This window comes from Artibeus jamaicensis, unplaced genomic scaffold, assembly GCF_021234435.1.
Source record: "Artibeus jamaicensis isolate MK-2021 breed Jamaican fruit bat unplaced genomic scaffold, CSHL_Jam_final contig_69, whole genome shotgun sequence".
Taxonomy (NCBI): Eukaryota; Metazoa; Chordata; class Mammalia; order Chiroptera; family Phyllostomidae; genus Artibeus; species Artibeus jamaicensis.
In genome coordinates this window covers 773,011-831,524 of record NW_026521927.1, presented here as the reverse complement: position 1 = coordinate 831,524, position 58,514 = coordinate 773,011, and the positions used below count along the sequence as shown (strand labels likewise).

The 58,514-nt window shown below is 42.3% G+C and overlaps 6 protein-coding genes across 6 annotated transcripts; 5 read left to right on the top strand and 1 right to left on the bottom strand.

Annotated features, from left to right (window-relative positions):
• The first annotated feature begins 13,378 nt into the window (after positions 1 to 13,378).
• LOC119050135 (olfactomedin-4-like) lies at positions 13,379 to 18,606 on the top strand. The gene is given in 7 exon segments (XM_053671449.1): positions 13,379 to 13,504; positions 13,506 to 13,556; positions 13,783 to 13,935; positions 14,944 to 15,168; positions 15,582 to 15,747; positions 16,150 to 16,309; positions 17,883 to 18,606. Coding segments are annotated over 7 exon segments (1,605 nt in total).
• A 1,141-nt stretch (positions 18,607 to 19,747) lies between these two features.
• UBQLNL (ubiquilin like) lies at positions 19,748 to 21,957 on the top strand. Its single transcript, XM_037146296.2, is given in 4 exon segments — positions 19,748 to 19,755; positions 20,955 to 21,574; positions 21,577 to 21,688; positions 21,690 to 21,957. Coding segments are annotated over 4 exon segments (1,008 nt in total).
• Positions 21,958 to 24,536: 2,579 nt separating this feature from the next.
• LOC119050152 (ubiquilin-3-like) lies at positions 24,537 to 26,498 on the top strand. Its single transcript, XM_037146313.2, has one exon. The coding sequence runs from the start codon at positions 24,537 to 24,539 to the stop codon at positions 26,496 to 26,498; it is 1,962 nt and encodes a 653-aa protein (XP_037002208.2).
• Positions 26,499 to 38,227: 11,729 nt separating this feature from the next.
• LOC119050133 (ubiquilin-3-like) lies at positions 38,228 to 39,772 on the top strand. The gene has a single exon (XM_037146295.2). The coding sequence runs from the start codon at positions 38,228 to 38,230 to the stop codon at positions 39,770 to 39,772; it is 1,545 nt and encodes a 514-aa protein (XP_037002190.2).
• A 5,868-nt stretch (positions 39,773 to 45,640) lies between these two features.
• LOC119053238 (olfactory receptor 52D1) lies at positions 45,641 to 46,650 on the bottom strand. Its single transcript, XM_037150724.2, is given in 2 exon segments — positions 45,641 to 46,498; positions 46,500 to 46,650. Coding segments are annotated over 2 exon segments (954 nt in total). The 5' UTR covers positions 46,596 to 46,650.
• Positions 46,651 to 53,749: 7,099 nt separating this feature from the next.
• On the top strand, positions 53,750 to 54,694 carry LOC128628329 (olfactory receptor 51I2-like). Its single transcript, XM_053671456.1, has one exon. It carries the CDS (start codon positions 53,750 to 53,752, stop codon positions 54,692 to 54,694), a length of 945 nt encoding a protein of 314 aa, XP_053527431.1.
• The last annotated feature ends 3,820 nt before the right edge of the window (positions 54,695 to 58,514 follow it).

Below are 58,514 nucleotides of genomic sequence, written 5' to 3'. Positions count from 1 at the left end.
GTTTAGGTTGATGGGGGAATCTTCTCTAGTGATGATGACATTGCTTAGGGGGTTGCAGGCAGTGGGCAGTGAGAAATGTGGGAGCTCATAAACCAATATTCAGTGGATACAGGGAACTGAATAGAATATCAATAGATGAGGTTTATAAATTATCTCATAGCTTGATGCTATTCTTGGCATTTGAAAATGAATAATTAATCACACATTCTCTACTTCTAGCAAACTAATTGTGCAGTGGGTATAAGAGTCAGACAGATAGGTGTAAAAACATAAACTTTCTGGTAATGTTTAATTCAAGAATGTGATATGACTGTACGTGTAGATTTGCTTCTGACTATTTTATTTCCAAGTCTAAACTTTGGAAGACACACCGAAGAACCCATGGAGATCCACAGAACCATTACACTACCTTATTTGTCTGTAGAAGGCAACTATCAGATTATAAATGTGGATATACTCATATGTGGAAATATGTAGACAAGGTCCTCAAGATAAGCTCTTCTCAAACTGTTAATGAAGAAGAAACACTTTTTTTTTAAATTTCCCAAAACTAGAGATTAATGCTTTCATAAAATAAATAATTACAAAAATAAAATTAAAAAATAACAATAGAACATACCAGTCTTATTTCTATTATACTCAAAAGACACAAAATATATTACAATAAATATAACCAGAATAAAACACAAAACAAAGAGAAAAATTGTACATAATGTTTATTGAAAGTGTACATGTTAGTGATTAATGCAGAGAACTTATATTACATCATAACATTTTGTTTTTCTGTAATTATAAACAAAAGTTATGTGGGGATAGTAAAAACCTTATATGTAAATGTATATACATTTCCCTTTTGAAGCAAGACTATGTATATCAATTTTTAACATTTTAATGTACCAAATGAACTTGCATCTATTTTTAAATATATTTTATTGATTATGCTGTTACAGTTGTCCCATTTTCCCCTCTTTATTCCCCTCCACCCTGCACAGCCCCTCCCACCCGTGTTCCCCCCACCCCCTTAGTTTATGTCCATGTGTTGTACATATAAGTTCTTTGGCTTCTAAGTTTCTTACACTATTCTTAACCTCTCTCTGTCTATTTTCTACCTACCATTTATGCTTCTTTCTAAAAAAATATATTTTATTGATTATGCCATTATAGTTGTTCTATTTCCCCCTTCATTCCCCTCCACCCTGCACACCCCTCCCCCACCATTCCTCCCTTTAGTTTATGACCACGTGTCTCAAGTTCTTTAGATTCTATATTTCCCATACTATTCTTGCCCTCCCTCCATTTTCTATCTACCGTCTATGCTACTTATTCTCTGTACCTTCTCCCCCCTCTCTCCTCCCACTCCCTTGTGGCTAACCCTCCATGTGATCTTCGTCTCTATGGATCTGCTCCTGATCTAGCTGTCTTCTTAGTTTGCTTTTGCTTTAGGTGTGGTTGTTAATAACTGTGAGTTTGCTGTTCTTCCACTGTTCATATTTTTTATCTTCTTTTTTCTAGGTAAGTCACTTTAACATTTCATTTAATAAGGGCTTGGTGATAATGAACTCCTTGAATTTGATCTTATCTGAGAAGAACTTTATCTGCCCTTCCATTCTAAATGAAAGCTTTGCTGGATAGAGCAATCTTGGTTGTAGGTCTCTGGATTTCATTGTTGAAACCAGAAAAATAGGGAATAAAATAGGGACTGCCTTAAAGAGATTTGGCCTGGAGGAACAAGGAACTTAGAGCAGAAACCACAAGGAACTTAAGAAAGAACATAGGGAGTGGAGAAAGCGGAACTACAAAGCCAATGGGGTTGAACAAGTAGAGGACCACCTGTTCAAGTGTCTAGGTTAAAATTTTTCCATTACTCAAAACCCAGAAAGCTTAGGTCATGCTCACGCCACCTGAGTAGCCAGTAGCTAACAGCCACATTTGCTTCTATACAGTGCTTGCTTGCTCGCGTCTATAAAAAGACTTAGCTGTAAGTGCTTAGGGCGGCTCTCGTTTGCAGCTCTTATGAGCACCATGTCTCCTGACACTCTGAGGGTCCGCCCCTGCTCAGGTTAAAACTTTGGCCAATAAAATAACATTTCTGAATCCTGAAAGTTTCTGACAATTTGTCTCTCGCATTGGTGGATGCAACATTCATGATTTGGAATACTTCTTTCCAGCCCCTTCTTGCCTGTGAGGTTTCTTTTCAGAAATCATCTGACAGTCTTACGGGAACTCTTTTGTAGGTAACTGTCTTTTTTTCTCGTGCTGCTTTTAAGATTCTCTCCTTATCTTTGCTCTTGTCTAATGTAATTATGATGTGTGCTTTCTTGGGTCCAACTCCTTTGGGACTCTGAACTTCCTGGACTTCCTGGAAGTCTATTTCCTTTGCCAGATTGGGTAAGTTCTCTTTCATTATGTTTTCAAATAAGTTTGAATTTCTTGCTCTTCCTCTTCTCCGTCTGGCACCCCTATGTTTCAGATGCTGGAAAGTTCAAAGTTGTTCTGGAGGTTCCTAAGCCTCTCCTTATTTTTTTTTGAATTCTTGTTTCTTCATCCTGTTCTGGTTGAATGTTATTTCTTCCTTTTGTTTCAAATCATTGATTTGAGTCCTGGTTTCCTTCCCTTCACTGTTGGTTCCTTGTACATTTTCCTTTATTTCACTTTTCATAGCCTTCGTTTTTTTTGTCTAATTTGCACCCATATTCAACCAATTCTGTGAGCATTCTGATTACTAGTGTTTTGAACTATGCATCTGGTAGGTTGGCTATCTCTTCATTGCTTAGTTGTATTTTTTTCTGGAGCTTTGATCTGTTCTTTCATTTGGAATATATATATATATATATATATATATATATATTATTTTTTTTTTGGTCTGGGCACACCTGTTATGTAGTAAGGGGCACATCCTTAGGTATTTGCCAGGTCAGGGCAACCCACATCACTGTGTTGTGAAAGGGGAAACAATGACACTTGTTCAGCTGTTTGCTGGCTTTCAGTCACTTATAACACTACCCACAATCAAACTGGGTTCTCTGGTGCTGATTCACGGGTGGGTTGTTTTGTGTACATTCTAAGACCCCGTGTGTTTCTCCAAAGAACTCTCCTGTGAGGCTGGGAATTTCTCCTGCTGCCTCAACTCCCACAAGTTTTTTCAGTCAGAGGTTTTGAGCTTTATTTCTCCTCATTGAAGCCCTGGGTTGTGTTGTCTGTCTGCCTCCCCAGTTGTTCCTCTTGGTTTATTCACATGCCAATGTGGGACTTCCCCACTCCACCAGCCACTGTCTTCCTTGGTTCTCCAGCTGCCACCTTGCTCTGAGTCCTCTCCACCCAGCTGCCCATCTCCACCCCTGCTATCCATGTGGATGAATGTTTCTTATTTAATCCTTGGTTGTTGGACTTCCATGTAGTTTGATATTCTGGCAGTTCTGGTTGTTTTTTGTTTTTAAATTTGATGTGCTTTTTTTGGTTGTGCAAGGAGGTACAGTGTATGTGCCTCCATTTTGGCTATGCCTCCATCTTGGCTGGAAGTCTAACTTGCATCTTTCTTGTTAATTATCTAATAGGTTGAATTGATGAGAATGCTACTTGTACTAAAAAATTTATAGTTAAATTATCTTTGTGTATTTTGTTTGATTAGGTTTTGCTTTTTTAGTGTGAGTAGTAGAGAAACCTACTCACAAAAGCTCTATTAATAGGAATGTAAGAAATAATTTTAAAATAGTTTCATTATTTTAAGAACATTTATTTTATTTTTTTGTTTAAAATTAGGCAAACAGTGCTATATTTTATCATTTATGTTCAGTGATTCATTAGTAGACATTCCCAACAGTTTTTTATAGATAAAATGATGTTTTTAAAAAAGAAATACAGTCTAAATATTTGAATTTGTATTTGTAAATTTTGTTTTGATGGAAAACAAAATTTAAAACATTCTATTAAATCTGTAAGGTGTTCAGTGATAACTTTTTGTAGATGCATAGTATATAGCTCATCACTTATTTTATTAAAATTATTGTTATTTTATTAAATGTAATAATATTCTGTAGAAAGCTCAACCTTTCAAATTTATAACTTCTATATTTACCTCTAAAACTTTTCTGATTGAAGAATATTGCATGAAGGTATTAGGAATAAAAAGAATACCAAATGTAGTCAAATAAGAAAGTTTCACTGTCCAATTTACACCTTAAGAAGTGGAATAAAAAAAAACATTTATTACTTTCCAGAAGCACTGAAAGTGCTTCCCATAATTTAAATATCTCAGCAAAACTTTCCCCCACAATAATCATCATTCTTTATTAGGCAGTTGCTTGTTTTTGATCAGCTCTCATCTATCACACAATAAAGAGAATAATCTTGACTTTAACTCATAAATTGTTATAACTCCCCATTCATACTATAGCACTAAACACATTATTTAATTTAGCTGACTTGTGTTTTTCACTGCAAACCTTTGGCTTAACATTTGATGTAAGCTCCTTCATCTTGGTAGCTACTGCAGTGTTTATCTGTACCTATCACAGTTCCATCAGAATATACTTTTATACCAAACTTAAATCCTAAACTACAGTTGTTGATATTGCACCCTTCATAGTTTTATATACAGTTCAGAAATAGTTGGGTTTGTCTGCCCATATGTTGAAAGAATAATTCTTTCTTCACATTATTGCCATGCTGAAATTGCACATACAATAACATAACTATCGTGCTATCAATATCTGTGCATTCATCAAGTTGCAATGAAAAAGACTTCTCCAGCTTTATTTATCTGTTCTGTGAATTGAACTTCCATATCATTAATGTGTTCCTAAATGTGCATTTTTATGTTATTGGAAAATGGGCAGCTTGCTTAGGGCATGTACCCCACAGAAAGTAAGGCAGGTTGACTTCCTTACTCAAAGCCCTCAGCAAAAAGCATCACATTTGCACAGTGGGCTTGTTGCTTGTGGTCTCTGGGCCATATCTCAATAACTGCTTTTGCACTCTTTAGGTTATACTGTATACAAACACACACACACAGACACACACACAGACACACACACACACACACACACACTCCACAAGGAAAAGACCCAATCTGAGAAGGGGTTATTGGATTATTTTAGAATATTAAACATACATGATTACAGTAGCATATTTTTTGGTAAATTGTTAATTCATTCTGTGACAGTGTAACCCCCAATTTTGTTAAAATTAGGTCTCAAAACAAATATGAACTGCGGGTGACATACTGTGAAACATATGCCATTATCACATTCTATTATGTACCTCTAAGTGAAAAAGAGCACATTTTTTTTGAGAAAAGGATGGTGTTGTGAAACTTATATCTACTATTGGGGTCCAATATCTACCCTACATGGGTCCAGCAAGTATCTCAGACAGCCAGAGTTTGTCCTGAAGCTGACTCTTTCCAAGGCGTACTACTACCTAAAATAAGGTTGTGTTAATTCTCCTGGGCTCAAGGGACCTGCTAGGTGCTTTATATATGTTACTCTAATCCTCACAACCTTTTGAAGAAGGTACACTAATTCTCATCATATAAAGGGAAAAAAAACTAAAGTTAGAAGAATTAAGATACTTGCTCAAGGATATGCAGTAGAAGAGCCTTATTCAAATCCAGTTCTGCCTAACTCAAAAACTCAGGCTCTTTCCATCGAGTCTGTTGCTTTGTTTCTTTGTGAAGCTAAGGGGGAAGAAACAATACTAAGTAATGATGACTGCCCATTTCTGTCCAACTAGCTTTGCCCTTAGGGTGAAGCACATTTCCATCTGAATGTGCTGCTGTCACATCAGTGGTTCTGCAGAGACCTTTCTGTTTCAGTCTCTACTTTTCCCCAGGTCCTGAGTGTGCCAGGTATATAAACCTGGGGTTCAGGAGAGTCATCAGGGGTGGCCACAGACATCTGCTAATTCCTCATTAGCAGTTCACACCTGCCACTAGTAGGTCCTCAATTCCTCCAGGGACTCAGGGTCCATGCCCTCCTGAGCAACCGAGTGAAGAGAGACCCATAAATCTTTATTACCAATACCCATTCTCTCCGGCTTAACACAGGAGCACCTTTGGATCCCTTAGGTCTCGAGTGCAGTGATCGCTGAATGGACAAGCAGGAGTGGCAGAGACTGAAGTAGCAGAGGGTAGATACCTAGCAACTGTCGGTAGAGTCTGGATGCCCATTCCTCATCTTTAATCCCATCTCCATAGCAGTGAGGTGAGAGGTTCCTGTTCTGTCAGCAGGAATTTATCAGCCAAGATCAGTCACACTCTAGACAAATTTTGGGACTCCTGAAAATGTCTAGTCCCCATTTTATACATGAATTTATTTCAGATTGAGCCAAACACTGAAAGTCTTTCTAGAAGTGCCCATTCTCAAGAGATGCTCCAGGAAGCCTTTTGGTCCTGATGGAAATGAGTTGTTTGGACTTATTGTTAGAAACAACTTTGGGGTGTAAAGAAGACCAGTGTGACTATTAACTTTGAGAAATGGGGCTAAGATGTCTCCACTTCCATTCCATCTCACTGTTCCTGGGTCAGAACAGTGTGGAATTTTGTGTATTGGGAACAGGGAAGAGTAGACAGTGCTACCAAATTCTTCATTTTATTTAGAAAGAGTCTTGTACTGCATCTAATTTTCTTGGGTCTATTGGCATAGGAAATTCTTTCTTTGGTTTTATCAGATCAAATCCGAACCTTTCAGCCTACCTTTTAGCTATTATTTTTTAAAGTCCAAGACCATTCTGCTTTCAAATTACTTTAGCACAGTTCCCAAGTCATCTTATTTTTAAAGATACAATAAAGGGTTTTTAAAAAATCAGATTATGAAATTGAGAACTAAGAATTTAGTGGAAAATGATGGGATTCCAGGAGTAATAAAAGTACTAAGGATAGTAATAACAATACTGTTTAATGTGTTAGGCATTTACTGTGTTTCAGGCACTGTTGTACCCTACATAATTGCTTTACGTACTTTATTATTTACCTTTTTAATATTCCTGTAAAGTAGGCATGTTTATTATTATCCTGATTTCAGTGATAAGAAAATTGAGGCATGGAGAAACTAGTAGCTTGCCCAAAGTCACACAGTTTGTATGTAGCAGAAGTAGGATTCAACCTTGATAATCTGGATTCAGAGTCCACTCTGGATCTTACCCACTGTGCTTAAGTGGGAGTAAACAGAAACAAGAAAAATGTAACCCTGAACCACGTTTCCCTCTCATGCCTGCCTCCAAAATCAATGTGGGGATCACATGTTCTGTTTGAAGCAAGGTTCAAAGTCACCCCAAGTAATATAACAAACCTAGACAGCTGTCTGAGTTCAATTAGTGATCTCTTTTCACTATACCTTCTTTTCTCCATAATGCATCCAGATGCATTTAATATGTTCTTTGATTTTCTACTCTTTCAGAGAGGACAAGGAATACCTTGTCCCTTAGCTTCCATAGGCAGGACACAGTATGTAAGCTACTCTGAGTAGAATAACTCTGAAGAGACAGAAGCCTTCTGAGAAAGATCAACAGAAAAAGAAGAGGGAGGGAATGCACTCTGGCTTGGAATCCCATGGAGAGGAGGTAGAACATGGTGGGAGACAAGACACAGTCTGGCTGGTGCGTGCAGGTCTGTGTACCACCAGCAGCCCCACAGTTTCATTTCAGAAAGAAGGATTGTGAATGGAGTCAGAATGAGGACTCTCTCAGAGTGGAAGTAGAAACCCAGAGCTGCCAAATCTGTGTGAGCGATAAAGGCAGTTTCTGCCAAGGAGAAAATTGTTGTCACTTGATGAATAAAGCAAAAATTCCAGGAGAGGAAACAGTTCTGGAGTGGGATCCAGGAGATCTTAGTCCTTGTCCCAGCTCTGTGTGACCCAATCTGTTCTATACATCAGGTTCCTGATCATAGCCAGGGGCACATGTGAGTGTCACAACTTCCAAGTGCATTGCCTCCAAGGGGAAGTTCCAGGACTCCAAGCAACAGGTCAGAGACAGTCCTGTCCCTGGGAGCTCAGAGACAGTAGAGAACCTATTTCACTTCTTCATTAAAGTATCCTTTGCTGAACTCCTGACCTATAGAGAAAGCTGAGTGGTGTTGGGCCTAGAGACGAGGTGAGGGACTGGACAGGCAAGGAGAGCAGAACAGGCAGGTGCACAATGGGAAGGGTGCAGCTGTACCTACAGAGAACCAAACACAGAACAGGCTGAGGCTGAGCATTGAGTCCCGGCTTCCTTCCCCTCCCTGTCATTTAGCCTAGGGGAAGAAATGAAGGAGCAGAAGTGTGGGCTATGTACACAGGGGAAACAGAGAAGCTGTCTCTGGAATTTTGTCAAGAGGAAGTATGCCAGTAAGGCCCCACACCCTGAGTGCAGGATTTTCTTACTGGACCCTTGCCTGGGTACAGTTGTGCTTACCCTGTGGTTTTGGGAGAGATGTTCTCAGGGCCTGATGGATTTGATATATCCTCTTTCTTTTGTAAAGTCTTGGCCTTCCCTGTTGGTCCTGGCAGAATGTTCCCAGGGTTCAGAGGAGCCCACAAGTGCTCCCATTGTGAGAGGGGCCCCATGATCCAGTGAAACCTCATCCTTCAGAAGGAGGCTCTGGTTTCTAAACCAACAAGACTTCCATGTAGAAAAGTCTAGCCTGGTTTATTACCTGGTCCTACCTTGCAGAGTGTGGGGGTGTGAGAGAAGGCCCAGGAGGTGATGCTGACAGGGGGCCAGAGCACACACACAAGCCTGAGAGCTTCACCCAGGGCCAGAGACCCTTTTCTCTGCTCACCTGCCCCAGGTTCCTCAGTCCCCAGGACTAGATTAAATATCAGATGCTATACTTATAAAGTTCAAAGACATAACTGTGGTATTTAGGTGCAGCATGGAAAGCTTTCTTCAAGGCTGTTTTTGTTTTTTAACTACTTAAACCTAGATAAGTAAAATCATGCTACCCCCACTATTTTAATCTGACCACTAACTGCACTATTACTGTGGCTTCTGACCCCAGTTGCTTCTACTGCAGCCTGACCTGGAGGCTCTGCTGTACCCTCAGTGGGATCAGAACTTTCCCTGACTGAGTTCTGTATAACTCAAGGGCTTCCCCATGGACAAAGGACAGAAGAAAAAGAGCCACAAAACTGAGCCAGGACATGAATGTCTATACTGGTCAGTGCAGGAATTAAGGTTTGTGACCTAGATACATAGAGCTAAAGTGTACTGAAGAGGAAGGAAGGGATGTCAGAGGACGTGGGAAGCTGGGAAAAAGTAGTGGACAGTCTGGGAGGACTGTAATGTTTCCAAGAGTGGATCTGAGCATTAAGTGGCTTTTGGAAAAGGACCTTAGGAGAGGAGATTTGTCTGAGCAGTTGTTCTGTCAGTAAGTGGAGTAGAAAATAGCCATTGCATATTTCTTTCTTCTGCCTTACCTCTCCCCTAGTATGGCAGGAACACAGAGGCTGTATGGCAGTTGGAGGGATTAGATGTAGATAACACAACTGATGTCATCTGGGACAGGGCATCAGGAAAAGCACACTTCATTGTCTCCATGAGCCTGAGCTGAGGAGACATCCAGAGAAGACTGTCAGAAGAGCATGGTCTTTATCCAAATAGTGTTGATACAAGTCCTGGTTCTATTTTTCAGATGTGTGATCTGGAGTATGTCTGTTAATCTCTCAGGAATGAAATTCCTTGATTTACCCTATGGGAATATTAGCAACCCCACAGACTGTTAGAAAATTTGTAGGTCAGGCCCTGACCAGGTAGCTCATTTGGTTGGAGTGTTGTCCTGATATACCGAGGTTGTGGGTTCGATCTCTGGTCAGGACACATACAGGAATCAACCAATGAATGCATAAATATGTGGAACAATAAATCAATGTTTCTCTCTTTCTCTGTCTCTCTTCTCTTTTTTTCTTTCTTGCTCTCTCTCTCTCAAGTCTCTTTTTCCCTCTCTTTGTCTCTCTCTCAAAAAAAAAAAAGAAAGAAAATCTATAGGTCAGCATATGCCAAAAATCTTAAGACAGTGTGTGGCACAAGGATGGCTCTCGGTAAATGCTGTAGTGTCCTAAGCCCTGATCCCCATCTCCATCTACCTAAAATCTTTGTAGAACTGTAGATTGCCTCTCACAGGCTCCATGTATGCCTTGCAAGGACAGAGCCAACTGGAACCAGGAGATGGATCTAGATCCCATGTTGCCAGCTTTCAACTAGACTGTGCTCATCTCTGGGCCTGGGCCCTTTGTTTTGTGGTGAATACCACGACTGCAGACTGCAGGCCTTGGATGCCTGGCTTTCTGTGTCTGTGTTCCTGCTGTGCATGGCAGCTACAGCAGGGAATGCCCTTCTATGGGGGCTTGTGGCAGTTGACAAGACACTACAGGCACCCATGTACTAGCTACTGGGACTTCTGGCAGCCATGGACTAGGTTCTGGCCACAACACCCTGGCTGTGCTCTGGGGTCTATCAGATGAAATCTCCTTTGAGACCTGCCTAGTTCAGCTCTTTGTTGTCCAAGTGAGTCCTCATTGCTGCTCGCTGTGGCTGTGGACTGCCACGTGGCAATCTGCCAGCCTCTATGCTATGTTTATTGTGACCCAGCATGTGGTAAGTTTAATGGTGGTAGCTGCTGTGACCTGTGGTGCCTGCATGATGGTGTCCCTTATAGTCCTGCTCCAGAGATTGCTCTATTTTGGACAGCAGGTACTGCCCCACACCTACCGTGAGCACATGAGTATGGTTCAGCTGGCCTGTGGTGACACACATCCCAGTGTCTGGTACAGACCCGTCACATGTTGCTTTCTCCAGCATTGGACCTAGGGCTCATAGATGCTTGCTCATTCTCCATGTTGTTTGTTGCCTGCCATCCCATGCTGCAACCCAAAAGGCCCTGGACACCAGCAAGGCCCATGCCAGTGTCAGCACTCTTTTCTACACACCTGCCCTCTGCTCTTTCCTGGCTTACCATTTTGGCTGCCACACAGTGCCCCGCCACATTCACATCCTACTGGCTAACCTCTATGTGGTGGTACCACTTGCTTTTAATGTCTGAATTTGGGGGTGCAGTGAGAAGTCAGGAAGTAATAAAGAATACATACAATGGAGCTACGAAGACCAAATTCCTCGCTGGAAAAATGGGGGGGGGGTGAGAAACTCACACTTCATGGAAAATCTGATATCCACCTTGGCATTTGGGTGAGTGTGAGACTCATCACTGCCTGAGAAGTACTCAAGAGGTGTAGCAGCACCAGGGACACAGAACTATGATTCTTTATCCAGGACTCAGGACCCAAACTCTTCCTTTTCTTTAGGGAGTCCAGTTGAGAGCCCAGAGGACTGGAGGCTCAATAGGCTCCTGTGACTGGTTGGAAGATATTGGAAGGGAACTTTCCTGAAGGACAGACAATGGAGGCTGTTGATATCAGGAGCTTGAACTGGGGGCTGCATTTGAATGGTGAGAAGAGATAGAAATGTTTAGAGAGCCTATAACAGTGCAGGAGACTAATTTCTAGGGGTAAGGCAGGGCATATAACAGACTAGATCAGTATGGTGTTGCTGAAGCAAATCCCCTAGATACACAACTTGGCTCTCATCCAAAGGCACATGGTTAAGTTAATGGCTCTGTCTTTGGGAAGAAGCAGGTAAGGTTGCATTTCCTTCTAGAATATTTCTGCCCTCAAAGCTGAGGGACACACCATAATCCTTCCTGAAAAGGACCCATCTGAAGGCCCCCACAGAATGTATCAGGTTTGCCTTAATCTGTTTGGACAGGGGGGCCCAGCAGAATTAGGACAGATCTCAGCTTGGGGATTGATGAGAAAGACCCTGTTTGTAGTGGGAAACTCATTTCCATCCCATATCTACAGGCACCAGTGTGTCGCAACCCTTCCTTCCCACCCCTTATCCCCATACCTTCCCCACAGCCTCTCCCATCCTCAGTTCATTCAGATGTTGAAATCTGTGCCCCTCCTGGTGAGAATATTCACTCAGACCAGAAATAAAAGCCTGGGGGAACTCAGAGGTCTTAGTCCATCCTGCAGCTGATGCAAGATGCAACCCATCCAAGCCCTTCTGACAACTCTGCTGCTGCTGTACCTGGGGCTCCCAGGACAGCCTCAGGTACAGGTGGACAGTTGGGGGGACCACAAAAAGGGAGAGAGATGATTCTGTGCTTTGTATTGGCTACTCCCTCTGCTCAGATTCTTCAAGAACCCCCAGGTTCTGAGAGTGTGAAGGTGGAGATAGATGGATGGAGGAGGAAAGAGTACCCTGCCTGCTCTGATGATCCCTGGGCTTAGGTGGGCACAGGGTGAGGGAGGAAAACAAGGATAAAGGTGAGTGGGAAGAATTCTCGACTGTCCACCTGCTCCTCATGAACCTTCATTTTATGCAGAAGTTCACTACCCTTTACCTGTGCTAAGGGTGCAGGAACTGAGGGAAGTCAGCCTGGGCTGTCGTATGCATGTGAACTCTGCTCCATTATCCCCCAAAGCTGCACTACTGAGCTGGAGTTGCAACAGGCTGAAGACAAAGCCAGATTAACTACTAGGGACACAGAAGCTATGTGTGGGACTATTCAGAGAAGGATCAGGGACGTATCTTAATTCTTAAAGATTCTGTAGAGAAACCTCAGCTGGTGCCAGAAGCCTAGTCAACAACTTGGGAAGAAATCTCCAATCTTAGGCTGGCTTATCCAGCTTCAAAACGGGAGTGGACAGATGGCCATAGGGGACAATAATAACTAACAGGCTAATAAGAGTCTTAATAACTTAAAGTCTATAATAACTAATAATAACCATAGATTTTTAAGAGCCTTTGTACATTAATCTCTACATGCGTTTTTACTTCTTAAGGTAAAACATAGTATCCTTAGTTACACAAAAGGACACTGGAACACAGAGAGAGTAATTCACCCATTGTTGCAGAGCCAGAAGTAGAACTGAGGCCTTCTGGCTCTGGAATCAGTAGGTTATAAATTAAGATTATAGGTAAAGGGAATAAGACCCCAAATTATGCATTTCTCACTTCTAGAACCTTTCCTTCTCACTCTACTTAACTGAGGTAAAGCCACTGCCTGCCACCCCCACACTGCTGGCCTGCATCACACACCCACCCTGACAGAGCTGGAGCTTTGCAGCTCCCTTAGGAGCACAGGCACAGGACTTAGAACAAACATGAGCCCTGAAGGCAGATGGCAACCTGGTCACTTATTAATCATGTGACTCCATAAAATATTATTTTTAAATAGTCAGAACCTCTAGTTTTTCAATTATAAAGTATAAATTACAAGTCCTACCTTGTCATGCTGTGAATGCTGAATACCCTTCCAGACTCTCGTGCCTGATCATACAGTTAATATTAATTTTCTTTCTTTGAAAATGTGGAACTCTCTGTACCTACTGTCTTCAAGACAATGAAAAGTTGTGGGGATCCACTAAATCTCTACAGTGGGGGTACTGCAAGGAACTGCAGCCCCCAAACCAGTCCCCTCACAAGTCTCTTTGGAGTAGCCTTACTATGTCTCATAGAGCATCCAGGAAAAGTCTGCTTCCAGTTATGGGAATTGCAGCCAGATCCAGACAGTATACAAAGTAGGATGAAGGTGGCCCTATGAACAGGAGCTAGAAGGGCACTGTAGCTTCAGTTCTGAGAAGTCAAGGAAAGGGCCCCTCACACTCATGGCTGAAGAGTGCCCATAGTCAGGAACAGCCTCCTGTGCAATGAGGCAAGAGAAGAAGGGTTAGCCTCTTCTCTTACCTCATTGCCAAAATCACACTGTGCCTCAACATATATGCTTAATATGTTGTGACTTTGCAGTTGGTAAGAGATGTGCCAGGCTCTGTTGATAAGAATGGCATATGCCACTGTGAGGTTTACCTGCCCAGCAGCTGCATCCCCTTGAAGCAGCTGGAACAGCTACTGAGTACAGCCCAGGAGCTCATGGGCAAGTATGAACAGAAGCTGTCCCGGGTGAGTACTGGGGCTGGGGCTAGGGTTGGGGCTACGTCTGGGACAGGAAGTAGCATAGGGATGAGCCCTGGTGGTAAAGAGAAAGCCGATAGAAGCACAGCCCTCATCTTTGAGGCAAATCCTTAGAATGAAGGGAAAACTAGGTGCTGCTTTGGGGATCCTCAGGGGTACTAGCAGAGAGGCTTATGTAATGGGTATTTCCTACATTAATAGATGAATGAGTGAGTTTGAATTCACTGGGAGCTGGGAATAGTGTAAAAACAAGAAAAGACTTGGAAGTGGGATGACCAGTGTACAGGAGGCAAAAGAGGATTTGAATAGAAGAGTTAAAATAGGGACAGTCAATGGAGAGATGTGTGGGCCAGGCTGGTGAACTTGGAATTGGTGCTGTAAGTAAGGATAGGTAAATAGAAATATTGCATCAGCAGCATGATGTGGGCAGTTGTTTTATGTAATGATCACTAGTGGAGCTCTTTGGGAAGGTCAATAGAATGAGACCAGACTGGAAGCTGGAAATCAGTCCATTTATTCCTTTACTAAACTACTCCTGAGAGTATGTGGCTCTAAAAAGGAAAAAGAGAGCCTGGGTGGTTCAGGGGAAAGACTTACCATATTTTGCCATAAATAATACACTCTTTTACTTTTGCTCAAATTTTTGAGGGAAAAATAAGGATGAGCATTATACATGGCTAGTACTAATTCTGTATCTATATACTGTAAAATGGAAGATTATTTTCCTGAAAGTTTGGGCCAAAAATATGAGTGCGCATTATGCATGGGAGCACACTATATTTTTCCTGCAGGGAAAAAGATGCTGGTATTCTCAGCTGTGAAATAGGGATAATGTTAATGGTCACCTCAAGAGCTTTTAATGGAAGCAAATAAGGTGACAGATATGAGAGAATTTTGTAGGCTGTGTGGCACTTGTGGGGGGGGCCTATAAATAGATGGGAAGAACCATAGCTACTGAGGTTTGAGGTAACTGATTGTCCATCCTTCCATGCCCAGGTCAATGAGTATGAATATGCCACTGAAGATCAGGATAACCAAGTCCTGGAAATGAATCATGCCCTGAAGTTCAGGAATCCTGCTGCCCTTGCTGCCTCCTATGAGTCCCCAGCCTTCAACTTGCTGCGCCTGGAGCTGGAGGGAGCACAGGAGTTGGCAGCCCAGCTTAAGGCTAAGGGAAGGGTTAGTGCAGCTGGGGACCTCCTCTACCAACTCCAGAGGCAGGTATGTGGATGGATTTAAGAATCTCTCTCCCTTGCCCTGGTTGGTGTGGCTCAGTGGATTGAGTGACAACCTGTGAACCAAAGAGTTGCTAGTTCAATTCCCAGTCAGGAGATATGCCTGGGCTGTAGGCCAGCTCCCCAGTGGTGGGTACATGAGTGGAAACCACACATTGATGTTTCTCCCCCTCTCTTTCTCCCTCCATTCCTCTCTCTATAAAAATAAAATAAATAAGATCTAAAAAAAAAAAAGAATCTCTTTCCCCTTTCTAGCCCCTGTCTCATCTAATCAAAAATTCGAATTTCCAAAATCACTTCTTTCTGGAGAAGAAGACCCTGAGCTGAGAAATGTGGGGTCCTGAGTTCACCTCTTGAGAACATTCAGTGACCCACATTTCTGGCATCTCATTTCCATAGGTGGCTAATGCCAGCCTCACACTCAAGCTTCTGGCCGACTCTGACCAGCGCAGCTTCCGCGCTCTCCACCAGGAGGTGGATGTCCTTGAGAGCCGGCTAAGTGAGTGTGAGAGGGAGAAGGAGAAAGAAGAGGCCTCCAGAAACTCCAGCCCATTCCTGCCCCCAGGTGAGGTCTCTTATTAAATTTTCCAAGATATCATCTCCCCAAGGTCAGGGTTGGGCATGTAGGGTTGGCTGTGGTGTACTGAGGGGTGGGCAGTAAAGATGTTGAGGGGTGGGTGTAGAGTAAGTCTGTTATTCCCTTGTTTGGTGCATCACTAAGGAACGCAGACCTAGAATGGTACACTCTCACACACTGGCACACCCACATACATAGACAAGTAAATACACCCACAATCAGACATATGCACTAGTCTCTTCAGGCACAATCACACATGCTTATACATACATTTGTATAGGCACTCAGATGCATGGACATACACTCTAATGCACACATAAATTCATACTCTGCTCTCTGTGGGTCATATGCTTCACATCAAGCTCATACCTTGCCTGCTCTCTTCTCTAGGCTCTTGTGCCCATGGAGGCCTCCAGAAAGTCAGCAAACCCCTTGTGGTGCAGCTCAATTGGAGAGGCTTCTCTTACAAGGCAGGGGCCTGGGGTCGAGACTCAGCCACCAACTCATCCTCTTCTCTCTATTGGGTGGCTCCTCTGCGTACAGATGGAAGGTGAGTCCAGAATGTTTTTTATTCTGCAGCCAGGTTCATTCCAAATATTCCCTAACCTACCCTGACAGGTTTCCTGTTAGCCCCATCCCAGCTTCTTCTATACCCCTGGGAAAACTTAGACTAGGCCTGACAGCTTACCTCCTAGTGCTCCTCTCATGGGTTAAGGATGGTCCAGACAGCCCTAAGCTTCCTTTACAAATTCACTGTCTGAAATATTCCATCCCATCTAATCTAGAATTAGCTCTATTCAAGCCTGATCTCATCTCCAGAACAAATTATTCTATACCCGGGCCTCAGAATCCTGCCATCTGTTCAGAAAAAGTTTAGAGGATAAACTTGGCCATGCTAGACACTTGGAGTCAAACAAATCTGAGATTGATTCTCAATGCTGTCACTTAAGCTAAGTGACTTTGTGAATTAACATCTCAGACCCATCTTAGCCAGCTGTAAAATTAGAATATCATGTGAGAGTATATAGGAAAGTGTAAATGATGTAATAGGAAAAATATTTGTTAAAGAATGGCTAAATGAATCTATGAGTAGACAAATACACTCTTCAATAAACTGGCAGTCCGGCTAGGAAGGCAGATGCAACTCCCAGACCAGGTGTTTGAAGTGACAAAGTGTGATATAGATTCAATTGTTCACTCACTTGTCTACTCAACCAAGTAGGAAGTCATGGGAGGAAGGAATGAATGTGGGTTGAACTAGTCATTGAAGAGCCCCAGTTGAAAGTTATCTAAGAATGATGAGCTCTCTGCTGATAATAATGCTCCCCAATTTCTGTAGATATTTTGTAGCACACAAAACACACTGGCATTCATTATTATTTTTAAGCCCTCTCAGAATATCTGTGGGTAAGGCAAGACTTACTGCCCAATATTAAGAGATGGCAATACTTACAAGTTAGGAATAATTTAAGAGACTTTCCAAAGGTACCTTCTGAATCCAGCTTCAAAACTCTGTCCTACTACAGGGCATCTGTGCCTCAATGGCAGATGGAAAGCAATGAAATCTAAAAAAAGATTATCCATAAATAAGAAAAAAATAATAGCTACCACTTGTTTATTACCTACTTTGAAATGAATGCTCTGGTAATTATTTTATTTGCATTATCTTAGTCTTGACAAGCAGGTAATTTTTTTTTTTTACAAATTTTACTTTTGAGCTGAGTAACCTACAGCCAAAGTTAACCTTTATGAAATCTATTCTCCCAGCCCATGGGGAGAAAACCTATCTAAAAGTTATTTTATTATAATTAAATAAGATAATTCAAAAATGTATATATGCAAAAAAAGAACAAACAAAAAAGGTAAAAAAGAAAAACAAGAGATAATGCATATATAGTGCTTATTAGGTATCGTTGTTGTTGATGTTATTAGTACTACTGATACTGTTTTTTTACAACTATTTATTCTCTTGTAGTATATTGTAAGTAAAAAAGAAAGATTAAAAATCAATTCTGTTTGATTCCAAAGCCCCCACTATTACTGAGAACATTAGCCTGCTCACTTTTAATAGCGCTCTGTTTCCTTGTTCCTTGCTGTCACCTGCTGATTCTGGTTTGACTTAGGTACTTTGACTACTACCGACTGCACAAGTCCTATGATGACCTGGTACTGCTGAAGAACTATGAGCAGTGGAAGATGGGCTATGGTGATGGTAGTGGTAATACAGTGTACAAGAACTTCATGTACTTTAACTACTATGGCACAGGTGAAATGGCCAAGGTGGACCTTTCTTCCAACAGCCTGGTTCTGCGGCGCCCATTGCCAGGTGCCACGTACAACAACCGCTTCTCCTACGCTGGTGTGTCCTGGAAAGACTTAGATTTTGCTGGTGATGAGAAGGGGCTATGGGTGCTCTATGCTACGGAGGAGAGCAAGGGCAACCTGGTTGTGAGTCGCCTCAATCCCAACACCTTAGAAGTGGAGGAAACATGGCGCACCAGCCAGTACAAGCCAGCTCTGTCAGGGGCTTTCATGGCCTGTGGGGTGCTCTATGCTTTACGTTCTCTGAGCACCCGCCAAGAGGAGATCTTCTATGCTTTTGATACTACCACTGGGCAGGAGCACCATCTCAGCATCCTGCTGGATAAGATGCTAGAAACACTGCAGAGCATCAACTACTGCCCCTCAGATCACAAGCTGTATGTCTACAATGATGGCTACCTGGTCAATTATGACCTCAGCTTCCAGACACTGAAGAGAAGGCTACCAAAGCCACTAGTTGAAAGATCATCTGGAGCTAAGGCTCCACCCAATGCTGTCAAACCCAACAAGCCCCGCAGGCCTTGAGATCCAATAGTAATAGCATTGGTAGAAGTATGTCCTCTTTTTCACTCCCCAAAATAGCCATTAGCCTTAACGATTGGGCACATTGCTTATGTCTAGTAAATTCTTTATACTGAATATCTCAATCAGCACATTAAAGTTCTCTTTAATGATGGTCTAGGTGGATTTATTTGAGGTTTGATTGGGAAACAAAATATGGGCTGGAAAACATTACTGTCTCTTTACCAGAATCCTAGAATTGTAAGAACTGCAATTTAAAAAAATTATATTTTGTGTTTTGAAAACTGTGAACCCAGCTCCTATAATTGTAGGGTTCTGTGAGCTAAATTTAGAATCATCTCAGGTCTAGAGCCTCTGGTTCCAGTGCCACAGGTCCAGGGGAGCTGATCATTAGATTGAGATGTGTAATTTCCCTTCTTATCCCCAACCACCTGTGGGGTACCTGGGAGAATAAAGGGCAGTGTCTTGGTGTGAAAATTAATGTTTCGCTATCCTGAATATATTTCACTCTCAAGTATAATTGGGAGAGGGCTTAGATTTGAGTCATGCTCTAAGAAGTAAACAACTAATAGCTGAGTATGAAGGAAGCCTGATGCGGATTGGGGTAGAGGTCCAGACATTCTAATAAAGAATCCTTTAGTGTGATAGCAGGAAGTCTCCTAGAAAATTACCTGTAGTTTCTTTGTTCAACTTCAACTCACTGATAACATATGGGCCTGGACACTCTGCTTGTCATTTATCATCATGATGAACCTACCCTCTAGGCAAGAAAATGGAATGTTTAAGGTTTCAGACCCCGAAGTTTTCACAGTCATACAGATACTAGAATAACCAACGCACTTCTTTATTCTTATACTTTCACACATATTCATTCACAAATATATATTCGATTACACATGTGCATTCTCCTTGTTGCATATATGGTATTTCTATCCATGCCCAAACATCAACATAGACATAAATATGCATTTAACCTATTAACAGAAAATTCATCTGCTACCAAAAAAAAATCAGTCACCGTTCTCCAAATTTGCATAGAACTGAGAACCTGGCTTTTTAGTTGCCTAAACCTGCCATTAGGAATTTCACTGTTAACAACTTTACTTTCACCTTTTGGTTTACAGACATTTCTCTTAATGCTTCAATGAAAAGGTAGGCATTTAAGATGAGACTAGAATATTGAAAGACATTATTTAAAAATTCTGCTGTAATAACACAGAATAGACCAAATGAAAAGCAAATTAACAATACTTTGCATGGAACAACTCATTAACATTTTGTTCTGAACGACCCTAGAGCAGGGGTGTCAAACTCATTTTTATCAGGGGCCATGTCAGCCTCTCAGGTGCCTTCAAAGGGCTGAAATAATTTTAGGACTGTATAAATGTAACTACCGCTTAACTGTTAAGGAGTTGAAATTACATTCAGCCCTTTGAAGGCAACTGCAAGGATGACGTGGCCTCTGGTGAAAATGAGTTTAACACCCTTGCCCTAGAGGAAGCCTCCATGGCTAGTCCTGTTCCTGATTCTAACACACAGCAAATTCCACCCACTGCACTCCACCAGTCCCCTGGCAACACTCTCAGTTAAGTCTAGAATCCTGAAATTTGGGCATAAAGGAAAACACAACCTCCTCTTTCACTTAAGAACTAACCTCCTCTTTCATTTAAGAACTTTGTTCTTGCTCCATTTCCCTTTCTAATTCCCAGCTCCCACCAGATCACTAAAAAAAGTTATGAGCTTTTTTCTATAAGAGATTCTGTTCTTATCCACACTTATGTACTTTTATCTATGGCTTCAGTAGACACCACTTTTCTTACTACATGTCTAGAAACTCATACATAGCACCTCACATCCCACATAACCTATCTGGGTTTTAATTTATTTTTTAATAGTTCCATCCTGAGAACTTTGTGCCCAATTTCCTGGACAATTGTCTTATTTTATTTCATTATGTAGACCTGGACTCACTAAATATGTCTTCTTTTCCCAGTTAGTCCTGGTAGAAATTGTGAGGCCAGAGTTAACATCACAATATCTCTTTTATGAAGAGGTTATGATCCTGGTGGGTGGGGCAGGGGAGGGGCAGCCCTGGGAAGAGTCATCTCTACTTAGCCCACCTTGTCCCGAGTATGACTCAATAATCAAGAAAGATCTCAGCTGGGCCACCTTTGGAGAACTGGAGTAGGGGTAGAACTTCACAAAATACCTGGCTCAAGCATGGTCACTTATCCTTTTTGGGGCAAAAAGCCTGTGAATTGAAAACACAACACCTAAGACAGAGGCCAGTGGTCTCCGTTCATTCCATCTGCCACAGCTTCCACTTGTTCCCCATTTGTCTTTCCTCCAAGGTCCATTCCGCATGTTATCTCTCAAACATCCAGCATGGCCCAGATTGGGCATCTTTCAGGTCAGCCTGCCAACAAGAACATTTCTTCAAGTATCATTCGAGTGACATTAAAGATACCAGGCGAGCAGGAAGACTTTATGATAGCTGCTGACACCTCAGTGAGGCAGTTCAAGGAGAAGTTATAGGCTCATTTTAAATGCCAAATGGACCAGCTAGTGCTGGTCTTCATGGGCTGCCTTCTCAAAGACCATGACACACTGAGCCAGAGGGGCATCTTGGATGGTCACACCATCCACTTGGTCATTAAGTCTAAGCAAGGCTCCAGATTCCTGACCCATTCCTTCCAGAACATGCCAAAGAACAAACTCTGCCTCCGGGACAAAAACACCAAAGGAAATAGCAGTGAGGTATTCCAACCTGCTATTATGAGTCACACTTCAGTGGAATCAGCCCTTTTTCTGGAGCCTGATGCACCCCAGGGGCTTACCCAGGACCTGGAAGTGGGTAGACCTGAGTGCATAACCCAGATGCAGGAAAATGCAAGCACCCAGTTGCTTCTGTCCACCACTGACCTCATGAGACAGTTCATCTTAGAACACCCAGAAATGCAACAATTGATGCAGAGAATTCAGAAGTCTCACACATCCTTAACAATTCTGAGATCCTATGGCAGACCCTGGAACTGGCCAGGAACCTTGCCTTGATTCAAGAGATCATGCAGATCCATCAACCTGCACACTCTTGAGTGTCCTCTGAACTCACCTTCACAACTGGATCTAGAGACAATCCCAGGTGGGAACAATGCTTTGGGCCAAAGCTACACTGATTTCAAAGATCAAATACTGAACATCTCGCAAGATCACTTTAGGGGCAACCCATTCACAGCTCCCATAGAAGGACAAGTGCAAAAACAAGTCCATTTCTTACCCTCATATCCACCATCATCCCAGGAAAGGCTGGACCAGCATTACTCCATATCTATCGGTATAACCATTCTGGCATAACACTCACTTAGCGAACTCATAATGATCTATCCAACTCTGCCTGCTCTCTCTGTAGGCAGAAAAAAAGTAGACAGTTGTGCAGACTAATCACATCTAAATTTATTACCAAAACCCATTATTGGTCTGTTAGTGATCCTCCTACATTTTCCTATTCCAGTATTTCTCAATGGAATCTGCATTAAAATAACCTAAAGAGTGTGTAAAACATGAATTTCTGAACTTCATTCCAAGAGGGTTTGATTCAGTAGGTTTACACTGAATACCCAGGTGTTGTTGATGTTGCTGGTCTGGGGAACCACACTTGGAGATCCAATGCCTGAGTCAGTTCACTATCTTATTTTTTTTGAGATGATCATTTTATATAGTTTCAGCTCTTCTTAAACTTTCACCATCCTCATTTCTATTTTTAATTACAGCTGATGTTTTGATTATTTCAAATGTGATTTTTGAAATGATCTTAATCTTTGATTAAGATGATCAAAGATTAATCTTAATCTTTGTCTTAATCTGATGTCTTAATCTTTGATTAAGACAAATGTGATCAGAAGAGACTTATACCTGTGTCCACTACTAAATCAGCATTTGTACTCACACACACTGCCCTCCAACCTGTTGTATTGAATAACCTGTCCATGTTCCTAAATCAAACTCTCTACTAATATATCTTCACAAACATTTGACATTGTTTGTGACATTGTCAATTGACAATGTTTTCTCTCTTCTGCATCATTTTTTTCTCATTGGATTGTTCCCATTGGAATAAAACTATGTAATATTCTCATCTTAAGAAAAAACAAGAACAAAAAAAGCTTTTATCCTTTGAAAAAGTATTCCCATACAGCCACCATTCTTTTTTCTCATTTAAAGTACTCTTATTGAATCCACTATTTTCCCAATTCATTTGTTTTTAAATTCACTCCATCAGGTTTTCTGCCCCCACAACTTTTCTAAAACTTGTTTTATCATGGTCCTAATTCTCTCTTGTCAAATCCAGTATCAATTCTCAGTTCTCATCCTACTGACCTACCAGCATTATTTGACACATTTGGTTACTTTATCCTCCTGGAAACTCTTCATCTTCTCTCTTCTTCTTTGCTTTTTTGACTTAATGTTTTATTTTTTCTAAATATTCTTTGCTGAATTCATCTAATCTTCCAGACTTCTAAATATTGTAGGGCCCTATAGCTCAGTCTTTTTACCTCTATTCTTTTTCTATATTAACTAGCCTCATGATTCTAAATACTTTGACAATGTGGATGAACTCTAGACTCATGATATTGAATTACCTTCCTACATTTCCATTTTGATATAAAATAGACATCTCAAGTATAAGTGCAACTGACCTTTTTTTAGTATAACCATATTCCCTCTTTTACTCTGTCAATAAATAGCCAACCCACTCTTTGAGTTTTTCTGAATAATAATAATAACAACAGTAATAACAATTTTTATTTAGAGAGAGGAGAAAGGAGGGAGAGAGAAAGAGAAATGTCAAGTGAGATAAAAACATCAATTGGTTGCCTTTGATACTTGCCCTGACCAGGGTCTCAACCTGCAACCTAGACATATGTTTTGACTGGGAATTGACCTGGTGACCTTTTGGTTTGTGTGACAATGACCAACCAAGTGAGTCAGACCATCCAGGGCAGTAATATATATATATATATATATATATATATATATATATATATATATATATACACACACACATATATATATTTATTTAAGTTAAAAAATTTTGTCACCCTCTGCCCCTCTCTCATAGTCTAGCTTCTGTTCATCAGAAAGTCAACGGTTTGAAAATATGTAATGTTGACTAATGTTGAATCAGAGAAAAGACAACATAAGACACCAAGAAGAAGAGGGTTCACTGAGGAGTACCTGAATTTGATTTTTAGTGGGGACATGAAATATTAAGGAGTCTTTCTTAGTTCTTCAATGTAAGTGATTCTCCACATACCACATAACAGGGCTTGAGGAAGTAAGACTCTTGGACTTAGAAGGAGGGTAAGCCAATGAAAAAGGCAAATGAGATAAAGAAAGTAGAAAAGTTAAAGGTTGTTGGAGATGGAGTTTCCAGGGATCCAGAGTACTTTAGAGAAACCGCAGGAATCCATTGTATGAGGCTGTGATGTCAGTGGTGAGGTCACAGAGGTCACCTGACACCATGGCTTCCAGCCCAGAAAGCTTCAGGGTGTCTGTTCAGCAAGATGAGGGTGGTTTGGAGCCCTGTATAAGAGAAAGGACAGGGTCACAGCTGTTTGGTATGTATTCCCCATACTGGGTCATTCTTCTTTCTATTACATCTTTACTCATCAACTATAGACCTCTTCCCCAGGGCCTCAGGTGTTCCTTCTCTGACCTCAACATCTATCAGAACCATAATCCTCTCATAGCGTCTTGTCCCTGGGACCTCATTGCCCCTTATTTGTGGATCCATTTGTTTCCGCACCTTGGGATCCCAGGCACTCTTTCTGCTCACCTTTCCTACTTTCACCATTGCCCAAAAGGATGATCTTTGTCTTCCATTCACATCCCCCAGCTGTGTCCCCACATACCTCGGCCTCCAACTGCCTACCATGGCCAAAAGCGGAGAGGCCCTGCCACAGGGCAGCCCAGCACCAGTCCAGGATCCTCACCTCATCAAGGTGACAGTGAAGACACCCAAGGACAAAGAGGATTTCTCAGTTACAGACACTTGCACCATCCAGCAGCTAAAGAAAGAGATATCTCAGCGCTTTAAGGCTCACCCTGATCAGCTGGTCCTAATCTTTGCTGGCAAAATCCTCAAGGACCCTGACTCACTGGCACAGTGTGGAGTGCGAGATGGACTCACTGTTCACCTGGTCATCAAGATGCAGCACCGTACCATGGGCACCAAGTCCTCAGCTGCCTCAGTCCCTACCCCGACCCCTGGAGCATTTTCTCAGCCAAGCTCCCTTTACCCAGCAGGTGGGCCATCCACCTTTAGCTTAGGTGTCCTCACAGGCTTCAGTGGGCTGGGCCTGACTTCTGGAAGTTTCCCTGACCAGCCAAGCTCACTGATGTGGCAGCATGTATCTGTGCCTGAATTTGTGGCTCAGATCATTGATGAGCCTTTCGTCCAGGGTCTGCTGTCCAACACAAGTTTGGTACACCAGCTGGTTCTTGACAACCCCCATATGCAGCAGCTGATCCAGCACAATCCTGAAATTGGGCATATTCTCAACAACCCTGAAATCATGCGGCAGACACTGGAGTTTCTACGCAACCCTGCCATGATGCAAGAGATGATGCGTAGCCAGGACCGGGCACTCAGTAACCTGGAGAGCATTCCTGGTGGCTACAATGTGCTTCGGGCCATGTACACAGATATTATGGACCCGATGCTTAATGCTGTACAGGAACAGTTTGGTGGCAATCCTTTTGCTGCTACCACTACTGCTAATGCTACTACTAGTAGGAGCCAACCTTCAAGGATGGAGAACTGTGACCCTCTTCCCAACCCCTGGGCTTCCACACATGTTGGCTCAGGTGGCAGGCAAAGCAGGTGGCCTGGGAACCAGGACATATCTGAAATTAGAAATAGGGTTCCCAGCATTCTGGGTAGTATAGGGTTCTATGACTATCTCCAGCAATTACATGAGACTACCCAGTCCCTGGGAACCTACCTACTAGGGACAGCCTCCACCCTCAGCCCAAGCCAAGAAGCACCACCACCAGGAAACCGAGTTCCCCCAACTACGCCTGCACCCCAGAAACCTGAGTCAGACCAGTCACTCCCCAAGGAGTCAGTAGCAATCAAAGGCAATCCCTCTTGTCCAGCATTCTTGAGATACTCCTTAGAAAGTGGTCCTAGACAAAACAGAAGCCAAGATCGTACAGGAAACAGCTCCACTGGTCACAGCAGCAGCATGCCTGATCTTATCTCAGGGCTAGGAGGCACTGCCAATAGGGCCCCATTTGTTCCTTCACCACCTTCCTCCATGGTGGCTACCCCTGGAATCCCTGAGCATGCCTGGCTACCACCACCAACATATCCTAGATCTATGTGGCCAGCCAGTATGAATCAGGCCCCACAGTTGCAGGATGAGATGCATCGGCAGTTGCCTCTTTTACTGCACCTTCAGGCATCCATGGCAAACCCTCGTGCCATGCATGCCCTGCTGCAGATTGAGCAGGGTCTGCAGGTCCTGGCGACTGAAGCACCTCACCTCCTACTCTGGTTCATGCCTTGCCTAGCAGGGCTGGGAAATGTGGCAGGAGGTGCAGAGCCTAGAGAGGGGACCCTTATGCCTGAGGCTCCACCCACAGCCCTAGCTCCTGAGGTTCCCCCAGCACAGGGCTCTATGGAGCTAGGCCTTCATTCCACTCCCTTCCTCCAGATACTGCAAGCACTAGCTAGTGCCAATTCCCAGCAGCTGCAGCCTGAGAATCATTTCCATGTGCAGCTAGAACAACTGCGAGCCATGGGGTTTCTGAATCCCGAAGCCAACCTCCAGGCCCTCATTGCCACAGGGGGTGATGTGGATGCTGCAGTGGAGAAGCTGAGGCAGTCGTAGGAGCCCAAGTTATTCAGACTGTATCCCCTCTGTGCCCTTTCCCCCATATCCCACTGCACAGCTCTACCATTCTTGGATGCAGCTGCACTATGAACCAAATTTACTATGATGCCCTTTACTCTGGAGACAATGTCATTCCAGAGTCAGTGAGAAAGAATGAGGGCCAGAAACAGGGTGGGGTGCTGTGAGTTACCCAACCACCTCTGCCATTGTACCATCGTGGGGCCTTAGTCTGAACTCTGCATATGCTTGTCTTGAGATGCAATAACATCTAATCTCCAGTGTCACTTGTTGCCTGAGTCTGATTCTTTGTGGGCTCTGAGGGAAGGGGAACATGTGGGAGAAGAGGTGATATGAAAGGAGCTATATCTGCATGGATGGGAGGGCTTTAGGGAAAACTGGGAGATTTAAAGGTAGAAGATTCAGAGGCATGGAGACCAGAGGAGGGCAAGCTGAGGCAGTTTTCTTGGTGTCTTTTCAAATGTCCCCCAGATTTTGTGTCCTTTAGGAGTTGCCACTGTGTACTCCACTTTTTGGTGCTCATCACCAGCCTGACTGGAGAGTGAAAGTGGGCAGTTTGTTATTTTTATTGTCTGTGAAGACTATCCCACAGGTGGCTCTCTTTCTCTGGTTTCGATGCTGATCCCTTAGTGGATATAGATAGAACAAGATTTTAAGATTTTTTTTCATATAACCAGGTTTACAAACTTTCTGTAGCCACCACATTCTAAGAGTTGTTATTCTAAGAGTTGTCATAGACTCTCTCTGTGTGTCCCGTATTTCTTGCAACTGCTAGGTCTGATATTGTCTGCCCTGGGCTCAGCATTCACTATTCGGAGTTCAACGTGAATTAAAGAGATGTGCCCCTGGCCTCATCTGGTAGCAAGAACTGTTCGTATTGTGTTTGAAGAGTGCTCATTTATAATTACAAATGAAAAATGTAAAGACAAAAGAGGGGAGTTTGAAATAGCTTAACAGGTTTGATTTAGTTTGGGGAGTCAAGGAAAACTGCTGTATGTACTCGAAGCTACTATCTGTATAGTAAGAGTGAAGTAGGTAAAGATTTGAGAGGGGCAGGAAGATTATCCCAGCAGAAGGGCCATTACACACAAAGGCACTCTGGTGGGGCATGTGTCACACGTGGGCAGTGCCCTTGGAATATTGGACTAAATTTTACTTTGCACTCAGGAATGCTTCTTGTTGCCTGTGTACTTCTAGAGTGAATGTGTTACAATTCACAAACCAACTGAGTAAACTATGCTTCCAGTCCCCGTACATGAAAATGTGCCCATTGGCTCATGCTGGCAAGCACACTATAGAAAAATGTACCAACACACAGTGCATATTCACAGGTAAGTACACTTTTACATCTACACAATTTATGTCCATGTGAATAAGCATACACACACACAACACAATCTGTTAGTGTTTTACCACAGAAAGGAATTATAAACATTTTTTAAAGGAGGCTACATTCCTATGAAGAAAGAAAAGTGTCTTTGGTAGAGGAAACCACTGTGGCACAGGTGGTCATGGAGTGTGTTTAAATGTCACATGGTGTTGGAGGTCCTTCGGGGACTGGGAGATATGGACCCTCTTCCTGGAACCCAGGATACTTGGACCAAAGTATATATTTTAGCTGCTTGTAGGTGGTAGTTTAGAGATAAAAAGAGCTTTTGGGGACAACTTTTGCCTACTGTTCTAGAGTTCAAGCTCTAGGTGGGGCACCAGAGTTACCTTCCACTTCACTCCCCATATCAGTGGGTGACTTCTTGGTCAGATCAAGGGAACTGTAGTTATTGATGCTGTCAGGGAAAATAAAGATAAAAATCTCACCTCTCTATTTTCTGAAACTAACAAGGCAAGTGCTTTGGGCTGTCTCTGACTGGGGAAGATGTACATATACAACCTCTCATTTCCATGCTGGGAAGACCAGGTAGGTATAAGGAAAAAATAGGGAAAGAAATGTTGCTGCTTTCATCTGTCATATACGGGAAAGGGAAGCATGAAGGCTCATGTGAAGAAAAGCCAGCTTACCACGGCAGACAGCAGGTGGGAGTCTGCATCTGAAAGTCCTGGGTAAGGAGAAGAGTCTTCATTTAAAGAACTCATTTCTGGCTATATCCTTTTGAAAACACTCTACAGCTGATGGGGTATCTAGAATCCTTGCTATAGGCTCATCTGTGTCTAAACTCATCAGCTACATTCCCTGCTCCTCCATAAGGAGGTGAACTTCCAGGAGAAGGAAGTCCTGGGACAGGCACAGTCACGATTCTCCACGATCAGTTAACACTGGGCCTGGTGAGTGGAAAGCACTTAGTAAATGATTGATTGAGCCAACTTTGTATGAGGAATGAGGAAATGAGAATGTGGTTTGGGAGACTAAGTAGATACGAATCAAATAGAGGATATTGCAGGGCTGGGGATTGTGCTTGGGGAAATAAGGACTGCTGGGGTTTGGGAAAGAGATTCTTGTGGGCTGATGTTACTAGAAGGTCAGGTCTCCAGAGAAGTTCCATGTGCAATCCCAGCTCTGGTTTTCACACTATCAGTAGTGCTCCAAGTCAAATATCTGGGCCTTGGAAGACCCCCCCCCCCACTAGGGGGTGCTGTGGGTAGAGAATGGAAGCAGGGTCAGAATTCTGGTCATACTATTACCCCTATGAGTGTTCCCTAAGAATAGGGGCCTGAGGACACATTGGGCAGTTAAGGCTTATATGTATTCTGAACTAAGGAGAAGGAGGCAGGGGTCTGGGATTTCAAAGGGGAAGTAGGCAACACATAGGTAGATAAGAAAAAGTGAACATGGTCAACAAAGTCTTGCTTGGCCATCCGAATATAAGGGGTGGAGGGAGCCCAACTAACTGTGCAATTCTTCTCTGTCTCCCCACATAGCTCATGTTATGTTATGGTGATAAATTCCTTCCTTTAAGTAGGTTTTTCTATCGGTAATCCTCCAAGCAGTTAAATGTTCTTTTGGAGTCTTTTGTTTCTTGAAATTAAGCAGCTTAAAATAATTTATATACTAAAAACATATTTTGGGGTGAAAAACTCTGCTTCCCCTCAATGTCCAGAGTGCAGAGAATAGGAGGGATAGTGTGTCAAGCTGAGGTGGGAAAGACAGGTGAGTGCTAGATTGCACAGGGCTTTGTTGCCCATGTAGGAAGTGTTGATTTCATTTACAATTTATGTGGAGCAGGAGAGAGTGGTAAGGGCGGAAGCCAGATCCTGTCGAAAGACCTCTGTAGTCATTCTAGCCAGAGATGGGGTTACCCTTAGACTTGGGTTTTCCACAAAGACATATAGCAAGAAGTGGACAATTGAAAACTATTTTGGAGATAGAATTTATAAAACTTTCTGATAAGTTTGGACGTTCGAAGTTAAGAAAATTGAAGATTTATTTGTTTATTTATTCAGGTAATATTAATTGAACCCCCTTTTTACATCAGGGCCTGTGCTAGGTGCTGGAGAAGGGAAGCGTTCCAGACACAAAGCCCTGTCTTCACAGAGCCAGCAGACAGGAAACAGGAACCAAACAATCAATACAATTTGAAATGAAGGGAAAAGCTAAGAAGAAAGTAACAAGGGTAAGGAGATAGAGATCCATAGGTGAACTCTTTTTGGACGGTAATCAAAAAGAACATCATTTAAACAGATGTGATTAATAAAGAGATTTATCCAAGTGAAGATAGGTCAGGAGCTAGAGTTCCCAGGCAAAGGGACATCAGCCGAAAAACCAGGTACTAGCTCGGTGTGTTCTGGGGACACAAGCAGTATGTTTATGACTGGAGCAGATACTTGGGAGATGGGGTCAGGGAGGCTGGCATGGGCCAAATTATTAGGGCATTTTAGTCTTGGTAAGGAATTTAGATTTAATTAAAGCATAATACAAAAACATTTGATTGTTTTGGGTGCAGAGGTGAGGCTAATTGAGCTATATTTTTAAAAGATCATTTTCACTTCTCATAGTGTTAAGACCTGACAGTGCTTTTTCTTTATTTGTAATGCAAGTGCCCGACTTCAGCTTTGATATGCAAGACATCCACTAAAAGAGGCATCCACTTCAAAGACTGCTATCTCCAAAAAACCCTGCCATCCGAAGACCTAGATAAGGAGGAAGGGCCGCTCATCCCTCTGATAGTTTTTTTTCTCTTGCTGTGGTTTAAATTCCTGCTCCTGAGCTTTAAATCCACCAATAAAGAGTAAATCCACACATTAGGCCCCCACTCTTGACCTCAATAAAAGCAGAACCCAAGGTCTGTACTCTCTTCTTTGTTCGCCTCTCTCTCTCCCCTCCCCCATTCCCAAACCCTGTTATGTGGTCCCAAATGTGCCAGGTGCCGAGTTGTGAAGGAGCTCCACCCGCAGAGCCCCACCAACCCATCTACATGGATGAGAATAAGTCTACCAAAACATGATCTGCTTGGGAAGGAAAGGTAGCCTATATCTTAAAGGAGAAGGGTCAGGAGCCTATTCCTCAATGGGCTTTTACTGGGTTTAATTTACATAGGAAAATAGGGCCTGTAGGTAAAGCTCATCAATCATTGTCAGGCTGTAATTATTAAACCATAGATAACATTCAAAGAGCTAAGAGGGCTTATTCTGAATCAGGGTCAGATAGCTAAGGGTCACAAAACTTTAGGGAAACAAACTCATTCTTGGGACCCTTATCATTTAAATTGAGGGTATTTTTAGCAAAGCAGGTTTCACAGGATTGTAGCATTCTTTCTTAGGCCTGATCCTCCAGGGGAATGGGCCCTTTCCAGCACAGAGCCGCACCCATCTCTGGCATTGTTTTAGGCTTAAGTCGGGCCAGGCAAGTAAGGCAGCCAAGAGGTTAGGACTCAGGCTATGTCAAAGCTGAGGGGCAAAGGTCCATCACCCCCTTTTCCTATAGCCCCCAAGTATCTTTCTTTTGAGGAATCTTACCCATTATTGGCTAACAAGTCATCCGCCCGTAGCCAAGCAGGGTAAAGTAAAAGGGGGCAGAGGCTGCGCCCCTGCTGATACAGGGTGCAGACAAGGGGGGGCGCAAAAAGATTTGGAATGGTGTCCAGAATTCAGTGTATAGGAATATTGGAGAGACATATAAGATGTCCTCACCCCGCCCCCCCCCACACACACACAGGGGAAAGAGACCAATAGAGCAGGACCATTGAGAGCTGTTTTGCATAGCAACAGTTTTGCAGCTAACCTCTGAAATGATTATCTAACACATCTGTAACCTTTGACTGGTTTCATAGTTATGTTAAATAGGTTTGGCCAAATTTTGAGCCAGGGAGAAGAAAGTGGCTTCTACCCAGGATGTAACTGGGGGCTGTGCCCCTGAGGAGAGTGCCAGTGTCAGAGCTTGGAAAAGATTGGCTCTGGGACATGAGGGGATAACTGCCCAGGTGAAGGGAGAGCCACGCAGTTTGGGGCAGAGTGAGGAGCCCTGCAGTCATGTAGGGGAGAGCCACGCGGTTTCAGCAGAGTGAGGACCCCCTCTTGGTGAGGTGAAAAGAAGGAGCCACGTGGTTTTGGCAAAGTGCAGACCTCCTCTTTCCCAGGTGAAAAGTAAAACCATGCAGCTTTTCCAGAATGGAGATCCCTGCAGCCAGGTGAAGAAGAAAGCCACATGCTTTTGGTGGAGTGCGAACCCCTGCAGCTTTAGAAGAGGCCCACGCGGCTTTGGGGTGCCCCCTTTGGCCGCACGACCTGGAAAGCAGGAGAGACTTTGATTGGAACTAGGTACAAAGAACTCTTGCCAGTGGACCATGAGAGGGTACCTCAGTACTTTGGATTAACTAGAGATCCTGCCTGACACAGCTGACAATACCAGCAGCCTGAAACACAGACGTGCACTCTTTTCCTGACTTAAGGCACCCAGAGTTGGGACAGTGGGAGAAGGGAGCGCTGTGTGGGTGTAGGTGTATACCCTAAAAGACTTTGATATTTTAGTGGAGGCATTAGGCCTGAATAGCATTAAATAAACATTTTGTTTCCTTTTCACAAATCTCTGGCATTGAGAGATGTCTTTCCAATTGGCGGCAGACAGAAGAGCCCAGTAGATATTAGTATTCTGTCCTTGGGAGGGGTCCCTGTTCTTTAGCAGTTTTTGGCATTCCTAGGTGGGCCAAATATTGCCCCTCCCTTGGACTTGTTCGGTAACACTACCAGGAAGATAAGCTTTGTCTCTTTAGTGGCTTATGGTCTCAAGATCTTTTTACTCAGCCTTAGCCACAAGGGGTTACAGTTTCTGAAGTCAGGCAGGATGGTTCCCAATACTATATAACTTCCAGGACCTGTAAATAGTGGATTGGCCCAAAAGTCTGTTTAGTAAAATAAAATACACATTTTTCATTTTCACTGATAACTTTACTGATTTGTATATTTTGAGAATGTCATCTATCTCCCACATGGTATAACATTGTTCTCAATTAATGTCTTGGTTTGATTGCTATCAACCTCAACTGGTCTACCTGACTGTGAGGCATCCAGCCATAAAGCTTTGCAAATGCTTTTAATATGCTTGATCAGTCACAGCACCTTCTCTATACACTGCACAGATCTTTTTTTTTTTTGCATTTCATTTGTGTATTTATCATTTTTGAAATAATAAAGCATAGTATGCAAAAAATGTGTATTTTCTTCTATCTTCAATATTAAAATGGCTACACAAAAATTTACCAGTTTTGATAAGTTTGTTTTATTTTTTAAAGAAGCATTTATTTGCATCTACTGAGAAGGTAATATAAGTTATGATCTTTCTCTTTTAATCTTTTAAAATTGTTATACAATTACAGTTGTCTCCATTTTCTCCCCATTACTCCCACCTGCCTTACCTACCCCTACCTGCCACGTGTAATGCTCCCCCCACCCCATTGTCTTTGTGCATGGGTCCTTTATACATTTTCCTTGATAAGTTTTTTTTAAAATTTATGTTGATATGACAGCTGTCACAATACAATCTAACAAAATTGTTTAGAATGAAGTTAAACACAACTAAGTGCTGCTAGAGCCATCTTACAGAAAAGAAAAAAAAACAAACAAATTTTTTTTGCCTAGCCCAATAATAAGTGTCTCTTCCAAGGCTTCCAGATGGCTATTGCTGAGGGTGTCTTGCAATCATAATAAGAACCACAAGGCCAGTCCAGCCACAATAACGGTTATTGATAGGTTGAGACAAGCACAAAACTGTGGGAAGTAGAGACTTTGATGGGCCAAGAAAGTAAGCAGGGACACCACCTAGCAGGCTATTGAAATACTGAAAGTATTAAGGTGAACAGATTGAGGATATATCTCAAAAAAAAAAGCTCATAAGGTTTGCTGATGTTGGATATGGAAAGAAAGGAATCAAGGATGATTTCTGTGTTTTGGGTTTGAACAACTAGTCAATAATCTTGTTAGAAGAGGGAAGGAGACTGGACAGAAAGGCAAATTCGAGATTCTGTTCTGACATTAGCTGTTTTGGCTGTAAACTTAGCTGAGATACAGAAGTCTATGGGAGAAACAGGTTTGTGAAGAGAGAGGCAAGAGTTCATTCACAGTTATATATTACTTTACTTATCATGACAGCAGAGAGGAAGAGGAATAAATATGTAAGTAGAAGGAAGAAATTTCTATTGGTGTTAATAAGCCAAGGAAGGAATTTCTATAATAGCTGCTACTCAGCTGTTATTCTTTAGCTATAGCCAGTGGTGCTAATTTCAAAGAATGCCTTTCATTTTCAGTACTGTCTTTAGTGCGTCTGCTTTCCTGTTAGCTTTGCACAGCTGTTTGGAATTCACTGGTTTTTTTTTTGTTTGTTTTTTTGGGGGGCCTACTCTGTAGGTTATTGAGCCTGTTACAGAACAGACACACAGGGGCCCGGACTCTGGACAATGATATACTAATACTGTCCTGACCACCTACTGGGATGGTCTGTCTGCCACCAGCTGCCAGAGGAAAGACATCTCTCAATGCCAGAGATTTGTGAAAAGGAAAGGAAAGTTTTATTTAAAGCTATACAGACTTAAAGTAGTGACCCAATGCCCCCATTATAATATCAAAGTCTTTTAGGATACCCACAGATGCCCATGGTGCTTCCTTCTCCCCCTGCCCTAATTCGGGGTACTGTATCTCAGGAAAAGAAGCACATGTCTGTGTTTCAGGCCACTAGCACTGTCAGTTGTGTTGCCATCCAGGCAGGATCTCTAATTACTCCAAAGCCATGTGGCACCTTCTTATGGTTTACTGGCAAAGAGTTCTTTCTCCCTTTTTCCAGGCAAAGTCTTTCCTGATTCCCAGGCCATGTTACCGAACAAGAGGAGGTGGTCCGAGGGAGGGGCAATACAATATTCGGCCCACCTAGGGATGCCTAAAACTGCTGTACAACAGGGGCCCCTCCCAAAAACCAAAATACTGAAATCTACTGGGCCCTTCTGTCCGCCGCCAATTGGAAACACATCTCTTAATGCCAGAGATTTGTGAAAAGGAAACAAAATGTTTATTTAATGCTATTCAGGCCTAATGCCTCCACTAAAATATTAAAGTCCTTTAGGTTGTACACCTACACCCACACAGCGTTCCCTTCTCCCACTGTCCCAACTCCGGGTACCGTAAATCAGGAAAAGAGCACACATCCTTTTTTCAGGCCGCTGGCACCGTCAGCTGTGTCACTGTGCAGGATCTCGAGTTAATCCAAAGTACTGTGGTACCCTCTCATAGTCCACTGGCAAGAGTCCTTTGTACCCAGTTCCAGTCAAAGTCTCTGTTGCTTTTCAGGCCCCGCGGCCAAAGGGGGCACCCCAAAGCCGCGTGGGCCTCTTCTACCAAAGCTGCAGGAGTCCGCACTCCACCAAAAGCATGTGGCTGTCTTCTTCACCTGGCTGCAGGGATCTCTATTCTGGCAAAGCTGCGTGGTTTTTCCCTTTCACCTGGGAAAGAGGGGGTCCACACTCCGCCAAAACCACGTGGCTCCCTCTTTCACCCCACCAACAGGGGGTCCTCACTCTGCTGAAACCGCGTGGCTCTCCCTCATCTGGCCAGGCGGGGACCCTTCATGTCTCGGAGCCAGTCTTTTCCAAGCTCCCACACAGCGGCCCTCTCACTCAGGAGCGCAGCCCTTAGTTACATCCTGAGTCCAAGCCCTCCTCACTCAGGAGAGCAGCTCATAGATCCCATCTTGAGTCCCAGCTACTACCTTCTCCCTTCTGCCTGGCTCCAAACTTGGCCACTGCTATTTAACATATCTATGAAACCAGTTAAAGGTTATAGATATGTTAAATAACCATTCCTCCGGAGGTTAGCTCCAAAACTGTTGCTATGCAAAATAGCTCTCAATGGCCTGGCTCCATTCTTTCTTCCCCCTGTGGGGGGGGGGGTGAGGACATCTTATATGTCTCTCCAATATTCCTATACACTTTGAACTCTGGACACCTTTCCAAATCTTCTCGGGGGGCCCCCCTGTCTGCACCCTGTATCAGCCACACAGCCAAAGGGAGCACCCCAAAGCCGGATGGGCCTCTCCTACCAAAGCTGCGGGGGTCTGCACTCTCGCCAAAACTGCGTGGTTCTTTCCTTCACATGGCTGCAGGGGTCCCCACACTGCCAGAAGCATGTGGCTTTCCCTCTCTACTGCCACAGATTTGTGGTTCTTTAAATGGCTGCAGTGTCTGGGTTTAAATCCCTGAGCCAGTCCTCCTTTGCAGCCCCATTTCCGATTCCTCCTACAATCAGCTACATTAGCCAGCATTCCTGTATTATTCCAAGTTTACTGGGCTGCCATCGTAAGTATGGGCAGGGATGGCCCCATAGTGTGGAGCCAATGGTCTCCAAGCTGTCATGCAGGCACTGTAATGGGGGCTGGGAGTTGCCTCCCAGTTACATCCTGGGTGGAAGTCACTCCCTTCTCTCTGACTCAAAGCAAGGCCACAGCTATTTAACATATCTATGAAACTGGTTAAAGGTTATAGATATGTTAAATGACCATTCCAGAGGTTATCTGTGAAACTGTTGCTATGCAAAACGGCTCTCAATGGCCCTGCTCCATTTGTCCCTTCCCCCTACTGACACCTGTGTGGGGGGTAAGGGTTGAGGACATCTTATTTTTCTATCTAATATTTCCTGAACACCCTGAGTTCTGGATCCCATTCTAAATCTTTTGGGGTGCCCCTCTTAGCTGCACGCTGTTACAAGCCTAGTTCAAACATTTCAAAGGTTTGAGAAGTAAGGTGTACCAGTTAATTCCTCTGGGATGGCAGCTCTGACTCTATTTAAAAATTGCCAAAACAGCCTGATGTATTCATTTTTACAGTAAAAAATTATAATTCCTATAGGGATTAGAGACTTTACTCTAGGGCCCCACTGAAACCAGAAAAGAAACTGACATTCTTGCTGCCTGTCACATACTGAACCCAATATGCAGAGACAGGGATTGAATCTTTATGGGCACTTTATCCAGATGGCCGGTGATCTGAGAGGACTGTGGGTTCATGTCCTAACAGAGCATCTTACATTTTCTTTCCAAGGCAGCCTTTTTATAACAGAAAACAAAGTTTAGTGAGGGGTCTTGAAATTCAGGGAAAATTCGATTAAAAAAAAAAAACTGCATTATTCTCGCCCTGGGCAATTAGCTGTTCCCTTGGGTGGGCTGTCTTCTGTCTCTCCCTGGAACACAATGGCCGGGATGCCTCTACTTGTTCCCTAGGCGGTGATCTTTAGCAGTGCCCCAGGAGATCTGCTGTTTCTAGTGAGAGCCTTATCTGTAGTTTCTGAAACAGTAACTTTTACACATGCATTACCTACTAGGCTTACAACTATTTACCTTAAACTAAAATTTTCCAACTCTTAAGTCCCCTAACACCACCTGCCTGGAGTTGTCAAAACAGTGCCTGAGAGAGTTTCTGATTTTTGTTTTCACAGCCAAAATATAACTCCTCCCAAGTGACAAATCTGCTTTTCAAATATACCTAAAATCTAATTGTTAAGTTCTAAAAACCGAAAGTCAAACTGTTACTTTCTCACTATTTCTTTTGTTCAGCTCTGTTCCTGTGAGAATTGAAATCATTGTTTATGTCTTTGGGAGCAACTTTGTTTACAAGTTCTCGGGGGACAGGATTTGATGCTACCTTTCCTAGGACCAGGTAGACAGGTTGTTCAGCCTGTGGTTCTCACATGCAAGCTGCCTACAAAACACCGAGTGAAGCTGGATAGACTAATTACACATTTCTTCATTCCGTTCATATAGAAAGGGGAACCTGTGGTCCTAATTAGGCCATGGCCATTAGTAATTTAGTGAAAGGTAGGTGACTAGAGCTAGTATTTTGTAAACTGGTTCTATGGCTGCCTTTTCAACTCAGCTATATTCATTGATTGAACTAATTTGGTATAATTTTCAACAGTTACATAGGCTGGTGCAGAACATGTTCTAAAAAGAAACATTATTTTTTTTCAATTACTACTTAATTCAAATCATAAAGAGAGCCAACCTAAGGCAGATGGTAGAGACCTCTGCCCTTCCCCCATTCAGGTCTCAACTGTGACCTCATGGGTGACATCACATCCACTAAGGCAGCCCCTGAAGAAGGGCAGCTGCCGTGCCTATGGGAGGTAGGTGGCTGCAGGAGTAAGTTGGGAGGTGGTATCTATAGGACGTGGGTGAGAGGACATCACTGGATTCCCATCGGCCCCTGCCCACAGGTGTGCTCCGTGTTACAGTTAGTTTTCTACTGGCCCTCAGATGTCCCTGTACCTGCTTTCAAGAAAATATGGCACGGGCTAGGGAAGAAGCAGGGGACAGCTGCCTGGTGTCTGGTCGAGAGACATCACGTATCATCAGAGTGTCTGTCAAGACCCCGCATGACTGCCAGGAATTTATGCTGGCAGAAAATAGCAGTGTCCGCCACTTTAAGAAACAGATCTCCAAACGTCTTCACTGTGACACTGACCGACTGGTGCTCATCTTCACTGGAAAGATCCTCCGGGATCAAGACATTCTGAGCCAGCGTGGCATTCTTGATGGAACTACGGTCCACTTGGTGATCAGAAACCGTCTGTCCAGTCCCCGACCTCTGCCAGATCCCCCAGGCCACTGCACCCATCGTTCTGAAGCCTCCACGTCAGACCGTGCTGGGATGGTAGCCAGGCTGGGCTGGCTAGCCCGGAGCTCACCTGACCTGGCTGACTTCTTCAGCCAGCTGGCTCAACTGCTGACAGCTGCACCTGAGGCTGTGGTGCAGTTCTTGGAAGATCCTCTAGTTCAAGGCCTGGCGAGTGAGAAACCAGCCAATACCAGCCATGTTCTTGAATCCTCAAGGCCAGTACAGAAAACTGAGTCAGCTTTTAGGACTCCAGAAACCTTGCAGAAAGCAGCTCAGCAACAGGAGGTCCTGCAGGCAGACAAGCAGGGACTGGAGGCATTGAAGGCAGTGCCAGGTGGTGATAATGCAATGCATCCGGTTTCCTCTAATATCCAGCAACTTATGCTCTTCACTCTTGCCCCACTGGTTGCTTCCAGAGGCCACAAACCAGGTTCAGAGCTTTGCAGAGGGGAGGCCAATGCTCACAGCAGTACTGACACCATCACTGCCATCCCCACCGCCTCTGTCCCCTCCAGGTCAATGGCACAGGAGGTCAGGGTGGGAGTAGCTGCTCAGGCCAGAAGCATGGCCTCAAACCAGGCCAATTCAGGTTGTGGGACCAGTATGCCAGACTCATATTCAGGCAAAGAGCTTTCCTCCCAGGATGGCCAGCAGCCCATAGGGAAAGCCACTCTAACCAGTCAGCTGAGACCCTCACCCTCTGCCTTGCGTAGAGCCTTGCATGTCCTCCAGCAAAATCCAGCTCTGTTACAACAGCTGGCCACTGATAGCCCCCTGAGACATCATATACCACTACTTCCCATCCTCACCAACCCACGAGCACTGCAGGCATTAGTACAGATAGAAAAGGGCCTGCAGATCCTGTCCAGGGAGGTACCTGATCTGGGACCATTTTTATGGGGCCCAGGTAAACCGAATGGGGCTACAGGAGCCCCTGAAACTAGGAATGCAGGACAGGGTCACAGAACAACCCCTGTGCAACCTGCCGTGGCAGTTTTTCAGCTACTCCATGAACTGGCCAATGCCTGTTCCCAGTCTACCCAATCCTCACTATCCTCATCCCTCCTCACTGAAAGCAGGTACCAGCAAGGACTGGAACATCTCAAGGCCATGGGCTTTGCTAATCGTGATGCCAACCTGCAGGCTTTGATGGCCACAAGTGGAGACATCTATGCTGCCATTGGGAAGCTGCTGGGGGAACCAGAGGCCTAGGGTCTCCAGCTGATGCTCACAATGCACCACCTCATGGAGAGGGAGGAAAAGAAAAGGAAAGGGGAAGGGAGGGGAAGTAGCTTATTTTGAGAATTCCTCCTATTCAAATCATGTGCACACTGGTACAGCCCAAGCCTGTTCTACATTAAAAAGATTGCTTGCATCTCATGTGTAATGTTGATTGGAGGATAGACAGGCAAAGGGAATGTTGTTTGGGGGAGAACAGGATCATGTTAAATGGTCTTGGGTTTGCGCTTTACCCTCTCATACCCATAATCTTGTAACAGGGCACAGTCAAGAGGGGGCCCCAGAAAAGGATTTGGGATGGGGTCCAGAGCTCAAGGTGTGTGACCAGGAAATTTTAAAATGTCTTCACCCCCCCACCCCCACCCCAGGGGGAAGGAACAGATGGAGCAGGGCCATTGAGAGCTTGTTTTGCAACTAACCTCTGGAATGGTCATTTAACATATCTATAATCCTTAACTGGTTTCATAGATATGTTAAATAGCTGTGGCCATGCTTTGAGCCAGGAAGAATGGAGTGGCTTCTACCCAGGATGTAACTAGGGGCTGCTCCCCCGAGTTACAGAGCCTGCGTGAAAGCTTGGAATTGATTGGCTCCACGCCATGGGGGGCCATACCTTACCCGACTAATGATGGCAGCCCAGTAAAGCTGGGAGGGTATGAGAGTAACTGATTGTAGGAGGAGTCGGAAATGGGGCCACAAAGGAGGATGGGTGCGGAGATTTAAACCCAGACGCAGCAGCCATGGTAGGAGAGAGCTACGCAGTCTCAGCTGAGTTAAGAACCCCTCTTACCGAGGTGAAAAGTGGGGGGAACCATTCAGTTTTGGCCAGAGTGCAGACCCCTGCAGCCAGATGAAAGGGAGAGCTATGCGGTTTCAGCAGAGTGAGGACCCCCTCTTGATGAGGTGAAAGAGGGGGCCACGTGGGTTTGGCAGAGTGTGGACCCCCTCTTTCCCAGGTGAAAGGGAAAACCACGCAGCTTTTCCAGAATGGAGATCCCTGCAGCCAGGTGAAGAAGAAAGACACGTGCTTTTGGTGGAGTGCGCACCCCTGCAGCTTTCCTAGAAGAGGCCCACGTGGCTTTGGGGTGCCCCCTTTGACCGCGGGGCCTGGAAAGCAAGAGAGACTTTGATTGGAACTGAGTACAAAGAACTCTTGCCAGTGGACTGTGAGAGGGTGCCATATGACTTTTGGATTAACTAGAGAAAGATCCTGCCTGCACGGTGACACAGCTGATGGTGCCAGCGGCCTGAAAAACAGACGTGTGTTCCTTTTCTGATTTACAGTATCCGGAGTTGGGACAGTGGGAGAAGAGAGAGTTGTGTGGGTGTAGATGTATGCCTTAAAAAACTTTGATATTTTAGTGGAGGAGTTAGGCCTAAATAGCATTAAATATACATTTCGTTTCCTTTTCACGAATCTCTGGCATTGAGAGATGTCTTTCCAATTGGTGGCGGACAGAAGAACCCAGTAGATATTAGTATTCTGTCCTTGGGTGGGGCCCCTGTTCTGTAGCAGTTTTTGGCATCCCTAGGTGGGCCAAATATCCCAAGGCGGGGGGTGCCCCCTGCCTTGGACCTCTTGTTCTGTAACAATCTTAGGGTATTTTCCAAATTTGAACACGAAGTTGGGAAATCCTATCTTTTTCAGTATTTTTTGTCCTGCTCAGTTGGCAACACAGTTCCTCACCAACATTACCATCATCACCATGAGCCACCTCTAATCCTACTCAAGTGACTGAAGGCATTCTTGGATTTGCCACATCCCTCAGTCCCTCCCCTGCCCCCAAAGCCATGGCTTTTTTTATGGCCTCTGGAAGCCTCTACTCTTTGACTATTATTTTGTCTTCAGGTCCAGTCTCTTGGTATCGCAGAAAAGATGGTTAACTTCTCCCTCAGCTAGGGCTTTTCCTCTGATATCTTCTTCCTGGGCCAGGATCCTGCTTTCATGAGATCCACACCCACTACTTCAGAAGCTCCATCCTCTCCTCCTATGCAGACTTCCTCCCTTTACACTGCAAAATGCATGACTCTGCTGCCTTATTGGTTACTGAACTTTATCTCTGCTTTTATCTCTGAATTTCCTGAAAGTTTCTGCCCTGCCAGGGATCATGTTGTACCACCCTCTGCAGTCTCTGACTTATCCCCAGTATGGGGGCCGAAACTTTACCAACACTCTTTCTCATTCCTGATCTTCCCACATTTTTCTATGAAACTTCATATGCTGACCTTTCTTTCTTCAACTGCTTCATTTAATTTTTTTTATCCATTGCCTTATAGAATGGTACTTTGTGGGAGTATGTTACACCAATTATTTTATTCATCCTTCAGAGGGTTTGGCCATTTCCTTTGTTTTGGCACATATTTCTGGCACGTATTTCTTGGCACATTTCCTTGGCACATATTTCTAACAATGTGGCTCCCAAAGCTGAATTTATTTGTACTTTCCATAGCTTACTAGCCTTCCCTTTGGGTGTCCCAGAGGAACCTCTGGCTCAGCATGTCCAAATATAGCTCAGCTGCTTTTCCCTGACTCCCATTCCTACTTTAAATTCTGTAGTCCCAGTGCCTTAGTGAAGGTCATCAATACTTTTCCAACCCACCCATTATTTTCTGTACAACTCTGCTCTATCAGTGAGGTGGCTCATGGTAGATGGAGCATGTACCTTATTTAGTTTGCAGTTCTCCTCAGACCACACAGTTGGTGATTGACAGAGATAAGTAAGCCCAAGGTCTTTGATTCCAGAGTTTGTCCTCTTAGCTTTACACTGCCCCCACAGCCAGGATCAATTTGTTCTCATGGAGTCAATGAGCAGAAAGTGCGTCCCATGTGGCCCAGGCACAGAGGAAGGTACAACTTAGGTTTCCTCAGTTAGAAAGGAAAAGTTTAGAGAATAATCCAAATCATGATGAAGAAATTCCTGTGCCTACCTATAACAAGCACAAATAAAATCAAAATAAAATAATGCAGCAGTCAAATAGAGGCAGAGAGAGGTAGTAGGGAGAGTTTTGTCAGGGCTCAGAGAACAGGATTTTTCTGTTTAATTGTACATTATAAGAATGTGAATCAGTGTGTGTGTGTGTGTGTGTGTGTGTGTTTTCTAAGAGAGGCATATGGATCGATTTGAAAGTGGTGGGGTGAATTCTAGTCCTGAGGATGGGCTATGGCACTGGGGAGAACTCAATAGGGTGGCTGTTCAGGACCTTTCAGAGCTGAATCACTCAAAGTCCAGTTCAAAGTATCTCCTTCAGCACATTGAAAGAGCTAGACTCAGGGCTAAAAGAAAGAAGAATCTCCATGGTTAGGGTTCCATGGTCAGGCTTTTTAAAACTCTTCTCTGCAATTTGGTAATTGCACTGATTCCTATGCAAGTGTACGACTTGCAAAGTGATTTGGCAGAAAGGTTGCTTAGGTCTCTAGGAGGGCCATGGTCACAGAGCAGGCTGAATAATTTGCTCATTGTTGGTTAGTGACTTTTGTCTACTCTCAGAAGTCAAATTCCCTTCATGTGTTTTCTTAAGAATGGATGAACTTGGCTATGGTGATAAGGAAAGTGTCAGGTGGTAAAACATTGCTTTCTGCTATTAACCACTAACCTCACTTTACTTCAGCCTTGAGTTAAAACTGATTAAAGATTCTTAACACACACACAGACACAGACACAGACACAAGGAAACTTTCAGAGGTGATGGATAGTTTAATACATTGACTGTGGTGACAGCATCATGGGAGTATGCATGTGTCCAAACATATTAGGTGCACACTATACATGTACAGTGTTTGTATATCAATTTTACCTCAATAAAGCCATTAAAAAAACTGAGATTGATCCATCACAGCTTCAATAAATTCATAAAACTTGTAAGGCTGCACATTTTTTCTGGTGTTGCAGGCCCCTAGGAATCTAATCTCATCAAGCTTCCTTAGGCTCTTCCAGCAATGCTCTTGGTTGGCTGTCCCTGCACAGTTGTCCTGTCCCTCCTTCACTTCCGGTTCCTGCTCTACCCCTTTGTTCTTTCTCCTGGAGCTCCTCTGAGGCCACAGACATGACAGGTCCCTGAGGGTGAACTTGCCTCTAAAGCTAGACTTGAACTTTTCTATGGTCAGAACTGACATTTCTCCTTTTGTCTCACCAAATTGCAAGCCTGAAATAAAAACTTTTCCCTCTCTTCTGATCCTCGTGGATGTGACTTCATCTGATCAGCCCAGTGTAATATAAAATAAACAAAATCTAATTGTTTGAACATCTCCTGTGAGTCTGCCATGCTTGACATACATTGTCATTGGTTATCACACAAGCACAATGAAGACATCATTCACTAATACAACAAAAAAATAGGATGCATACCAGTATGGTCCATAATATTTTCCCATAACATTTATTGAGAGAATATTAGCATTATATAAGAAACAGATAAGATGTCTATTTTGATGAAGATTTAGAATGCTAATATATGAACCAAGAAGTACAAAAACAATATGTATTATTTTAGGTCATGCAAATATAATAAAATATAGCATACCTTTATACATTTAAAAATCTATACATTTAAAGATTTTTTAACCAAATTCTATTGACTATCACCAATTTTTATGGAATGCTTGATTTATGTCAGGTTGTAAGGCTGAGGCTGTTAAAATAGCATGGACTAGATTATGCAGCTGATAGCAGATAAGGAAGTCAAGATTTTAGCTTAAGTATATCTGCATCTACATATTACATTTCTTTCCATTATAAGACATTATAAGACATTACATTTCTTTCCATTATAAGACGATAACATATGAGATATTGTCCATACAAATGCATAATCTTAGGACTATGAGCCTTTCTGAACCACAGGCTCTTCACTTAAAATGCAGATAATGACAACCATATTTTTTGAGACACTTGGAGGAGTATCTGTGGGCCTGTTTGTGTACTTTGGAACTGAGGTTATTAATGCAATAAAGAATTATTTAAGGAGGCATTTGAGTTCTGAGGCATCTGCCTTGAATCCTTATGAAATTACTTTACGGCTAAGAAGAAAGGGATCTCAAAATGGAAGACCAGAGAGGTGGAGAAAATGCAGTTTTAATGAGCACTATTTATAATATAAATGTCTAAATATTTTGAGTTGTTATGTAGTTATCATAATAATCCTGTGAAGTGATATAATATAAAACAGCCCCAAATAAATTATAACTTGGTTAAAAATATTTAGAGAGGTTACATACCTTTCTCATCTTATTATACTGAGCATGTTACATGTTAGGCAATGTCTTAAGTTTTTTTATATCTGTTAATTTATTTATTCTTCACCACAACATTAAGAGTCAGATACTGCCATTACCCACTATTTAACAGTTTGTCAAACTGAGGCATAAAATGATTTAACAAGATGCTCAAGGTCACAAAACTGGGAAGTAAGGGAACCAAGATCCAAATCCAGACAGTCTCTGACTTTAGATCTTGTGTGGTTAATCACTCAAGATATTAAAATTCAAATTAAATTTACTTCAAATGTTATTTTTTTCTATATGAATTCACAGTAGAGCATCTCCACTAAGAAACCAAGAATCTTTTCAGAACAGTAACTTCTTACTATTTAATAAATTGTAGATACTTCTGATACAATATTTAAAATGTTATCATTTTTCTGGCTATTCAGAGTTGCTTAAAAAGCCTCAAAAAAGATATTTCCATGTGATTATTGATATCTCCAATTTATCTGGCCATTTTTTCTCCTTCCAGAGTTTTCTGTAACATATACATTCATACCATAGGTCTCTGCCCATGTAACTTGCATCTAGACTGCTATTGTGCAAATGTAATCTTCTGATTTTTAACCTCTGCTCAGAATTCATATTGAAGTCTTTATGCGAACTAGTCTTAGGAGTCGACTCCGAATCTCTTTGGTCCGAGCCCCATAGATGACTGGGTTGAGCACAGGAGGCACCAGCACATAGAGATTAGCCAGAAAGATGTGCACATGCCTGGGGATTCGGTGTTGGCCAAAACGGTGGGTGAGGAAGGAGAAGAAGGCAGGAATGTAGAAGACCAGAATGACCCCAAGGTGGGAGCCACAGGTACTCAGAGCCTTGTGCTGGGCATCGTGAGAAGGAAGACGAAAGACAGCGCGAAGGATAAAACCATAGGAGATAGTAATAAGAACAGAATCCAGACCCATGGCCAGCAGGGCCACAGTCAGCCCATAGATGATATTGACAGTGATGTTGGCACAAGCCAGTCGAGCAATGCCCATGTGCTCACAGTATGTGTGTGCCATGATACGGTGCTGACAGTAGGGCAGTCGCCTCAATAAAAAGATGAAGGGGGAGACAATGGCGACACTACGGAATACCCCAACAAGGCCAATTTTGCCTATGACTGTATGGTTGAGGATGACTGTGTATCTCAGTGGGTTGCAGATGGCCACATATCGATCAAAGGCCATGGCAAGAAGGATTGATGACTCCAAAGCATAGATCGAGTGGACACAAAACATCTGGGCCAGGCAGCCACCAAAGGAAATCTCACCAGCCTGGAGCCACAGGATGGCCAGCATTTTGGGCACAGTGGTGGAGCTGAGAGCCAGGTCAGAGAGTGAGAGAAGGCACAGGAAAAGGTACATGGGTGCATGAAGTATGTTGTCCATGGCAATAACCAAGATAAGGGCAGCATTCCCAGCCAGTGCTACCAAATACATGGCACAAAAGGGGGATGGCAATCCAGATGTGGGCCCTCTCCAGCCCTGGGATCCCAGTCAGGAAGAGAGTGGTTGGGAGACTGCCATCACTAATGTTGGAAGTTGACATTCTGCCTGGCAAATAAGACTATCCAGTAGGTGCTAGTACGCCTGTCCTGCAACATTAGGTGTTTGATTCATTCTCGTAAAATGATGATCATTTCTGTGAATAATGTATTTCAGGTTGAGAAAAATATTTTTTATTAGCTGTTCCAAAGTCTTAAAAGATACTGTTTCATGTAATCCATTTTTTGTCATTTGCCATGTTCTATGTTCTAAGCACCAAGCTAAGAATTTTCCCTGTGCAATTCTTCCAGACTTATCTCCTACCACATCCTGCACATTATTCACTTTATTTTGCCCATATACACCTAGAAAAATCTGTTGCTTCTTTTTCCAGTTCATGCTATTCCATTTGCCCAAGGAGTACTTTTTCTTTCTTTTTTGTTAACCTCTCTAAATTTGTAAATATCAGGTAGCACCTGTGTCTCCCAGAAGCCTTCCTTCTCTTAATCAAGTCCTTAGTCAACTTTACTTTTTTAATTCATCCATTATTTTTCAAAAGTCTGTAGAGCTGGGAGCTATGTCTTTACACAGTTGTAAATCCCCACAACTTACCCATACATAGAAATTTTGCTCAAAATTCACTAAAAGACTCAGTTCTGATAACTCTTAATGACATACCTTTGACATCTTGCCTTAATGTCATAATGTTTTACTGACTTAATCTGTTTTTTGTAACATAGCTGCCCAGATAAACACCAAATGGCTTATTTTTATATTTCACCTAAATTCTCTAGCAAGAGGCCAGGCAACCTGAATATACTCAAATGTATACTTAAATAAGCTAGCATGCTACAGTGTTTTGAACATCCATGAGGGTAACATGTGAGTAAGACATGCAACAGACATGCTAGCTGGAAAAACAGCACTGCTAACTATGGTAAAGCCAGTTCAATTTACTATACAACCAACAATGGAATGGTTGGAATAATGGCTTGATCACAATGTCAACTGATGATGGAAGAGGATTGAAGGACTGAGTGGAGTGTCCTAGAGTTAACAAACAGTAAACAATTTGAAAGAGTGAATTACTTTTTGCTATAGAAAGCTAGTATTACATACATTCCCTCCCTCCCCAGTAACTTTATATACCCAAATAATTCTTTGTAGTATGGCTGGAATGCTGAATTTCAGTCCTGATTCTATCACAAGAGTGTTATATAACCTGAGACAATTCTTCCCCATTTTGAGAAGTCTCAATTTATAAAAAGGAACAAATTGGTAACTATAGTATAATCAGTAACATGTAAAGTACAGCACAGAAAATGTAGTCAATAATATTTTAATAATATGTATGGACACAGAAGGGTACTTGAAATAAGAGGAAGATTACTCTAGAGTTTATCATTGCATAACCACCATGCTGTACCTCTGAAACTAATACAGAATAACATTGAATGTGAACTACAATTAATAAAAGAAAATTGAAAACAAACAATTCTGAAATTCTACTCTTCCTTTTTGGCCATTCACTATTTAGCATTGTTAAGTCTCATTACCTTTTTGAGACTCAATTTTCTCATTTCCAAATTAAGGGTGACAACACCTGGCTTACTTACCTCACACGGTTTTTGTGGTTGAGTAATAGTGAAGTATATGGAATCTAAAAAGTTTGGACACCAAAAACAATGCCCTCCCTATTTTTTACAAGCTCTTTGCCTCATTGCTACATGTAAGAGTAACACAGAATATAATACTCATACTCACCTCTGTCTTGTCAAGAGGAAGACTCTGTTCAGAGAAGTGAACTGATATAATTCAGATCACAAAACCTGTTGCTGTCAGAACTAAAATTAGGTTTCAGTTCTTCTGATTTAACAATTGGTGTTTTCATCACACTTACTGCCAATTTACATGGGCAAACACTAAATTACTACTTTTTTAAGCCAAGGCAGTCTAATATCAGTATCTAATGATACAATCATGTTACTCCTCTGGGTTCCAAAGAGAATGATAAAAGTGGGGAGCCCCTCTGATTTGCCTGTAGACTTTCACTAGTGGCCCCAGCCACTAGAAGAAAGAAGCTTGGGTGGTAGAGAGAGGAGGGTTGAAGTCACTACCTTCTGCTCTTCTCCTTTTTCCCTAGCTTATTCTTACCTGCAACAGAAGATTCCAAATCATTGTTATAAGCAAGCTGTTACTTGGTGAGCATCTGTAGTTGTGAGAACCAGAAAGCTTAGGTACAAGCAAGGTGTTTTTGAGGGAAATGAATGAGGAAAAGGCTGAGCTGAAGCATCACTCTGGGTGGAATAGAGCATCCTCCCTAGTTTGTCTCACTCAGCCATATCTCTGGGTCACTGTAGTTTCTCACTGCTTCTCCTGAGACCTAGACTTCAGTAAATGAACTCTAAGTTCTTTCTTTCAGCACAGATTTCTGAGGAATCTGATTTCAAGTGAGTGATGTGTGTTTATAAACTGAGGTTGGAGCTCTGTGCCCCATGTCATATGTGAGTGTGAGGCTATGTGGGAAGGTATGTAATGTAGTGAGAGCTCATACAGGTGTGGTGTACCTGAGTACAATGGCTTGTTTAGGGATGTGAGAACTGTGGTTTTGTGTAAGTTGTTGTATAGGTGTGATTTGGAAGATAGTGGTACCTGAGTGTTGATATGTCTGAATTTAAATGGAGTGTGGGTTGAAATATGTAATGTGTCCTTAGTTTTGTGAGCCAAGTGAGTTTCTTCAGCTTAGCCTTGGGTTCCAGTCTCCTGTGGTCAGGGGCTTAGAAAATGAGGTTAATTATTGACTCTGTGTGACATTCAGGTGTGAAAACCCAGGGGGCCTGCTCTAGGGGTTTGAGTCATGGTGCTCATTTGTGGGAGAGAATAAGGAGGGGTTGAACAGGGGAGAAAGAAATGAGGAAGGGAGGGAAGCTTCCCCTAGGGAATTTTCAAGAAAAGTGGGAATATAACCTAGTAATTTTTGTGCTTTTTCCCTGCTGTTCTCTACTCTTTTCTTCTCTTTCCCCCCTTAACACTGTGCATTTCACTGGATTTTTGTACATCATGGGTAATGGTATTCTGTGTGCATAGTGTATTATTAATGCTATATGCAAAGAGGGTGGGAAGAAATAACAGTGGACATTTTTATGCTTCATTGTTTTATTAGACTTAGTTTCACAAAACTTAAGTTCAGAATTAATGATTAAAAATTCCCAAAGCATGGAAGCAGAACATTGAAGGAAACACAGGACTGTTCTGGGCATGGGCCTCATGCTACTGCATAGGTTTCATGCCCACAAAGCTAGCCCTGGGAGTGAACAACTTTGGTCTTCTGGCAAGATCCCTTTGTATTTGATATTAGACATGCATCAGGCATTTGTATCAAGGATTTCTTTCATCAAAGCCTTCAAAGTACTATACTCTTTTCCTTGTGCATACAGTAGGCCCTCCTAGAAATTTGTTCATAGGAGATATGTTCAGAGGCCCCCTGTAGATGTCTGAAACCATGGATAGTACCAAACCCTATCTATAGTATATTTTCCCCTACACATACATACCTGTACTAAAGCTTAAACTACTCTTGAGCTTTGGAGCCATTGTGAAGTAAAAAAGGGTTACTTGAACATAAACACTGTGGTAGTGTATCAGTAATCTGATAACTGAGATGGCTTCTGAGTGACCAATGGGCAGGTAGTGTATACAGTGGGGATATGCTGGACAAAGGGATAATTCAGGTCCCCAGTGGTATGGTGCAATATTTTGTCACACTAATCACAATGGTGTGCAATTTTAAACTTATAAATTATTTATGATGAAATTTTCTGTTTAACAGTTTCAGAGTGTGGCTGACCAGAGGTAACTGAAACCACGGAAAGTAAAACCACAGGTAAAGGGGGACTACTGCACCTTTCTTCTCTCATATTAAATCAAATCCACGGTTCAAAATTTTTGCCTGGGTACCTTGTAGAATAAATTTGAAATAGTATATGTTCCCTCAAAAAAGTCGAGATTTAAAAATTGTCATTTAGACCTGGCCTGGTAGCTCAGTTGTTTAGAGTATCTTCGAATGCACAGAAGTCCTGTGTTTGATTCCCAGTGGTCAGAACACATACAAAAATCAACCAATGAATGCATAAATAGGTGGAACATAGAGTTGCAGTATACTGCAGGGCTGTCAACATCTCCTTAACCAGGGCAACTATGTTCTGTAATTTGACTTACAATTATACTGTGTGTGTGGTCAGCCAAAATGTACCAGTGCTTCTTATGGTGCCTGGGGTCACTTTTGTAGATGACTGAGGTGTGAATTTCACACGTTCTAATAAATTCAGATGTTGACATTAATTTATATATGGTTTAAGCATTCTGTATAGGATTCTTGTGGATATTTATCATAGTCGCATAGTAAAAAAAGGCACAAGCTTAGTTAGAAGACCTAGGTTTAAATATTCTGCCATTGACAAGCTGTACAATTTGAGATGTCCCTTGTTCTTTCTAGGCTCCAGTGATCTGTTGTCTAAAATGAGGGACTACATAGAATATTCTTGGAGGGCCTGTTCTGATCTATTCTACTCCTGTATGTGAATGTTGAAATGCTGACTCAGAGTGGTGTGGAGCTCTGTGGACACTCCATATTCCCAGTAGTCCATGAGCTCCTGAGCTGATACGAGCTCCTGAGCTGTTATGAACTCAAGGGACTTCCTGGAGGCAGCCTTATATTGCCCAGGCAAGGCAGTTGGCAGAGGTAACTGGTGGCTGTGGGCAGGGCATGCAACCCCCCACTACTGCTCTCCTTTGTCTGCACCTCTCATGCATGGAGCTGTCACAAGTAGGTAAATTGGGGTGTCAGATGCTCTGGACTCAGGCCTAAGGCAGTCTGCCTCTGCTCTAAACATCCTGAGTGTTAGACCATGACAGTATGAAGGAGGAAGTGCTGTTCCCTATCAGTCAAATTCTTTTTTTAATGATTGCTTTCACTTTTATCACCTTTCCAGTTTTGTATTTTCTGCCTCTTGTTTTTTGCTGAGATCCTGCCATACTTTCTGCTTCAAGTCATTACTTTGCCTTCAGAGACACCACGTTAGGCTACACTTTGGATATAGATGCCTTGGTGTGAATAAATACCCCCCTCACTTTTCTCAGAGTAATCTGGTGTAAGGGGTATATAAAACAACACTGGCTGCTTTGTAAGCCATGAGGCAGGACCTTACATAGTGCTCAAAGAGTTCAAATGGAAGGTGTCTGCATATTCCACACAGAAGCAAACAAAAATTGTTAGGAAGTTTTTTCAGGTGGGAAAAGCAAAGGGGGCCTACAAATATGGAATGAACAAAAACTTGCATAGAGAAGGGGCAAAGACAAAGGAGCAAAGACAGGTATAGTGCAAGCTTTAGAACTCAGAGTTGCACAGTCTCTGTATGTAATCATTTTCACACCTGTCCACATTTGGATCTACACAACATCTGTAGCTAAGTTTCTTAGGGTCTCCAATGTACAACAAGACAGCCAAAAGGGATCTGTAACTTACCTAGTACACCTCCTGTTGGAGACCCTGCACTAACCATGGCTGGGACTTAAACAAAAAGCAGAGTCAGGGTTGAGTTCTTGCACCTGGTGAGTCAGTAGAAAAGATAGGACTCTCACAGCTATAATGCAGGGTGGGAAATAAACAAGTACAGAAGGAGATGCAAACCTACAGTTGTGAGAATGGTGGGGGAGGAGGTACCTCTGCTGGCAATGACAAACTAAGTGTTCATGAAGGAGGGCATCATTGATTCTGGACCTGGGAGGTGGTTTGAATGGTATGCACATTCTGGGAAACCTCTGCATTTAGAATCTCTGCAAGTTGAGGAACTGTGTGGTTCATGTTTGGGTAAATCAAATAGATCTATCTGGGTACCTTGATGTTCAAGAACAAAAAATTTAAGACTTCAGGCCAGAAATATTGATTTAGTACTGACCACAGAGGGCCTTCAATTCTAGGCTAGTGAGTTTGGATTTGATCCCTTGGCAATGAGGGAACATGCAAGGTTTCTAATCAGAACAATGCCTATTGTAGATTTGTCTTTAGAAAATATTAAAGACAGAATAGAGAATGAGATAGAGAGAGGCATGGGATTTATTAGGAGACTGTTATTATGGTACAAGAATGTAATTTCTTGAATCTGAAGTATGTGGTGCAAATCAAAGCAAACAAAGAAAAGTGCTGATAGAGGCTCTGAGGGGTCTCTAATTGTATCTGTTTTTACTAAATTTAATGTAGAATGTAAAGGGAAGAAAGAGTCAATGATGTTTGGATTTTCAGCTTCAATCTTAGATTCAATGATGTTATGTAAAGGCATAAATAACACGGATGAGAAGTATTATTTACCATGATAAAAATTCCATTCACCATGGAAATAGTTCAATGGTAATGGAATTGTTTCTCAGGAACACAATTTTAATTACTTATTAAGTAATTATTAATTATAAACAATTTAGTATTGGTTATTAAATAATTATTCAGTACTACTACTAAAATAAATTGTTTACAAAGATTTTCAACAAATTAAGTCATTCACAGTGAAGAGTTAATGTCATAACATAAATAGATAAAGGAATAAAAAATGAGTGGAAACACAGAAGCCAAAAATGCACCTGATGAACATCTGGAAGATTATCTCTATATGGATATCTTCCTCTCCACCTATCTTCTTTCTGGACAAATATCTGGAACAACTGAGAGACTGCAAAGGAATAGAAGAGTTAGGGATTCATAATAAGGTAGTAAATATTCAGTAGCATAAGAAAGTGGAAAGAAGAAAACTTTATGGTTCATTGAATGAGTGGAATGCCTAGCAAGAGGGCTGAATGGTGTTGCCATTCAGGACAAAGTGATGCCTGTAGATTGATCTGGAACAAAGTGATGCTCCTAGATTGATAGCGAGTTCATAGCTTTAATGGTGAGAAAGAGCTAAGTGGCAATAGGTGGAAGTGTAAAGAAAGCAACATAATCTCTTTAGCCAGACAGACAAACTGAGAACACTTGGATAATTTCAGAAATGTTAGTTGCAATGAGAAACAAGAATGAGCGACTTGGTGAACAAAATTGACAAATGTCATAAAGTGAGAGTCTGGATGGTACTTAAGGGTCTTAAAATATTAGTCCTAGGCCACAGATAAAACTGTGTGTTTGTTTTCTTTACAGGATAGTGACCAGAGAATCTAAGAAATAGTTCCAGCATGGGAAGTAACCATGACAACAGTTCAGGGTTGCCTCCTTTCACCCTGACTGGTCTCCCAGGACTTGAGACCTCCCAACACTGGATATTTCTGCTCCTTGGTACTCTTTACATTGTCTCCATTGTGGGCAATGCCTTTATCCTTTTTATTATCAAGGAGAAGCAGAGCTTGCATCAGCCTATGTACTACTTCCTGTCCCTGCTATCAGTTAATGACTTAGGTGTGTCTTTTTCCACACTGCCCACTGTGCTGGCCACATTTTGTTTTCACTTAAGGAAGATCAGCTTTGATTCTTGCATGGCTCAAATGTTCTTTATTCACTTCTTCTCCTTCACAGAGTCTGGAATCCTGCTGGTTATGAGTTTTGACCGCTATGTGGCCATCTGTAATCCACTACGCTATGCCACAGTGCTCACTGATGCCCGTGTGGCACGCATGGGTATGTCTGTCATAATTCGCAGTTTCTGCATGGTTTTCCCACTGCCTTTTCTTCTGAAGAGGCTGCCTTTCTGCAAGGACAATGTACTCTCCCATGCCTACTGTCTGCATCCAGATCTGATCCGTCTGCCCTGTGGTGACATAACCATCAACAATATTTTTGGTCTATCCATTGTCATCTCTACCTTTGGTGTGGACTCTGCACTCATTCTTCTCTCCTATGTGCTCATACTACGCTCTGTCCTTGCCATTGCTTCTTGGGAGGAACGGCTAAAGACACTCAACACATGTGTGTCACACATGTGTGCTGTGCTCATCTTCTATGTGCCCATGGTTGGTGTGTCCATGGCAGCTCGCTATGGAAGGCATGCTCCACAGTATGTGCACACACTCATGTCCCTCATTTATCTCTTTGTCCCTCCAATGCTCAACCCTGTTATCTACTCCATCAAAACCAAAGAGATTCGTCGAAGGCTTTTCCAAATAATACTGCGAACCAAGTTTTAAGCAGGAATCATGGTGAAAGGCCAACTTGCAGAGAATATTAACTGTTATTGGACAAATTTGAACTTTCCAAACCTATTCTTACAAGACTTCCAAAATGTCCTTTGGGCAGTAACCTACTTTTAGGATTTCTGCCACCTGATGTTTAGTGATATCTTGGCACTTGTTAACATTCTGGTTAACATGCTTTGGCAAGGTAAACTAGGTTATAATTCAGCAAAAAACATTTGCTGAACTCTTCTGTTTATTTTAATTCAAAATGTACATTTTCATAATCAGTCCCCAAAGTTGTCAAGATATGTTTTTATTATCATTGTTTAAAGTGAATTGTCACAAAGAAAACTACTTATTACCATGGAAATAATGTCACATTGGGTGAAGGATTCTTTTCCCTAGTGTTTGGCAGAGGCACTGTTCCACATTCCCACCAGCAGTGTGTAGTGTCCAGATCCCTCCACATCCCTGCCAACATGTATTGCCTTTGGTTTTTCTGGATAAATAGTCATCTTGACAAGTGTGAACTGGTATTTTCTGTGGTTTCAATATACATTTTTTGATAATTAGAGACATTGGATATTTTTCATATATTGTTGGTCATTTGTGTGTCTTCTTTGGTAAAATGTCTATTCAACTTCTTAACCCAATTTGAAATCAGGTTATTTGTTCTCTTTCTATTGAATTGTAAGAAGTTTCTTCTATATTTCCCAAGTTACCCCCTTATCAGATGTATGGTTTGCAAATATTTTCTTCCATTTCTTAGGATGCCTTTATTCTATGTTGATTGTTTTTTTTTTGTTGCACATAAACTTTTTAGTATGATATAGTCCCACTTGTTAAACTTTATTTTTGTTTCCCATGCTTTTTGTGGCATTACCATATGATGCATTAATGTCACTTTTGGGTATATATTGAAAATAAATGAAATAGGATCTCAAAAACTACCACCACTTCATAGTCAATACAGCACTAATTACAAAATTCAAAATGTGGAAAAAACCTAAATGTTTGCCAACCAATAAACATACAAATAAAGTATGGTATACACATACAGTGGAATACTAGTCTAGCCTTTAAAAAGAAAATTATGCAATGTGCAACAACATGGATGACCTTGAGTATATCATGCTAAGTAAAATAAGCCAGACACAGAAAGATAAATCTTCTATGATCTCACTTGTATGAACTAGAAACATAAGCAAATTAGTAAAATTAAAAAGTGAAATGATGATTATAAGTATCTGAGAAAAGGGGAAATGAAGAGTTATTGACCAGTGGGCATAAAGCTTTAGTGAAGCAAGGTGGATCAGCTGTACATAGCGATTTGCTATGGAACGTTGTACCTATACTCAATGATAAAGTATTGTGCTCTTAAATTTTTTTAAGATGGTAACTGTCATGTTAAGTGTTCTTATCACAATAATATAAATTAAATATGTCAAAAGAATATGGGTTAAAATAAAATCTCTATTTTAGAATAGCTCTAGCTGTTCATGTCAGTATTTATTTCAATTACACACACTGTGTACCCAGTTTTTAGGATGAGACAAATGTAATTGCATGTGAATTGTATGAAATATTCTAACTTTCAGTAAAAATAACATTTGGCAAATTTGGGTAGTAGTTTTATGAAAAACAAGAGAGTGGTGGTTATGAAATTAAGCATTCTATTTACAGTATTATAAAAGAATACAAAACTATGTAATATAATTGTAAAAGTTAAAAAAGGAAGTAAATGAATGTAAATGGGAAAGAGTAAAAGTGATCCAATAATTGACTTTTTAATAAGCTACCAGAATGATCCAACCTGTGGGAAATAAAATCAAAAGGAAAAGAAAACTTAATTGTTTTGTATAACACCAGATTAGATTTGTTTTTAAATGACAGTAGAACATTCTGTAAGTAATTTGAAGTCTCTTCTAAAGTTATATTTTATTGATTATGCTATTAGAGTTGTCCCAATTTTCCCCCTCCCACTCACCACCCCCTACTCTCTCAGGAAATCCCCACACTTTTGTTTATGTCCGTGTATCATACATGTAAGTTCTTTGGCTACTCCATTTCTTATACTGTACTTTACATCCCCATGGCTACTCTGTAACTACATATTTGTACTTCTTAATCCCCTCTTCTCTTCATTTATTCTCCCACAGCCCCTCTCATTTGACAACCATCAGAATGCTCTCCCTATCCTTGATTCTGTCTCTGTTCTTCTTGTTTGCTTTGTTTGTTTTTCAGATTTAATTATTAGTAGAGAGCATTTTTACCACTTTATTGTCCATAGTTTTGATCTTACTTTCTTAAAAAAGTCCATTTAACATTTAATACAACAATGGTTTGGTGATAATGAAGTCTTTTCATATTTTTCTTCTTTGGGAAGTTCTTCATCTGCCCTTTGATTCTAAATAATAGCTTTGCTGGGTAGAGCAGTCTTGGCCATGTGTCCCTGCTTCTCATGACTTTGAATATTTCTTGCCAATCCTTTCTAGCCTGCAAACTTTCTCTGGAAAAATCAGCTGAGAGTCTTACAGGAACTGCCCTGTAGGTAACTAACTGTGTTTCTCTTGCTGCTTTTAAGATTCTCTCTTTATAGTTAACTTTTGGCATTTTAATTATGATGTGTCTTGCAGCTGGTCTCATCGTATCTATCTTGTTTGGGACTCTCTGTGCTTCCTGGACTTGCATGTCTATTTCCTTCACCAAATAAGGGAATTTTCATTTACTATTTTTATGAAATAGATTTCCAATTTCTTGCTCTTTCTTTTCTCCTACTGGCACCCCTATGATGTGAATGTTGGAACACTTGAAGTTGTGCCAGAGGTTGCTTGCACCATCCTCGGGTTTTTGAATTTTTTTCTTGTTCTGATTGTCTGTTTTTTGCTTCCTGATGTTTTATATTATTGATTTGATTTTCAGCTTCATGCCTTCTACTGCTTTCTTCCTGTAAGTTGTCCTTTATTTCAATTAGTGTATCCTTCACTTCTGATTGTGTCTTTTTTTCATGCTGTTTAGGTCCTCATTAATTTCTTGAGCATCCTTATAACCAGTGTTTTGAACTCTGCATCTGATAGATTGCTTATATCCATTTGTGTAGTTGTCTTTCTGGAGTTTTGACCTGTTCTTTCATTTGGACCATGTGTTTTTGTCTCTTTGTTTTGGTAGCCTCCCTGTGTTTGTTTCTATGTATTAGGTAGGCTCCTATGTATGGCTTCCTGCCTTGGGAGTGTGGCCTAATATAGTAGGTTTTCTATAGGGTCCAGTGGCACAGCCTCCACTATCACTCAAGCTGGGTACTTGAGGCATACCCTTCATGTAGGTAGAGTAGACCCTCCTCTTCTACTAGAACCTTGACTGTGTTGGCAGGTCAATGGGATGGATCACCCAGGCCATTCTGCTGCAAAGACTCTCTGTGACCACTCACCACCAACCTCCATCCTCTGTGGAGAATCAGTTGTGCAGGGGCAAGGTGGTGGTACTCTGATGTGGTGTGTATCTATCCACTGGGTTCACAGGCTCTGGGGTTTCCCAGGTGGTGCAGGCCAAGGTCACCTCCTCTAGCTGTGTTCTACCTGGTGCCACCTTGCATGAGCTATAAAGTAATCTGAGATGACTGCTACTTGTGTTGGGCTTGGAGGTTTCCAGGCATAGCCAAGCTGTGAATCTAGGCTGGCTATTGCTAGTGCCAGGCCTGAGGTCACTTAGCAAGAATTACTGAGCTGAGGGTTCACTGAGGCTGGCTGTTGCTTGTTTGAGAGAATTGATGAAGTTTTGATGCAGGAACCTAGGCCAGCCCTTCATGTGGAAAAGTCACTATTATCAACTTGGG

What these genes read in the sequence shown, in the direction of transcription:
- LOC119050133 (XM_037146295.2), top strand. Translation starts at nt 38,228, where the DNA reads ATGGCACGGGCTAGGGAAGAAGCAGGGGACAGCTGCCTGGTGTCTGGT.
- LOC119050152 (XM_037146313.2), top strand. Translation starts at nt 24,537, where the DNA reads ATGGCCAAAAGCGGAGAGGCCCTGCCACAGGGCAGCCCAGCACCAGTC.
- LOC128628329 (XM_053671456.1), top strand. Translation starts at nt 53,750, where the DNA reads ATGGGAAGTAACCATGACAACAGTTCAGGGTTGCCTCCTTTCACCCTG.